Below are 72,089 nucleotides of genomic sequence, written 5' to 3'. Positions count from 1 at the left end.
TCAAAAAAAGAAATTCAACTAGACAAAATAAGGAACAACTTTCATGTTATCATTTTCCCAAATTCCCACTGCAACAACAACTAATGGAACAGTAAAGATTGGGTATGAAAACTGAAAATTCTGCTCCATTAATTTTAAGCTTAGAAATGGTATTGTTAACCAATACCAACAAATTTTGAATGCAAAATGTGGTATGTTGGGAGTGTTAAAACCAATGTACCTATTTTCTATGCAAAAGTCAACATTTTTGTTGACTAATGAAGGGAATAGTAACACCAAAACTTGAAATTCAAAAATTGTAAAATTCAAAAGTATCAAATGCCCTAGTATACCTAACAAGATTGGTTTGGATAGTTTGGCATGCCAATAGGGTTCAGTTAGCAGTACTGCACATGGCATTATGCCATTCTGTGATTTCATGGCTTTTAGCCATTCTGACATTGTGTTGATACTTGGCCTTGTGCCTAATGTTATTACAGCTTATTAGTCGTTACATGCTGCACGGAGACACATATATGACCGATGGTGTGGACGGCGAGGTACTTGATACCCAATGCGGTTACCCGTTTATCCATCCGATCGTCAGATAGGTTACTTGGGCAACCAAAAATGAAAGTGGATAAATGCAATGAAATAATGAATATAACCAGTACAAAATAAGTACGACTACAAATACTCAAATAAAATTTATTTACAATGAGACATTAATACATTCACTACATATTTATTTTCTGTTATTTCTTTTTATTATATTATTGATACCACTAAGCATTATTGCTTAGCGCGTTGCTTTTGCCACGCGTAGGTTCTGGAGATCCTGACCGAGAGCCCGGTAGACCACGGTGGGTGAGACCTCCTGTGACTCAGATAGTGTCCGTGTCACCACACCATCTTCAGTGCATTGGTAGGACACTATGTTTCATTTTGGTATTTTGTAACTAACTTTTATTTTCTTTTGTGTAAATGAAACTTATGTAATGTATTTTGATGTTCATGTAAATAATGAAAATTGTGATTATGAATGGAAAATTTGAGTATTTACTTATTGCTTATATATGAGTACCATGAGAAATGAATGATTGAGAAATGGAGATGTTGTTGACAATAAAAATTATATTGAGATTTTGATATTGGAGTTTGAGAATGATTGAATATGATTATTGGAAGTGTTTTTCACAGGTTCCGAAGAACTGTTTTCTCCATTTTTAACCTGCATCACGATTTTCTATAAAATTTTCGAAATCTCAAATAAATTATAATTTCAATAAATGACTTAAATGAATTATATTTCACAAGTTATATTCAAAACTATCTTAAAAATTAATTAAGGAAGAATAAAAATAATTAAGATAAAATGGAGTGTTCCAGTACACCGTGTGACATAGCTTACTCAGATATACTGTAGACGGGTAAGGGGTGTCACAGGTAAGGTTCCCTTTGGCACCCATACCTTCTTCACCTTAAGAAGACCCTTCCTAAGTGCATAATAACTAATCATATGACCTCTTTTATTGCAATAATAACATGTGATATTAGGAAAAGAGGATGTAAATGCTTTAATGAAATGATCCTTGTATTCACCATAGTTCATGAAACCATCAAAACCAATTCCATATTTTTCATTTGAAATTCTTTTGTTTTCAAGAAGTAAATCTAGAGTTTCTTTTTCTTTTGTAAATTTTGCCAAATCATTTGTCAAAGATTCTATTTTAGCTTCAAGAACTTTATTTTTCTCAAAGAGCTGTTCACAAGTTTCTTTTGAGATTTTCAACTCTAAATCTAGCTCTTTAAACAAGGCAATTTGTCCTTTGTAAAATTCATTTTCTTTATACACATTGGACATGGCAATATTTTGTGATCTCAATGATTCAATTTCTAAATTCATTTTAGTGAACTTTCTCTTGTAGTTTTTATATTCATCATATACTTTAGCAAATGTAAGTTCAAGTTCCTCTACATTATGAGATTCAGAAGAGTTTACCTCATTATCACTTTCTTCTTCCTTTTGTGAACTTTCGACTTTCTCTTCGAATGCCATCATACAGAGGTGAGCAGTCTCCTTGTCACTTGATTCATCATTTGAAGATTCTTCACTGTTGCTCCATACTACTTTCATAGCTTTCTTACTCCTGTCTTCTTTTCCTTTCTTCTTTTTGAGCAATGGACATTTGGGCTTGATATGTCCTGGTTTGTGACACTCATAACATACAACTTCTTCTTTTGAATTCTTGAAATGTTTATCCTTCGGAGTATACTTTTTCAAGAATTTCTTGTATTTACTTCCTCCCTTCTTGAAAGCTCTTTTGAATTTTCTTGCAAGCATAGCCATTTCATCATCATCATCATCACTTGAAGCACTTGAGTTGTCACTTGAGTCAACTTTAAATACAACTCCTTTCTTCTTATCTTCATCCTTATTTGACTTGAGAGCAATGCTTTTCTTCTTCTTTTGCTCATTTTCAACTTCATCTTTCTTGTATACCATCTCATGTGCAATGAGAGATCCAATGAGTTCATCATAGGTGAAAGTTTTAAAATCCTTGGTATCTTGGATAACTGTAGTCTTTGATTTCCAAGATTTTGGAAGTGATCTAAGAATTTTCTTCACAAGTTCAGCTTCCTCAAATCTTTTACCAAGTTCTTTGAGAAGATTGACAAGATCGGTAAACCTTGTACTCATATCCGCAATTGATTCTCCTGGATTTATTTCAAATAGCTCATAATCTCGGATAAGGAAGTTTGCTTTGGACTCCTTGATGACATTCGTTCCTTCATAAGTCACATCAAGCTTTTCCCAAATTTCCTTAGCAGATTGACATCTTGAAACACGATTGTATTCATTAAGGTAAAGTGAGCAATGCAAAATATTAACAGCTTTAGCATTTACATAAATTTTCTTCCAATTATTGTCATTATATTCATCTTCATTTTTAGGAACTTTAGTATTTCCTTGATCATTCTTTTGAGGAATATGTGGACCATTTTTAATAATTCTCCATGCATCAATATCTACAGATTGTATGAAATTTCTCATTCTCACTTTCTAAAATGAGTAATTAGTGCCATTGAAGAGTGGTGGTCTAGTAATTGAGTAGCCTTCAGCTAGTGGTGCGAGTATACCTGCAGTGTTGCTAGATGAACCAGCCATTAGGGATCACTCCAAGGTTGTGACACCTTAAGCAAGAGAGGCAGGCTCTGATACCAATTTGTTATCCCAAAATAGTCCAAGAGGGGGGGTGAATTGGACTTTAAAATTTTTTGGCCCTTGCTTGTAGCCTAATTAAAAATTGTGGCTTTGTTCAACTAAGTACTCTTTTATATATATTGTGAAAGAGATATGTGTTTTAATAATGTGTCCCTAAATTTTAATTCAAGCTTTAATCAATATTTATAGCTATTTTTGACATAACATGCATCACAAGATATTCAATCAATTTCTCAACCTACTCAATATATCTTCAAGTATGTCAACTCAATATATTCAATCAATCATTCAATATCATACATAGAAATTAAATTATATAAAAGTAATAAGATTAAGGTTAGAGAGATCAAACACAATGATTTTTATAATGGTTCGGCTTAACTAGCCTACATCCACTCTCTCAAAGAACCCTCTTTGAGTCTTCTCTCCACTATTTGCTCTTTTAAAGGTAAGAGACCGAAAGCCCTTTACAACTTTTTTTTTTTTTTAACACTAAGCTTTTGCCAAGGTAGCTTGAACCCTTAACAAGTGCTATCTCAAGCACTCACACTCTCAAGCTTTAATAGGTGCTTGTACAACCTCTCTTGAATGCAATTTAATGTTTTAACACTCACTCTCACTCAATACAAATCGAAATATAAAGAAGAGATGAGTTGATTTGCCAATGATAGCTCAAAGACTTTAAAGCTCTTGAATGCAAGCAATAAATGAAAATTCAATATTGGAGTGCAAATGTAAGCTTTCATCAAGTGTAAAATGAAGTAAAGAATGTGTATTTATAGTCCAAATTATTTTAAACCGTTTGAAATCTTCTTGGAATGTTATACACTCTGTTCTAGGCAAAATAGCCGCTATTTTATCTTTTTGTGCGAAGTTAAGCAACTCTAATCATTTAGCAAACTAATGAAATTTTGGAGACAGTAGTAAACTAGTTAGCAAACTAATGTTTTAGCAAACACATTAGCAAACTAATATTTTAGCAAACAAGTTAGCAAACTAATTTACCAGATGCCTGCTTCAAATTGTAATCTTTTTAAAAAAATCTAATTTAGACCTTAAGAAAAATATATATTTCAATAGCAATATCCGAGGTCATGATGAGAGAAAATTTTATAAAATAATTGAAAGAAAAATAAATTTTAAGCTCCATTTGACTAAACTTCATCTATTCTTTTTGCACAAGTCCTAAGACCTAATTCCTAACTCTATGACTTTCATACATTTACTTTGAGTCTTGGCTTTCATAATCTTGTTCTTTTTCAACTTAAATTCATCTTGAGATGCCTTTGAGTGTTCTTCTTCCTTAGATGCAACTTCAAAGATTCTTCATGAATAAGAAAAAGAATATACACATCACTTAAAATTGAGTTAGATAGATTCTATTTGAGTTTTGTTATCATCAAAATCAATACTCATTTTGAGCTACATGGGGTCAACACTATGGAAATCTCAACACAAAAGAATTTTTAGATTGGATCCCAGAAGTGGAACAATTCTTTGACCATGTTGACGTAACACTTGGAAAAAGAGTCAAATTGGTGGCCTGTCAGTTGAAAGGAGGTGCTTTTACCTGATGGGAGTGATTGCAATCCAAGAGAGGAAGCCAAGGAAAGGGATCAGCCCATACATTAGATTATGAGTAGATTTTATTCCAGGTTTTGCCAATAGGAGATCCACCAAAGCCTTTCTTGATTGTGAAACAAGAAAGTAAAGAACAAAGGAAACTTTGAGATTCAATAGTGCTACTTGAAGTGGAGGAGCCTAAGTTTGAGAAATCTGAACTAGAAGTTCCAATCATATTTCCTTTTGCTATAATTGGAGACGAAAAGTTTGAAGAATGTGTCAAAGGGAAAGACAAACACCAACCCATGGAGGTTCCATTGGAAGTTGAAGAAAATTCATCAATGCAGACAATATTGGACATTGGAGAAAAACTAGTCATGGAGAAGATAAAGACTGAAAATTTATCTAACTCCTTAATTCCTATTAATTTTATTTATTCAAGTATTTTTGTAGAGATAAAGGCGAGGTAAAGTTGATCAATTCAATCTTGTTTTCCTCTCTTTGTTTACCTTATCAAAGAATGCAATGTGGTGTGCTACCCCAATGAAAATTGTCATTCTCTTTCAATTCAATATGAGGAAGAGTTTATTCCAAGTGGGGAAGAATGATATAGGACTTATCTTGTTCATTGCTACGTAAGGACAAGTTTTTTTCCATGTCGGAGAGTATGGCGCGAAGCTTAGAGTTCCATACGACAAAGAACACCTTGGTGTGTTCCAGTATTCCAGAACACACCCAGCTTGCGTTCCACAAGGCACAACAGAGGTAGTAGAAATTCGTGTTTCCTTCGTGGCAGCTTGTGGAGATGTGTTTTTCAATTCAAACACATTTTCAAGTGTATTTTCAGCAGTCCTAGGAATCCTATCATGATCCCACTTGTTTTGGGAAAGTTTCTATTTGTTTTAGAAGAGTTTTAATTGCCAACATTAGCTTATTTTATTTTTCTATTTAGTATTAGTTAATTAAGTTTTTTACTTCTACTAGGATTAGTTATTTCTTATTTTATTTTAGTTTATATAACATTTTTAAATAGTAGATTAATTTTCCTATTAGGTTATTATAAGTCTATGAATACACTGCACTTCCAAATTTTGCAATTTGATTAATAAAAATTCCGCAAAGCTTTTCTCTCCATACTTGTGGATTGTGTGTGAGTGTGTACTTTTGTGAGCCTCAAGCCCAAACTTGAGAGTACATTTCACTTTTTTTTTTTTTTTTCCAATTTATCCCTTCCTGCTTTTTTAATTTCATCTTTTATTTTATTATTTTAATTTGTGAAGTTAGAGATGGAAAGGACAGAAAAAAGGAGAAAATTTCAACAAAAATAACAACTTAGCAGCTCTATTTTCTCGAAGACCCTTATTCTCCTGAAATTTTAAAAATAAAAGAAATTTATTTTAAACAATATTACAAATGCTCCAAACTTCATAAAATTCACATATAAATACTGGAGAAATATGTGTTCGAGTATATGAAGTCAAAACTAGTTATAATGTATCGATTTTAACACTTAAAAAAAAAAAGTTTCTCAATCAGACATTAAACCATGTTCTTACAGGTAATTTATCATTTGAACAATAATAGCAAACAATATATATATATATATATATATATATATATATATATATATATGACTTTTCAGCATCTCAACCAACACACTCCATAGCAGACTCGCAAAATTCTACGATAAGGGTCTTAAAGTTTGCTGAGATCCCCGTTATTGAAGTACAAGTAAGTCTTTTTACCAGAAGCTGTGACTGTAGGAAATGCAGAAAACCCAACATAGTTCCCTTCTGACTTTGTTTTGCATATTTCTGCTACGTACTGGAAGAGCTGGTGTTCTTTGTTATATGGTTGATTCACATAGTCCTCAATTGGCATCCACTAAGCAAAACAAAGATAAGAAATAAACAAATTATATTATGATCTTTCTTTTGGGAATCACGTCCCACACCAGAAGTAGACAAAAATGAAAGGGTGAATATGAGTGGTTTGGTTGCAATATTGAATGGCTAGTCAATTTGATGTGTAAAACAATTTAATAACTTATATAGACCCATATTAAATAAATTAATATGTAATATGTCAACACTCTCTCCAAATTTATCAAACTACTCCAACATTACAATCATACAACATGAAGAGTCCTAATTTTTATTTGATTGTGATGAAGGATTCAATCTAAACTAAAAGAAATATTATTAAAAAATTACAGCAAAAAAAGTAGGGAATTGTAGTAGTAAATGAAATAATAATTTTTTTCATCTGTCAAGGACTAATGCAGTATTATGATCAGCAAGAGATTTATTCAGAAATGCTACCTGGGCTGCCTCAACCTCTGAATCTTGCTTCTGGATGTCAAAGGAGAGCGGTCGTAACATGCAAACGAAAAATAAATCTGATTTGCGAAAGAATGAATTGTGGCTTTGTCTGTTGATAAACAATAAAAATGAGATTGTGAATAAATCAGCATTCAAGGGAACACCATATGAGAACCTAGAGCTTTTATCTATACTGGCTCAATGGATTCTCCAATTGAAAGATCTCTTTAGCACAAAGTACCATATGTTCTATACACAGCACAAAAATCTAGAGATCCATGATGTAGAAGTTCAAATAACAGATATCTTACCTAAATGCTAAAACTTCTACAAATTCTGCCTCAATCTGATACAAAATAAAGATTAAAGACCTCAGATTTATAATGACATCTAAGAATTTAAAGATAAATTCCAAGTCATGTTCCCTTTTTAAGTCCACAAATTGTAAATTTATTACTTACTCCAGTTTCTTCTTTAACCTCCCGAATTGCAGCTTCACAAATATCCTCACCCTGTGGAAAGAGAACTTCAATTTATTATGAAAAACATCTTAAAACCACCAAAAGTACAGCCCTAATACACTCACCTCATTGACTACTCCAGTAGGTAACTTCCATAACCCTGTACCTTTAAATCCACCACTCCTTTCTTGAACTACAAGGACCTACCAAATAAAACAATTTAATTGCCAAAATAAGTACCGAGCCACTATGTTGCACACTGATATGACATGGCTGAATCAACAAGGCTACAAGACTAGTAATGGGCCTAGACAACTCAGAGTTTATACAAGGAGAAAAATAAGAAGAAATGGAGCAGAGGTTTTAGAGAATTCTGGAAGTGCTGACTTGGGTGACAGAATAGTAACTGTTGTTTATGAAGAGGATTCTCGAAGCACTGACATGGATAACAAATTGGTGCTCTTTACATGTGCTGCAGAAAGATATAAGAAACCATCCATGAAAGAAAGAAGGCATCCTTATCTCATGTGATCTTGCACTCGGCTTAGTGCTGGGCCTGAGTAGTTTCTTTTGGGAATTCTCTGGTTTAATTTGTCTATGTAATAGCCATTACTGGCTAAACTAAGTTGTATTGTTGTTTTTACTTCTTCAAAATAATACCAGATTCTTCCCCATTCCTTGGTGTTTTGCTCTGTTCATTTACTTTTATTCGTTCCTAACTCTATCACAAACATTACAAACAATGATAGGAATTGAAAAAAAGAACCCAGATGAGCTTAATACTTCTTGGTTAGAAAAAGAGGCTATTTTTCCTCCATTAAAAACCTTGATTAAAGAAACATTAGAAAGGAGAAGTTAAATTTATATGACAATAAAATTTGAATACCTCTCTATTATTATTCACTATAAATGCTCCAATACCCACTCGATGTGAAGCATTTACCGGAAGAGTATCACAAGTATTAGGTAGCCAACGCACTAACATCAAGTAATCTGGTTCAGCATGATGGTACCTAAACTCTTCCTGCAAAATTAGCAGGACATGATCACAAGATATAAAGGTTGATAAGAAAATATAAAATTTTCTAATTAATTAGTCCCACTACAACACCCCCTCCCTCCCTCCCTTTTCTAGCTCAGAAATTAAATCTAATATTTGTGTAGCAGAATCCAGACGCATTACAATACGTGTTACTCTAATTTATTTACCTGAACTACAGGATTGACGAGATTAGAAAATTCAATTGGCAATTTGATCCAAACAGCCCTCTTACCCTAAAAAAAAAAATACGGAATAAAATTAGAAAAAAAAAATAATGATTTAAATTGCAGCACAATCAAGTGGGTATAGGACAAATAAATTTAGATGATTAGGAGGCACCTGTTGCTTCCATTGTGAAATGGAAGCTCTAAGTAACGGAATAAAACTATTGGAGTCCATATACTCCTTTATTTCCACAACTACTCCATCGTATAGATCCTCAACTCCATTGAGCAACTGAACCTGCTCAACTCCATTATCAGGAACTGTATGCTCCTTCATAGACTCCAAACTTGCCGTGGATGACATGCTTCTAATCAAGAACGTAAATTTACAGCTATATCCTGAATGAATTAAGCATCAACTGTCCAATAAGCCATACAAACAAATAAGACATACAAACACCAAAACCAAGACCAATTCACAAGACCAAGTCAAGAAGAAATTTTAGAGATGAAAATTAAAACAAAAGATGAGTATTCCTCATCTTTTTAAGAATTTATAAATCAAAGCATCTTATTTCAAGGAAATTTCCAAGCACAACCACCAACATACAGGTCTTATTCATTGCCAATTTCAACATAACATTGAGAATTTCTCCACCCACTAATATTGCTAAATATCGACATTATTGAGAATTTTGGTGGGTAGGTGACCTAAATTATGAGTTAGGCTTAACTCTTAGGTATAGGGTAAGAATCAAATTAGTAAACTCCCCATACCATTTCATTACCATTCAGCCTGTTGTGATACAATATGTGGAACGGTACGTTTTGTCAAATAAGTAAAACAAATGTCCAGCTGTTGTGCCAGTTCAATATAGCTGTTGAAGAGTTGTTATGGTTGTCGGTATTCTGTTAGTTCAGTAGCAAAATGCAAGGTAGTTTGTTACAGGAGCAGGAATGTGAAGAAGTTGTTGTGAATTGTTAGATATGTTAGCTTTAAAGTTCAACCATGTACAAATTCATTCTTGATTCTTAACGAAGATTTGATTGATTGTTGATTCCATTCTCTGTATATTCTGTTCTTCCTAATTTCTACCACAACACAAGCATAGACTAAGCACCAAATAAATCTGCTACCCGATCAATAGATTATCAGAACCAATAACCTGTTTGAACAATAACCCTTAAACGGACAGAGCTCAATCTATCAAAAGCACCCAAGATCACAAGCGCGCACACACACACACATATATATATACCTTTCGGAGGAAGAAAAAAAGGAAATGATGCGCCCCCAAGAAGACTGCTTTTTGAAAGTGATGGCCCAGCAAAAGAAGATGATGGTGGAAATATTCTGTGTGGGAGAGAACATATGAAAAGTTTAGTAGACCTGAATCCGTGATTCCGCATGAAGCAGCAACTACTAGAGACGGATCTCTGCATATATTCCTCGTGATAAATTACACAAAGAATCTGCGCAGCTGGACAAGCTGTGGTTTTGCATGAGTGTCAAGTGCTCGACAAAATTTTTAAGAGGAAGAGCAGAAAAAGAGCCCCGTTGACTCTGAATTGACTCGTTCTTTGGAGATGAGGCGATTGATTGCAGGCTGAGAAGCTTTCTCAAACCCCAGATCCATGACTCGAGGCGATACTGATGTTGGTTATTTTTATTTTATTTTATATATATGTATATATAAAATTCCGATTTAATTTACATAATAATGGTTTTTGTATAATAATTAATTTATAAACTCATTCTATTAGAGAATATTTAATATTATTGAAAAAAAAATTAAGAGAAAATTTTAATAGAATTTAAATTTAAATATAGATTAATATTTTATGACTTAAATAATAATAAAATTTTAAATGTTGACTTTTTGAGATAAAAAATAAAAATAAAAATAAAAATAAAAAATATATGATGAATTAGCTTCAAAGGCATGTGAAAGTTTTTCCTTTCCTATTTAAAAATAAAATTTAGAGATAATATTGGATAGAAAATTAATTAAATCTCAATTTTTTTTTAGAAAAAGTCAAAAGAATAAGTTTGAAATTTTTTCATGCAAGCAAAAATTTGTATTTTTATTATTAAATATGCTTTGAAAAAGTTTTTACAATTTTTCAATAATAGAAAGTAAAAATGTTAACATAAACTCAAATAAATTGTATTTTAATTTTCTAACGAGTCTAAAGTTTTAAGAGTATATTTGTCTTAATTTATAAACCGATCAAGTTCTAAATATATACTAACCTTTTATTCATAATAATTTTTAGATTTATAAATTGAGTTTATAAAATAAAAAAGAAATAATTTAGAGATCAATTTATTATTTTAGTGTTCATAAGTTATATACTTATAGATTAGTTTAATAAAAAATTTTATTATATTATTTTTATTTAATTTTTAAATTTTCATTATAAATCTCATTTAATATCATTTTTAATCATATTAATAATAAATATACTTATAAATTATTTTTTATCAAACACATTAATTAATTATCAGTTATTCATAATTATTTAAAATTTTAAATATTTATAAGTTAAAATTAATTTATAAACACTAAGCTGATCTTTATAAATTAAGCTAAATATTTTATAAACTTTTAGATTATAACTCTACTTGAAGTTAACGTTGAAAGATAAAAATGGTATTTAAAAAAAAAATAATTACTTTTAGTATTGTTGAAAAAGTAATTTAAAAATATTTTATTTTTTTAAATTTTTTATTATTAAAATATGTTAACTTTAATTTTTAATATAGTTAATATTTTAAATAATATTTTTTTAACAGCTATTTTAATAGTCTATCAAACAAATCCTATAAATCAAAGGGAAAAAAAAAAAAGTATAAGCCTAATTTTTGCTTTGCTAATCATTCTCTCAAGGACAATGCGTACTTGAGTAAATCATTCGATGACATTCACGGGACAAAAGGCCTAACCAACTACAGAAAGTTGACTCTCCGTCCTTTTTTTTTTTTAATATGAATTTTAAACATTTTATCCATGTAATTTTATTATAATCTGAAATTTACCTTTGTTGACTTCGACCAGCCTGAGATTAGATCAGCCGCCAAATTTGATTAGGAACACGTCCCATGCATATATTAAAAGTTTGATTTTGAAGTGGGAGTTAATTTTTATAAAGTTAAATTAAATATTTTTTTTATACTAAAAAGATATCTAAAATATATATAGAGAGGGTTTGATTTAGCTTATGTAAATTAATTTATAAGTATTTAATTATTATTTATATATTAATTTAAATTTATGAATCTTTAAAATTTTAAATATTTATTTATTTAATTAAAGTAATTGATGAGTAACCAACATAATTAGTAAAATAAACTGAAATATTTAATAAAAATAACTCATAACTATTTTTATTATTAAAATTATTAAAAATAATATTAAATAATATTTGTGATGAAATTTTAAAAATTAAAAGAGAACAATATAGTAATATGCTTGATTGAACTAGTTTTACGCACTACAATGGAAAAATCAGTCCTTTTCAATTTATTTTTTTTAATTTATAAACTCAAAAAATTTAAAATAAATATGTAAATTTATTTTTGAAGCTTGTAAGCTAGTTTATAAAGTGGCATTTAAAAAAAAAATATTTGAATATATATGTTTAATTATTTGGATATGAAAATTTTATTTGGATAGGAAAATTTTCTAGTTCACCAAAGTTAATAGAATAAACAAGTGAATTTGAGCAAGTTAATAGAAAAAATTAAACATTTTTGTTAATTGATAATTATACTTAAGCGTTCTAATTTTAAATCACATATCTAAACTTTAAGATTAAGACTAATTATTAAGATTGAGACTAATTATAGCTACATCTTAAAATAAATTTGGAAAATTTTGAATTTTGTTAAACAAAAGAAGCCAAAAATATATTATAATCAATGCATTTATTATAGATAACAAAATGAACCAAAATAACAGTTTAACATTTTAAAACATGTATTTGGTTGATACAGATTTTGAAATTCGAATTATTCTCAAATAAAAGGTTTAAAATTAAAACATTTAGATATAATTGTTAATTAATGAAAAGGTTTAGCCTTTAATTTCTGCATAATTGGCCTACTTAAATTGTTATATATGTTTATTGTAGGCTTCAAACTAACAATGAAAAAGTTTTAATAGCTTTGAATGGCTATCTAAACATGTGAGCATGAATATATAACATGCAAAGAAGAAGTTTTGCTAATGAATTTCAATGGAAACCAAAAAGGCAAAAGAAATGGTAAAACAGAGTTTAAATTTGCAAACCTGATGGCTTTTGGCGGGGAAGAAAGAAGGCTTCCTTATCAGAACTGAAAATATTATATGCACGAGAACGTAGATGCTGCAGGATTATGCAAATATATACACAATCATATCATTGATTAACAGTTGATATTAACATCATCATCAGACGTTTCCAGGCATGTGCTTGCGTAGCTTCGTTGAATGGTGCTATGTATAAATACTACTTGAGGGTCGTTTAGTTTTCGTTTTCCCAGAGCTTTAAAATATGATTCATACGATAGCCTGCCAGAAATATAATCTGAAAAGGTGGCGGTCACAACTGCGACTGCGTGTAAAATATTTCCTTCAGTAGAGTTTCTTCCGGGCAAGTATATACCATTTTCCTCTGCACGTTCCTTGAATGTTCCACTTGGGACGTCAAATTTCTTTTTCTTAATTCATTTAAAACCTGAAGAGGTTGTTTTCAAGTTTGATCAATTCAATCAATTACACCGAAAAAAAAAATTTGAATGATTAGGCTTTTTTTTTCAACTTTAAAATAAAATTTCTAAGGATACAATTCAAGATTTCAAAATTAAATGAAATTCATTTTCTTTAAAAAAAATGTATATTCAAATTTTAATTTTTTTAATTTAAAGAATGTTTTGTTTTTTTTAGAACAAGAACATGCAGACTAAGACTTAAATTGTAATAATAATAATAATAAATAAATATATATATATTAAAATAATAATAAATAGAATTTTATAAACTTATAAGGAATATTTGTAAATAGTTAAATATTTAATAATTAATTTGTAAAATATATGGATAATTTTATAATTAATCAAAATTTTTAAGAAACTTAAAGTAATTAATCTATATTTTTAATAATTTTAAGTTTATTTTTTTAATTTGAAGAAACCCACATTTTAAAAATTTCAAGGAATAAGTTGTTAATAAAATAAAAATTGAGAAACTAAATTGTTAATAAAATTAAACATCAATTACTAAATTGTTTTCAATTTAAGAATATTTTGATATTTTTATTATAATCAATTATAACTTAATTGAAATTATAATGATAAGAATTAATTTTAGGTTTATTAAAATGTAAGTGACAAAATTACTTAATTTTAAAAATAAAAAATATAAGATGAAGTTGTAGGTATTGTTTTGAAAATCAAACCAACCGGTCGAACGAGTTTAAGCGAAAATCAGAGCCTAAGGATTGCCTTTTGATAACAAAGACCATCTCTTTTATACCAATAAAGTACATTGTTTACCATATATTTGAATATATCCATATAAAATAATCAACTTAATTACTATATAATTATTTTTTCATTAATTTAAATTATATTTTATTAATTTATTATAATTAAATTAATAACTACTATAAGCTTAATTGAAATCTAAATTATTTATAAAAAAACATTTACATATTAAAAATTAGCTAAATTTATTTTAATAAATATTTATAAAATATATAAAACTATTAACTACAATAAAATATTATTATTAATAATTTATTTAATAGTACAGCAGTTAAACATCGGTTTAATCCCCGATTGATTCTTAAATTTTTAACTCATTGTCTTCATTAATTCAATAACCTGATCGAGTTTAAAAAAATTAACAACAGGTTTAAACAAATCTCAGAAATTAAATTATAATTTATTTTTTTTATTTTTTTAAATCTCTGTCCCAAATAAACGACTCAGTGTTATAAGTATATGAGATATTTTTATCAAAATTTAATTTATTATAAATTTAATATATAAATATGTGAAATTTATATATTTAATAAACGAATTTATCATATAATTTTTTATATTAAATTTATAATAGATCAAATCTAAAAACAAAAAAAAAACGAAAGGCCTTTCTGTTAGTCCAACTGAATAAGGAAAGTTGGCTCTCCCTTTTTTTTTAAAAAAAATATAAATTTTAAATATTTTATCTGTATAATTTTATTGCAATTTCAAATTTTCCTAACTAACGTTTGACACGGACCACCCTGAGATGGGCTCAGGTCTTTAAATACAAGGGCGGTCGTAATTCAACCGCCAAATTTGATTCAGTTTTAAGTTCTCTGCGTATGAAAAGGCACATTTTGAGGCATAATATAAGTTGATGAATTCAAAATGTAATGTGAATCTGCCCAGAGAAACGCATCTAAATTAAAAGTTATTCTGAGTGCGTAACGACAAGGTTTTAGTTGAAATTTTAAGGCAGAATATATATTAAACATCTGAATTAAAATTGTACTATGTTCAACGACTGAATTTATAAAAATCATAATAATTAAATATAAATTAATTATATTTTTTTAAATTATCTAAAAAAAAAATTATCCTACTTCTTATACTTGAAATTTTGCTGATCATGGTCTAAATTTTTTTAAAAATACAAATTTGTCCTCTAAATAAAATTTTTCATATTAAAAAAGCTTTTTAAGTTACAATGTGACATTTATAAATACAATTTTAGTATTTTTAATAAATGCTATATTCTTCGCATTTTCAGGAAGTAAATCATTATGATGATATTAATATTTTTATGATAGATTTAGATGATAATTTAAACGGCCGATATTTTTCAAGTGTGAGATAAATCAAATTAAAAATATAATTTTATTATTTTTTAACTTGAAAACTTGCTATAGCAAGTTAGAAAGAGTTTTATGAAATAAAATTAAAATTAAGTATTTTTTTAATAATAAATTAAAATTAAGAGACGAAAGTAAAATATGAAAAAAGTTTAAGGGTGAACTGCAAAAATTACCCTAAAATAAATGGATCCAAATATAATTTCTTTTGTAACAGAATTTTTTTTTTTTATTAGATTTTATATGATTTCCCGGTCAGACTTAATTTATTAGCTGAGTAAATATCACTCACGCACTTGACAAGTGTTAAGTTCGAGTCTCTTCTCCCTCAATTCTCCTATCAAAATTATGATAATATTGAATTAATATATTTATAATCGTATTTTTCTCAATAATAATATTAAATATATTCTTCATAAAATTGTTCAAAATATGAATTTATGATATCTGGTTTTAAATGGGTTTGACATTTGAAATGAACTGAATATGGATTTAAATATTTTATCATTTAAAATTGGCATTTATCCAAATAAAGCTTAATGGCATTTATCCAAATAAAGCTTAATAATGTGTTCTCCATATCCTTTGTGAGAAAAAGAGAGAAACAAAACTACATATCCCTTCCTGGATTAAAGCTGAATCTTCAAAATTGATTTACAAGAGTATTTCATTTAATCTAATAAAATTGTTTAAAACATTATCGTATGACATAATTTCTTTATTATTTTTATTTTTACATTTTTATATAAAAAAATAACTTATTATATTAAACATCAATTTTTTATTTAGGCTTTTTTAAATTTTAACTATTAAAATCTTATCTCATAAAAAAAATTATCTAAAATTCTTTTTTACAACATCTTTTTTAAATTTTGAATTCTTCGATATATAATTTCAAGCATTTAAATATATATATATATATTTATTAAAAATTATTTATAAAAATAAAAATTTAAAATCTGATGATATATACTTTTATCTCTTTTATTAAATATAAAAATATATTAAATACTATTAAAAATTTTATTATTAAAACTTAAAATAAAATTATAATTAATTAAGAATTTTTTCATATACAAAATGATTTTTAAAATATAAAATATAAATATTAAATTATATTATTAAAATAAAATCATAAAAAATATGTGCAAAAAGCTACTAAATACATATTTAAGGGAAAAATCTCATACTAAGGTCAAAACGTATTACTAATTTTATTGAGTGATTACACTGAATTTTTTGCATCGCTAACTAAGAAAGATAGATTGATATTACAACTTGACTATTATTATAATTTGATCTCTGTTTTTTAAAAATTTTAATAATTTAGTCCCTATATTTTTTAATTGTTGAAATTATTAGATTTTTTTTCTTATTAACTTTGTTCCTATTAAAATTTTTTCTTGAATTCTTTTTATAGAATAAAAAAAATTAATTTATTTGATGACAATTAATTTTAATTGAAGGGAAATATGAGTGACTAAATCATTTAATTTCTAAAATATATAGACTAAATTGTAAAATCTGTCAAATCTCAGTAACCAAATATTGAATTTTCCTTAATTGAATAAAGGGTGTATTTATATTTTTCACTTAAATTAATAGCATTATTAGACAGAAATATTTTTGATTTTGACAAAAGCACAATAAAGAGACTAAATCATTCAATTTTCAGAATATAGAGATAAAATTATAAAACTAGTCAAATTTCAGGAGCCAAATAATAAATTTTTCTTAATTGAATAAAGGGTATATTTATCTTTTTACTTAAATTAATGACATTATTAGATGGAAGGACTTACAAAAGCACAAAAAAGTGATGAAATCGTTCAATTTTTAAAATATAAGAATCAAATTATAATATCAACAAAACCCAAAAATCAAATAATAAATTTACCATATATATTAAACATTGGCAACATATTAGCTATTTATTTCTTTAATTAAAAGCTATTATGCAACATATTATTGCATATTTATATAGTGTTTTACTAAAGTTTAAAATTTAACGGTCAATACCATCACATGTATTTAATTTAAGTATATGATGTGATAATTTCTAATTTGACCAGTAAATTTGAGATGATTGATAATCTATTCAAAATTTTAATTCAATTCAAAATAAAATAATCTAAAATGACTCATAAAATTAAAGAAAATTCAATGACTCACGACTCAAATTAAAAATGATGCATTTGAGTTGAAAAAATTTTTCACTTTAAGCTGTCAATATAGGAAAAATTGAGAAAAATGAATGGAGAGAGAAAAGTATACGATAAAATTAAAATTTATGAATATTCTATTTTATTTTTCAAAATACATATGCTCAAACATTATTTATAGCATAATATAAAGATAAAAAAGTAATTAATTTTTTTATTATTATTGTTTACTTTGTAATTTTATTAATTTGTCATTAGTGCACCACATTATTAGTATTCCTTTTTTTTTTTTTTAAGTTGGGGAATTAGGGAAGTGGAGACTTGAACTTACTTTATTAGGTGAGTAATATGTCTTTAGCTATGGGATCAAATATTATATACTTTTACTTTTTAATAAGAAAAAAATGTTATGAATGGGGCAAAACCAGCAAATTGAACCAGTAGAGTAAAAAATGAGTACTTTACACATACAACGAATTGTTCAAACTTCCAGCTATTGATTATATATATCATTTAAAAAGAACTTAATTGAATTTTCATAATATTATATTTAATTTTTATTTTTTTGTAATAAAAATTCTTTTAATTTAAATATAAAATTAATAAAAAAAAACTAATTAAATTAAATTTTTATAAAATTCTTCGTTCAAAAAGAAAATAGTGAAATTTGTATAGAATTGAATAGATTAACGACTGAATTTGTACGTAAATTACCAAAATCCTTGACCAGCTCAATTGGGACGGGGTAGAATTAGCATCGGCAAACAGTGGGAAGCTTGAAAACAAGTCAGGGCATGCATTGGTGTTGTATCCAGGGAACATGCATGGCATTGGTAGGTGTTGAATCAGCCAAGCCAACCATGGAAATGGTAAACGCCAATGGATAAATATAACCTGATGAATTCAAATTTATCCGATAATTTAATAATATCAAGCAGACCAAGAAAGGAAAGACTGAAGCGTTTTTTTTTTTTTTTTTTTAAGTCAGGAATTTTATTATTAATATTAAAGTATCCTGAAGAATTTACCATGAGACAAAGAGCTAAACCCGTCATCAGATTTCCTTTGCACCCAAACCTAAAAGCTTCCTGTCAAGTAAAAAAACATAGCTGAAAAAAAAAAAAGCAAAAACAGATGCACCCAGCAAACTAAGCATCTAGTAGACTCTGAGAAAAGCAAAAAAATCATTGTCTCTACTTGTTCCAGACTTTGCAAGAAAATCAGCTAGCTAGAATGCTTCCTTCCCTTTTGTAGCGAGTGAAGCTGACTGACGAGAAAGAAGACATCAAGTTCAGAGGACCATTGATGAGACCACTGAATGTCCATGGTTCAGTGAAACAATCTTGAATCCAAGAAATAGCACACTTTGAATTAGTTTCCATGATGATGTCTGAGGAACTTAAATTGGGAAGTCCTGGATCCTTAGAGATTTTCAGCTCCATGTGGATAGTTTGGGCCTCAGCCTCGCTGGAATCAATCAACCCCACAAGACATGAAAAGAGGCATCTAATAGCACTGTCACGACCCAACCTATGGGCCGGACCGGCACTAGAACCTGGGCCAGCCTAAAGCCTCCGAGGCCTGTAGTAAGCCTAACTATTTATCAGCCCAACTCTAAGGCCCATTTGGGCCCAATTTCAAGAAATCAACCGGACAGAGTCCGGCCATAAAATGGACCTACCAACGGGGAGTTTTTAACTCACTCTACCTGTAAACACAATAAATACTCAATTTGGGAGTTCAGCTCACCCTCCACATACTCATCAGCATAAAAATAAATGGGAGCTCAGCTCCCTCATCCAATCCATCAAACGTGCATAGAATATTAAGTTTACAGGTCCAAAATAATAATTTAGTTTACAGACCTAAATCAAATAAATATTTCTAACACATGTGGAAATTCTAAGATTTAACAAGTTTATACAAACATTAATAATCGACCTGCGAGGAAGAAAGTAGGTTAACCTCAAAAATATCATCCTGTGGCCTAGAAAAATATTGAACAGGAGTGAGCGTTCGACTCAAAGAGTAAAATATCAATTTTAACCATAATCTCTATAACTATCTAAAACTAATGCCCCCTGTAGAGTGAAATGCAACAACAGCAATAATTGCACATCATAACAGCAAAAAGGTAATTTGGAGCACTCACGCATCCAGCAATATCAATCATATATATATGGGAGCTGATCCCCTATACAACTCTCTTAATTCCAACTGTGCCAGCAAAGAACTCAGCTCGGACTTCCACTTAATAACTAAATCGGGGTCCCAGCGAAGAACTCAAGCCATGTCTACCCCGAAGGACTGGGTCCCAGCGAAGATCTCAAGCCGTGCCTACCCGTCCTATCCATAGTCCACACCACATCACACGCAAGCCAACGCACGCACACTGCTCTAAATTACCACAACAACATACATGGCACTTTCACAGTTATGAATGCAACATAAATCGTGCCTAAAATTTAACTACATAGATACATACATATAGGTGATGCATGGGCATGCCTGAACATATAACAATATCGAAATTACAATTAAAATTAATATTTTACTCACAGACTGGACAACGGTCACTGTGGCGGCTGGGCGGAGGAAGAAAGCTGTTCCGGCTCACCTGATAATTACATTACAATTATTTAATACAAATGACTCCATACAAATCAAGAAAAGACCAAGTACGTCCTAAGTCGTGCCGAAAATCCGGCAGAGTCTCCTCTATACCTAGGACCTACCCAACCTGCAAAAGGGCTCAAAACACACTTCTATATTCACAATCCATATATCCACAACTCAATCACATCACACAGCCCCTCCTAGGCCCATCAAATCAATCATTCATCACAATATGTAAAATTTCAATTTAGTCCTTATAATTGATCATTTTTGCAAAAACTGCCCAAACAAGCTCTAAAAATTCTAAAACTTTGCCCCGCGGTCCTTAGCAATATTACTAGGCTATTGCAAAAAGAATTATAATTTTCTGAGCTACCACGAATAATTTATGAATTTTATTCTAAATCGATATTAGCCGAAAATGAGCGACTTGGAGTTCGGGTTTACCTGTGCCAATTCTAACACCTGAAACGCGTCCAGAACGTCTAAAAATGCTAGGATTGACTGTAATATTGACCATGTTTCGAGACGGGCTGCCGGGCAGCCGGATCTGGCTGAAAATGCGGTCCTGGCGCCTATGAGCCATCCTCGATCCGATCGCACCTAAATAAAGTCCAAATTTTATTAATAATTATCCTAAAATTATTTTTAAATTTTGGGAATCGAAAAAGTTCGAAAATCTCACCAACCGATCTAGACCGTCCGATTATCGCTTTTTTTCAAACGGTGTCCGATCGGAGCGGGACCAGTCTTGTCTCGAAGATCTCGTCGTCCTAAGTCCATCGGTGGCCTCGGATTTCCGATCCGACGGTCGGATCGCGGGAAAAGTGATCGGAAACCGAGAAACCCATATGATTTTCTTCCAACTTTCCCTCGCCGGTTCTCTTTCCTCCGGCCATCAAACGGGGTGCCACTGGTCTCATCTGAAAGTTCATCATCTTGGGAGTCCGTGACACTTGGAATCACCGGAAATGGCCGCCGGAGTCGGCCGGGGCGACGCCACGAAGTCGAGCCCCTGCTACGCGCTCTCCCTCTCTCTTCTCTTTCCTCTCTCCTTCTCTCTCTTTCTGCTGCTTCCTGCTCAATGCTGCCGCCGTCTGGTGGTTGCTCCGACACGGGGGGAGGCCGACGGTACCTCGCCGGCACTGATGCTGGCCGGCCGGACGAAAAAAAGGGAGGGAGAAAGTGAGGGGGAGAGTGGAGTCGGGGAGAGAGAAATGGGGTGGGGGAGTGCTGCATTTTTTTGTTTTTAAGTTTCTGCAGTTTTTTTTTTTTTTTTATATGGGTTGTTACATTCTTCCCCCCTTAAGAAAATTCGTCCTCGAATTTTCAAAGAAACAAGAGATATGGAAAAGAAGATTATCAGAACAAGTGAAATCATTACTCCTCCAACTATGCAGAGATTGGTAAAACATTTATTCTTCAAACTCTTGTCTATTATATATGACATTCTACCGCTCTCTGATTCTACTATAGTGTCCTATTTGTCATCATCTCTTTCTAGAGGGCTTTTATCTTGTAACTATTCATTGACCATTTTTCTGGCATTTCAAGTATTCGCTATACCTCACTGTTCTTGACTTGATGTCTCATAACTTCAATCAACTTTGGTGCTTACCTCACTTTTATTACGCCCCAACATGTCTCTTGGTGACTTCAGTCATCATTCCTTTGTTTTAATAATCTCTGTTTCCCCAATGACATAACTTATGTTCCTTATTCCATGGTATCCTATGAGTAGCTTTCCTGTAGCACCTAATCTAGGCATCTTGTTCGAGATCTTTACTCTTCCTATGACTTCAGTGGTCAACACCTATAAATCTTCTCACTCCCATGCTACTTCAAATTCTTAATCTCTTTTGTGTCATTACTAAGGTACTTAGACCAATCCTCTATCTATCTTATGTAACTAGTCAGGTAGAGTCTCCTCCAAGGGCCAAGTGTATCATTTATCAACATTGGAAAGTAAACTGGGTCTCTCTTTCTAGGTAACAAAAGTGTTTATATTCCCTGACAACTCAATCCATGCGACTTTATCAATTCTCACTCCTTCTCTGGAATGGAAATATCCAGACTTCTTCCTTTAGCTTCTTAGTATGTGGCCTACTTCTGACACATTGGCACTCAGATCGAGGCTCCACTACTCCTTTAATCTATCATCTCATAATAACTTATTTTAAACATCCCTTAGTGTGTTCCTAGCATACCTATTCCTCCTTATCCTCATCATTATAACTGGCTCTATCGAGCTTTCTTCCTGTCCTTTGCATCTTATCCACTTCCCTTTTCCTGTTTCTACTATTGTTGATATCTTTCCAACCTACTGTACTTATTCTTTAACCTTTGTTTTCTCTCATTCTTATACTTTTTCCTTCAATGATGTCCATTCCGTCATCAACTTTAACTTTCATTTTATTTCTTAGTCTTATCTTGATTACTAATTCTATTACTTCGGGAATTCTAACCTTACGATTTACTCCAACCAGCACATTCTTCACCTTATGTAACACTTATAATTACCTATGGAAATTTCTTTTTGTATCTCCTTTTCCAACTTAACTATCAGAACATTATCATTCCCTACCAGCCTTAGTAGGAAATTACTTATCCTGGATGGATATGAGCCCCAGAAACTATAAGTTCCATCTGAACTAACACGGCTATGGAAAATGTGTGCCATGCCTTATTTCTAAACAAGATACTTCACATGTTCATTCTCCTTAATATAATCACATATACTGCCCATAGCTTTCCAAACTTCAGCCTCATCTTTTCCTATTAGCAACAATCTCATTCGCTGTAACTCATTCACAATTAGTATTCTTTCCAGCTCATAATTTAAAATAGTCACAAGCCTTAGTAGCTAACTCAATTTGACTCCTGTTATTACTCTGACCGTCCTTTCATACTTAACACTAGGTATGCACTTACAGTTATTCTCATATCATGAAATTGTATATGAATTGGTGCCTACCAAACTCTTAAATAACTAGGTCTCCTTGACTCAATCTCTGTTCCTTATATAACCTTCTAGAACCAAAAGCACAAGCTAAACTTGAAAAGAAAGAAAAATATCCTCTTATATTCAACTACGCCCGATTGTCCATATAATAACGTTTAACTTATGTTTCTTAGTCTTTCTCTTCAAATTTCATCATCTCCTAGCACAATTGTGCTCTACCCATAATGCATCATCTGCATGAACCCTTTATCGTACCATTGTCCTTCCTGATATAATATTTTATAATTTATTAACTTTACTTTACTCGACTTATGATTCATATCTATCATCGTTTATATTGTGCCCTTAACTTTTGTTGATTCCTGAAAGATTTCTCTTACTAATAGATTCTTCCAACACTAATTCCACCCTTAGCTATGGTCATTAATTTGATCCTTGAACTTTCTAGTGATTTATAACCACCTATACTTGTCACTTCTCATTCTACCCCTACTGTTGTCCTGTCGTTATTGCTTCACTGCAAAGTGATTCTGTTGGTCACATTAAAAATGTTTGCCTATCATTCATAATGAACCCCTAACTACCTTTTCACTATTTCAAAGGTCTAACCTAAAGCCTATATGTCATTGTCTATCATTCTTTTCCTCTCATAATACCTATTTGATCCCTTAAATTGACTTTTATTCAGCTTACTACTTACTAACTCTTTTGTCTCTGCCTAATTAGATAATCCGCAATACCACTGCACACCTTCTAGCTTTTGCTCATTATTATTGTATTCCTCGCCTAATCTTCTTGATACTGTTAACAAATTAAAAGAATCTTGCTCCATTGCTATCCACTTCACTTTAGAAAATAGAGAATAGATAAAGTATGATCCAATCATGAAACTCTAAGCTCTAAAATTTAGCTCCTGACACTACCTCAACTACATCATGCTATGAGTATCACATTACTAGATTCCACACCTCTATCACTATTCTCACTAATATGGTCCCATTTTGAGTTCTCCATCCTTGTCATTCACCTTGCCAATAATAACAATTAGCTTACCCTATATCTTAACTTTGTTCCTTCTATTATGCACCCTTTAGATTGTCCTTTCATTTATTTCTTTTGTCTTACCCAAAATAGAACTTAACTATTCTATCCCTGGTTCCATTCTTCTTCCTAACATGACAGATGTACCTGCTAACTATATCTTTCAGAGTCTCTACCACGTTATCACATATCTGTGCTATTCAGATTTGGTCCTTTGACCACTCTAGCTAGTACTTCTACTGGCATTTAGATTATATTGGATCTGGCACCAATTGTCCAAGCCTTTATTCTGCACTTTCTCTATCCATTGGCCTTCTACAATTTATCTTCGCTAATTTATTACTGTTAACACTATTATAATTAGATTCTACTATTGTTTTGAACAATATGAAGTTAGAATGGAACTCAGGAAATTGCAGTCATACCTTTATCGTATGATTTCTATTCTCATCCTTTAGCTTACATAATACCCTTACCACCTCAAGAACTGATTCTGCAGTAATTTTATTTATTTGTTATTATTATTATTTTCCATGTCTACTCAATTAGCCAAAACTTAAGATTCCGGGCACCCAAACCTATCATCCAATTCAAAGGATTTACATCCATCGTGATCTGATTATATATGATTCCTATAATAGGACTTGCAACCTCTGTAGGATACCCGAGCCAATTACTCTCTACCACACTCTACAGTCCCATCTGGGACACTATTCTATAAGTCATCATTATCAGTAATAACCTTCGATCCCTTCTGAAAAGATAGGTCTATACCCTAACTTGCTGTAATAAAGGTACTACATTTACCACCTTGCCCAAAACCATGTCAAATTAATGTCTCTCTTATCATATCATAGCTTTATAAATCATTAATTCATAGTTTCGACCTTCTCTAGGTAGTAGAGTTGTACTTTACACCTTACTGACACACACCAGGTATATTATTCTCACTAAACTCTAAGCAAAACATCTGTCGTACTACAAAAATGATCCCAAATTCGTACTGAAGACTAGATGATCTCACTTTATAAGTGTTACGTTTACTTTGCAACTAATCCGAAACCTCTGGTCTGATGGCAACTCTTGATGCAACTTTAGCTCATGCTAGGGTAACTGAGTCACTGACTCTAGTTATCACCCAACTGTGACCTTTCAATATTCTAACTCTAGACCCCTAACTAGGAGTTCCCAACTCCTCTACAGATATAGAACTCTGTTCTGGCATAACTGTACCAAAACAGAAGCCATCCGTAAACACCCTCATTATGGAGCACCATGGGGATGCACGCAGCTTTACACAATAATCTCATGTCGGTACTGTAATCTGCAGCTTACAGAGCAGACATCGAGAATATATTATAGTTACTACGATACATCTTGATAGACTAGGTCTCCTAATCTCTTATCTCTCTTGAATCTACTATTATCATAAAATTACTCTGACTGGGTCATCCACTAATGACTACCAGCAGTGGTATCCTCATCCTTATCTAGGGCAACTGTACTTTCAAGACTCACCTTTATGTACCCGTGCATAGCACTAGATAGGCACAACACTTAGACCCATACTGATAGAAATATAGTGTTTCTTGGAGTACGTATCCTCATGATAGACCTCAACATGTCTGCTAACTCTATTTCAACTTTATATGTACTCCACGAAAATCAAGACACTAATTGAGGCACTTTTATATTTTCTGAGGTATAACGCAGAATCTAGAAACAAAGGATTACAGAAAAAAACGAAACAGAATCCTATACTCCGCATGTTACATCCTAATAAGACTCCTTTTACACTCCCAAGTATTTTATTTCCCATGAATTTAGAGCCTAAGCTCTGATACCAACTTTGTCACGAACCAACCTATGGGCCGGACCGGCACTAGGACCTGGGCCAGCTTAAAGCCCTCGAGGCCCGTAGTAAGCCTAACTATTCATCAGCCCAACTCTAAGGCCCATTTGGGCCCAATTTCAAGAAATCAACCGGACAGAGTCCGGCCATAAAATGGACCTACCAACGGGGAGTTTTTGACTCACCCTACCTGTAAACACAATAAATACTCAATTGGGGAGTTCAGCTCACCCTCCACATACTCATCAGCATAAAAATAAATGGGAGCTCAGCTCCCTCATCCAATCCATCAAACATGCATAGAATATTAAGTTTACAGGTCCAAAATAATAATTTAGTTTACAGACCCAAATCAAATAAATATTTCTAACACATGCGGAAATTCTAAGATTTAACAAGTTTATACAAACATTAATAATCGACCTGCGAGGAAGAAAGCAGGTTAACCTCAAAAATATCCTCCTGTGGCCTGGAAAAATATTGAACAGGAGTGAGCGTTCGACTCAGAGAGTAAAATATCAATTTTAACCATAATCTCTATAACTATCTAAAACTAATGCACCCTGTAGAGTGAAATGCAACAACAGCAATAATTGCACATCATAACAGCAAAAAGGTAATTTGGAGCACTCACGCACCCAGCAATATCAATCATATATATATGGGAGCTGATCCCCTATACAGCTCTCTTAATTCCAACTGTGCCAGCGAAGAACTCAGCTCGGACTTCCACTTAATAACCAAATCGGGGTCCCAGCGAAGAACTCAAGCCGTGTCTACCCCGAAGGACCGGGTCCCAGCGAAGATCTCAAGCCGTGCCTACCCGTCCTATCCATAGTCCACACCACATCACACGCACGCCAACGCACGCACACTGCTCCAAATTACCACAACAACATACATGGCACTTTCACAGTTATGAATGCAACATAAATCATGCCTAAAGTTTAACTACATAGATACATACATATAGGTGATGCATGGGCATGCCTGAACATATAATAATATCGAAATTACAATTAAAATTAATATTTTACTCACAGACTGGACAACGGTCACTGTGGCGGCTGGGCGGAGGAAGAAGGCTGTCCCGGCTCACCTGACAATTACATTACAATTATTTAATACAAATGACTCCATACAAATCAAGAAAAGACCAAGTACGTCCTAAGTCGTGCTGAAAATCCGGCAGAGTCTCCCCTATACCTAGGACCTACCCAACCTGCAAAAGGGCTCAAAACACACTTCTATATTCACAATCCATATATCCACAACTCAATCACATCACACAGCCCCTCCTGGGCCCATCAAATCAATCATTCATCACAATATGTAAAATTTCAATTTAGTCCTTATAATTGATCATTTTTGCAAAAACTGCCCAAACAAGCTCTAAAAATTCTAAAACTTTGCCCGCGGTCCTTAGCAATATTACTAGGCTATTGCAAAAAGAATTATAATTTTCTGAGCTACCACAAATATTTTATGAATTTTATTCTAAATCGATATTAGCCGAAAATGAGCGACTTGGAGTTCGGGTTTACCTGTGCCAATTCTAACACCTGGAATGCGTCCAGAACGTCTGAAAATGCTAGGATTGACTGTAATATTGACCATGTTCTGAGACGGGCTGCCGGGCAGCCGGATCTGGCTGAAAATGCGGTCCTGGCGCCGGTGAGCCATCCCCGATCCGATCGCACCTAAATAAAGTCCAAATTTTGTTAATAATTATCCTAAAATTATTTTTAAATTTTGGGAATCGAAAAAGTTTGAAAATCTCACCAACCGATCTAGACCGTCCGATTATCGCTTTTTTTCAAACGGTGTCCGATCGGAGCGGGACCAGTCCTATCTCGAAGATCTCATCGTCCTGAGTCCATCGGTGGCCTCGGATTTCCGATCCGACGGTCGGATCGCCGGAAAAGTGATCGAAAATCGAGAAACCCATATGATTTTCTTCCAACTTTCCCTCGCCGGTTCTCTTTCCTTCAGCCACCAAACGGGGTGCCACTGGTCTCATCTGAAAGTTCATCATCTTGGGAGTCCGTGACACTTGGAATCACCGGAAATGGCCGCTAGAGTCGGCCGGGGCGACGCCACGAAGTCGAGCCCCTGCTGCGCGCTCTCCCTCTCTCCTCTCTTTCCTCTCTCCTTCTCTCTCTTTCTGCTGCTTTGCCGCTGCCATTGTCTGGTGGTTGCTCCGACACGGGGGGAGGCCGACGGTACCTCGCCGGCACTGATGCTGGCCGGCCGGACGAAAAAAGGGAGGGAGAAAGTGAGGGGGAGAGTGGAGTCGGGGAGAGAGAAATGGGGTGGGGGAGTGCTGCATTTTTTTTTTTTTTAAGTTTCTGCAGCTTTTTTTTTTTATATATATATATGGGTTGTTACAAGCACCATTTTAGTCGCTTTGCATCCCTCCAATGCCGCTGGGACTAGGATTACCCGTAGAGGAACCATCCATGTTCCAAGAAAGACTGAAGAGTTGCATAGTGGTGTTGATAAGATAATTTATTTTAGCTAGCTAATTCTCAAATTTAGTTAGCTAAGAGTCTGGTTGGTAATACTTAATGATTTAAAACAAAAGTATTCTCTAAAAATATATATTAGATTAGTTGTTAAATATAAACAGGGGCGGAATTAAAGCTACATTAATGGAGTCAATTGACTCTATAAGGTTATAATAAATGATATAATTGAATATTATACATTTCATCTCAAGATAAAATTTAATAAATTAAGATGGTAACATAATTATATTTTATTAAAGAATATATTTATTTATTACTGATGAGTCAATATTTTATAAATAGAAGAAAACACTTCTTAAAATATTTTATAAATATAAGAGGATAAAAAATTTTGCCCCCATTGACCAAAATCTTTGGCTTTATCATTGAATGTAAAATGACAAAAAGAGTCGTGATCTATTCTCTCTCAACTTCAAACTATTAGGAGATGTAACGATTTATCTAATCTTTTAAACCCGAATGCTATCATAAATGCTTATGCCATCAAATATTATAACAATATAAATATTAAATACTGCCTTAAAAATTATTATTAAACAAATTTAATTTATAGTAACTATTTTCAATTTTTAGGTAACTACTTTTGGTTGAAAGTTGTTACGAAAATCACTAATTAATGGCTTTCGATTGTTACAAAAGTAGTTTTTCCTCTCTCACAGAAAAATCAACTCTTATTATAATATAAAAAGTGAGTCTCATATAATTTTGAGGATTGATGTGTGCACCTAATAATCTCTCTTAGCTTATATTCTTTTATCAATTGTGCATTAGATAAGGCAGTAATTATAGTTTATTAATTGAATAAGAAATCACATTTTTTTTCCAATTCACGTTTTGTATTAAATAAATATTTTATGTATTATTTTTTAAATAAAATTAATATTTTGAAATAAAATAATTTATAAATTAATTTAATATCATAAATAATTTTAACGAACTCATAATTCAAAATTTAATTTAAATCTACCTAATTCAACTCATACTAAATCTAAATTGAATGCGAGGAAGAATTTTCTTATGATAAGAAAGAGAAAAAGATTTAATTGAATGAAATTAGACGTTGTATTTTTATGTGAAGTAATTTATAATTCATTTAATTTTATGTGTAATTTAAAATTATTTATAAAATTAAAGATTTAATTGACTTTTTTGTTTTAAATATTAATAATTTATTTATATATATTTATACATGCCAATTTTTTTTTCTTTTTATGTTTATAAATTAATTTTTTTAGTCAAAAGATGTGAATTATAAAAACTAAAAATAGATGTATTATATATTTTTTAGTATATGTAATTTTTAATTATAAATATTAAACATTTTAATTTTAATAAATTCAAACTTTAACCAAATTTAAAAATAAAAAACAAAAATAAGATGAATAGAAATAATATAATAAATTCATATGTGATTATTTAATTTATTATTAAATTTTAATGTCATCACTTGATTTTAATATATTATGACTAAAAAATATCTAATTTTATTTTATTTCATGAAATTAATGTCATCAAATTTTAATAAATGATTTTTTTAGTTTAAAAATAAATTTTAAAAAATATTTAGCTAGCATGTTAAAATTAAATCGAATTATTATTATTATTATTATTAAAAGATGGAATGCTTTCACTGTTTTTAAATCATAAAAGAGCCTTTATAACCATATTTGTAAATGCCAATCCATCTTCTAATTATAACAAATCTCGTGGATGATTCTCTCTCTCTCTCTCTCTCTCTCTCTCTCTCTCTCTCTCTCTATATATATATATATATATATATATATATATATATATATATATATATATATATATATTTATAATTTTTTAAATGTAATAGAATTTTAGTTATTATTTTACCATAAATAAAAATAAAATTTATCTAATAGCACAAAAATAACTATATTATCGTTGTTATAATAAATATGACTAACTATACAAATAAATCATATATGAGCTTATCGAAAAAATTAAAAGATTTTTAAAAGATTTTATATTTTAAAAATAGTAATTGAAATTTTAAAAAAAATTGTCACGATCCAAATTTTAAGCCGGACCGGTACTAGAACTTGGATCAACATAAATTTCTCAAAGTCCGAAGTAAGTCTAACTATTCCTAACCCAACCATAAAGCTCATCATTGTTTCAAGAGAATAAACGGATAGAGTTCGGCCATATATTGGAATATCCAACAGAGAACAATAACTTCCCGACTTGTAATCACAATACATATATCAATTTAGGGAGCTCAGTTTGCCCTCACAATCCTTAAGCAATTTAAATTATCAAATGGGAGCTCAGCTCCCTCATTCAAATTTAATCACACATTAAGTTTTACAATATCCAACATATTAAGTTATTACAGTCTCAGAAAAGTTTAACACACTATTGGTACATGCGGATTTTCTAGAAAATAAACAAGGAAATAAGAACACAATAAATCTGCTTCTGGTAAACTTGCGAGGAAGAAAGCATGTAAAACTCAAAGAGCTCTCTTGTTACCTAATGAAAATAGTTGAACAGGATTAAGCATTCGACTCATAGGGTAAGATATTTATTTTAAATATAATTTCTATAACTATTTAAGACTAATGCATCTCTAAGTATGAAATGTAACATATACAAACAAATTCAACCAAATTCAAATAATATTCGCACAAAAAATAATGTGAAGCACTCACACATCCGTGTGTCACATCATTGTATATAAATATAGGAGTTGATCCCCTATATAACTCTCTTAATCTAATACCTGCCAATGAGATCAACTTGAGCCAGATTTTCTCTTAATAATCCAAATGTAGGAGTTAGTGAGATCAACTCAAAGCCGTACTCACCCCTACTTATTCACTAAAATGATTGGATTCCAGCGAGTCAAGCTCTAGCAGCTTTACCCGTCCTATCCATATCTAATATTGCACCACACGTACGCCGATATATGCACACAGCTCTAAATTACCTTAGGTAACACCCACAACAATTTCATCAAATAAAAAAAATGCAATACAAACTGTGCCTAATAGTTATCTATATACATATATTTATAAGTGAATGCATGGACATGTCTTGAATATAAAATAATATTGAAATTATAAATAAAATTAATATCTACTCACAATGTAACCAATGATTATTGGTTCTGCTGAAAAGAAGAAAATTGTTGATTTGAATAACCTAAGCAAACATATCAAATAACTATCAATAACAGACCAACAATAATTAATTAAAGAAACAAAAGACTTACTATGTTTGTATCGAAAATTCGACAAAGTTTCTCCTATACCTAGGATCTAACCTCTTTGCAAAAAAAATCTCATTTATATCCTAACAATCCAAAGGCCTTAGGCCCACAACACAATACAATGCCCATTTGGGGCCTTCAAGCATCTTAAATTATGTCCAAAACTCTAATCTTCAGCTCAGTTCTTGAACTCCTCTACAATCTAATTAAAATCACAATCTCATAAATTCTTAATAAAATTCTTACTAAAACTTCAATTACATATTAAATTTCTCATGAATATTCGACAGTATTCCTTCTTAAAATTGAATTAAATTTCTTGTCACAAAACTCAAATCCACTATTCAATAATTATATCAATTTACACAAATTTTCAATTTATTTCTTCATACAATTATTAATTCTAACACTTCATATTAATTCTAACACTTCATAGTCAAATCTAAAATAGAATATTTCATAGTATATCCATATAAGCAAAAATCTAACTAAACATCTATATTTATTTCCCAAAAATATTCCACAATGACTTAAAAATTCATTAAGCACAATATACTATCTCAAAATAATTTTAGTTTCATCAAAATAACATATTCAACTTAACTCAATCCTTAATACTAAAATTGATAATTTGTGCATTCAAATTTATATAAAATATTACAACCGTCAAATAAATTCTAAATTTTAATCATATGTTCAAGACATCTAAATATATCATCAATAAAAATTTTAGCATCAAATCATCTCTGCATCATGAGATATCAAAATATCTATTAAACCCTTCAAATTTTGAATTTTTTCCAGAATAACTCTTACTCAGACAACTCATATAAAATAATTTATATCTCACAAACTAAAAGTTCAAAATTCACCAAATTTTAACACTGCAGCCCTAACATACTAAAGATCATCTCTACTAAATTTTATAGTCTTCTAAACATCCTAACTATTTATTTTTCTCAAATTTCAGCAGCCTAAAAGCCCAGAATTCCAATCCAGGCAGCTTAGGTTCAACAAATTAATTCTCCAAATCTTATCATTGAACAATTATCAAATTTTAACCATAACTTCTACACATAAAGACCTTAAACATATCCAAAAATCACCAATGAAAGATGAACTAAACTCACCTAGATGGAAGACAAATCTACTATCCCTACTCAATCCCTGTTTTTGTTACTGTTCACCTTCTTTCTCCTTTCTCTCATTTTAATTTATTGTATCCTAAACCAAAATCTTTCTTTTCCCCTTGCTGGTTTTCTGAAGAAATCTAAAAAATTTAGCCATTATTCCTTCTTCTTCTTCTTCTTTCTTCCTTCCCTTCCCCGATACTCCTTTCTTCCTTTTGCTGTTTCTTTTTTTTTTTTTTTTAAGTGGCCAGCTGTGCTACTTTCAGAAGAAAAGTTCAATTTGGTCCTTGATCTTTCCAAAATTTCATATTACACCAAAAAATTTAAATCTTCACTTATAAATCAAAATTTCAAATTGTGAATGTTATTTCTATTTCCAATAACAACCATATTTAACATTTTAACAAAAATTGGAGTGTTACAAAAATTATAATAAAATAAGTGTTTAATTATTTTGTTATATAAAATATTTTTTTCTAACTATATTTATATCATTAAAAGAGATTATATTTATTATTTTTGATTAATTTTATATTTAGTAACAAATAAGGAAGAAAGAAATTTCTAAAAATAGAATTAAATATTAACTCAACATTGATCAACGTGAGTTGTAAAATGTAATTAAATTCAAAATTCAGTAAAAATATTAGTCACTCTCATTTAATCAAATTTTTATTCTCTTTTTCTTTTATATATTAATTTAAGAGGACTTTTTTTATTTTCTTCCTATTATTATTTTTAATTACAAATATAGTAATACATTTTTTTATTTATATATAAAAAATATAATGTGTCTAAATTGTTAATACCTAATTTACTAATTTTGTTACTGGATGTTTTATTATAGCATGAATATATATATATATATAATTAAATAATATTTTTTTATAATTCTTAATTATAAGTATATTATCTACTATATAAATATTTAATTCATAACTATATTCGTTTATCATAGTTAAATATTACACATGTGATTTTTAAATAGTTAAAAATATATTATATGATATTTTTGTATGACTGTATAAAATATGTTCAATCATAAATTATATATGTATAATTAAAAATTGCATAATTTATAAATAATTAAAAAATATATTATATATTATATATTAATAATTAACTTTAAAACTTTAGTGTTAATTCAATCTAAGTATGATTTTTTATGAAAATAATTGCATAATGAAATTGTTTCAAAAATCAAGAATAGAATAGGAATCACATTGAACCAAATTGAAATAAAAAAATTAAAAATCAAAATCATATCAAATCAGAACTGAATCAAATTTTTTGTTCAATTTCCATTTCTAAGCCAGCCCAAAATCAGAATTGCACACCCTTATTTAAAATATTTGAAATTTGACCTTCATTTTATATAAAAAAAATGTTAATTCAATAACAATTGTATGAGTTAGTTGTTATTATTATTATTATGGCATTGCTATGAAAGAAAAAACCAGAGCTTCATAATAGTTATTATTATTATTATTATTTAATTTATAATTTATAATACTTAGCTATACATATTTAATTTATAATTTACGTGGTTTTTATCCGTTAATATTACTTTATATATCTATAAACAAGTAGATAAACAAACTTTAAAGTATTAATAAAATATCAACTCTATATTATTTTCAATTATTATTAATTCAATAGTTAGTAACATACATGTGAAAAAATATTATAAACTTATCTTATTACAAAACCAAATTAAAAATTTTCTAAAATTTTTATTTTCTTAGACTTTGTTTATTTTATAGAAAATAATTTATATGTGAAAAATATTTTCTATTATTTGACATATGCCTAGAATTTTATGTCATTGTTCACAAGTTTTACCAACTAAGTTTTATGAAAGTTAAAAAAGTGAGGTTAGAAAAATGACTTTTTATTTTAAAATAAGAATTTTTTTTCCCTTATTTTGAGGTTATTTTCATTTGACTAAATTTTTTAAACACATCCAAATATTTTCAATAATTCCAGGAAAATATTTTCTTCAAGGGAGTTTAAATTTTTCAAGAAATTTTTATTTTTAAATAATTTCAAAGGAGTATTAAGTTTTTTTTTTTTTACCTTATTCTCTTTTTTTTTTAATTTTTAAGTGGATTTTTCCCTATTTCACAAATTTTCTAATTTCTTTAGGAATATAAATTTTTTATTATTGATAATCATGCAAAATAGCGAAATTAATTAATAAATTCTTTAGCTCATATTTTATTTTACAATATTAAACTTCACATCATCTTTAATATTTAGCAGGGACACTTTGATGAACCAATATAAGAGTATGTGCTCTTAATGCAATTGGCTGACTTGAACTCAGCTCCATTAACAGTAAGCAAGTGATCTGTTTTACCCTCTCAATTTTTCTAGCATGGTGCCATTATCAAATTTTCAAGAATTTTATTCTTCTAAACATATTAATTGAGAAGTTCAAGTATTTTCTTATAAATAACTATTTCAAGGATTTATTAATTCTTAGCAACAACATCATATGTAGTTCAATATTTAATTAAATTTTGGATCAATAATTTAAAATAAATATAAAAAAATAAATAATAATTAATGATTACATAATTTTTAATTAATATACTATTTATTATTAATAATAACTTAATCTTAAAAATAAAAATACTCAATTATTTATTAGTAACATAAAATAATTAATTATTAATAAGTAATAAAGAATAATTCATTATTAATGAGGGATGTAAAATAGAAAAATAATTCATTTAAAGTCTTCCCTAAGTCATCGTTGGCTCAGTCAAACTATTAAATGAAACCTAACTGCTCACCTTTTGTTTCCGGCTTGATTGTACACAAATAATTGGAACCATTTAATGTGTGGACCTATTCGTTCAACTGTCTATGCCCTAATTTGGTGTGTTGAATTAGCGCCAATTTTCGTGCTGAATAGCATCACTGTGTAAAACGATATACATATGAGAAGGTTACCTTTTATTGGCTTTTCTTGTAAAGTCTTATGTTTTTTAAGTACAGATGGAATTTTTAACTTTTTCTTTTAATTAACATAACATAATATATCCACCAAAAAAATATATAAAATATTGACTACACAAAAACTCTAATTATATATTTTATTATTTTTATAAATCATTTTAAACTTTTATTTAATTCAATAAAATTATAAATATCTTTAAAAAAATTATAAATTTGTTTATCTTATTTTCTATCCCACTTTTCTATTTATTATTATACGAGCTAGAGAGTATATAACTTTTTTGCATGATACCTTTATATATATATATATATATATATATATATATATAAAGATAAACTTATTCAATATTTATATGAAAAAGATAATATTATTTAATTTGCATTGAACACCAAAGAGATTTCCTGCAGTTTTCTTACAACAACTACAAAGCTTGATCAGCATATACTGTAGCATCTGATGCAATTATAATAAACTAATATATTCAAGGCAAATAATTTCTATTAAATTGAAATGGAACTTTAAGAATAAGTGGTTATATAAGATATCCAACAACTGACAATTAAATTTTAAGGTTGAACTTTTTTTCTAGTAGTAGAGGGATTAGGGGTTGAGACTCGAGCCCATCTACTAAATAAATGATATATTTTTAATTATTAGACCAAGTCAAGTCGTCATATGAGTTGACCTGAACTAGCCACCAATGCTAAAATATAGGAACTTTCCTTGAAACCCAATTTTAATGGGAAGAAAAGCTTGACCGTTTACCAACCAGCCGAATTGGAAGACTTGTGAGGGGACCACAGCAAGAAACTGCCAAGAAGGCATTCCCATACACAGGACTTTTGGATGAAAAGCATCAAAGAGGACTTCCCATACACAGGACTTTATCTTTCGCATGGAGTTGAACTTATAAAACTTTGGGTTAATTTGGTTAATTAATTCCTTCCCTCGAATCAGCTTAACACTCGCCTCGTGAAGGCAATAGCCTGGCTGATGGATTAGCCAGGTTAGGTACAACCTGTGAGGATGATTTTGTGGCTCTTCTTGTTTGATCATCTTGGTACTGTAGGTTTTGTCAGATTTTACAAATGTATCGTGTTTTGTTACTCTTCATCCCCTGAGTTGTGTCGATTTTCCTTGCTTTTCTGTATCTTCTTGTTAGGTTCTTTCACTTAGCATTTATTGTAAAATAAATCTTAATAAATCATAACAATCATAAATATAATGTGAATTATAAACGTAAAATTCAACCATCACCTTAATAATGGATCTTGAATAAATAAATTCTCACAGATTTAGAAAGCGTATCTGTTGTGGAGTTTAACTGAGCCATGGTAATAATTGAGAGGGACCATTTGATTCAATAAACCGATTTCTCCCTCTTGACCCTTCTTGATTCACACACAAGAATTTAGCGATGGAAGACTTTCTTGAAATAACCCTATTATCTCTGACTTTATGAAAGAGAATGTGTGTGACCTTACAGGTAGAGAGAAGACCAGCTCATATATATATATATATATCCAAGACTTAATCTTATACATCAATCAAGTAACCTTATACAATTAGAATTATGATTTATTTTAATTAGAGTAATCCTTATACAATTAGAATTTGTATTAATTAAAATAAATATCAATTACTATTGGGCAACATTAAAAGAATTGATTTTGGCCCATATGTAATATTAATTACTGGACAAAATCTTACATTCTCCCACTTGGCACAATAATTAAGTGATATAAACTTTAATAATGTAAACATTAGGCACGCATAAAATAAATAAATTATTTTCATAATGTACTTCATAATTACCTTCCTATAACAAATTACTAAGTATGGGTTATGGCGGTTGTACATTGTTTATCACATACTTCCTTCCATATACCACAATACTAGCAACTTACTATAGTAGGTACATAATGGATATATGTTTATCACATCATAATCCACAATAGTGTCTCAAAATACTTTTCCTATTATCATTCACTCAAAATATTATGTGTACACAATTATGAGAAATAGAAAATACTTTAATGTATATCAGAAACACATCAATGAGCTCAGATTGTCAAAGCCAATATATCATTAATTAATACAAACAAGACCTATTCTAAGCACATGTTCTTTAAATGTCTTAGGTTGTAAGCCTTTAGTCAATGGATCTGCAATCATGAGATCAATATTAATGTGCTCAATAAACACTCTTCTTTTCTGAACTTCCTTCTTAACGGCAAAATACTTTAATTTTATATGTTTGGCACCCTTCAAATATTTGTCGTTCTTGGAGAAAATACTGCTGCGGAATTATCACAATAAATTCTCAGCGGCTTACTAATGGTGTCGACTACCCCAAGTCCTGAGATAAAGTTCCGCATCCATAATGCATGAATTATAACTTGAAAACATGCCATAAATTTTGCTTTCATAATGGATGAAATAATGACAAACTATTTTTCGGCATTTTTTCATAATATTGTTCCTTCAACTGATAAGAACAAGTAGCTGAAATAAACTTTTATTGTCAACACATCCAGCTAAATCTGAATCTAAATATCCAATTACTTCTAAATAATTAGATATCCTGTAAGTGAGCATGAAATCTTTAGTTTATTGCAGGTACTATAAAACTTTCTTTGCAGCTTTCTAGTTATCAATTCCAGTATAAAGAATTGTACAGGTTTAAACATACATCAAATTGTCCACAATTGAAGCATAAGGAATTGATTCCATTTCTTTACGTTCCACATCATTCTTTGGACATTGATTGAGACTGAATTTGTCCCCTTTTTGTATGGGAATAATTCCTGCTGAATATTTATGCATTTTAAATCTCTCTAGAATTCTATCGATATAGGCTTTCTGAGACAATCCCAACAGTCCTTATGATCTATTACGGAATATTTCTATTCTAATAACAAAGGATGCCTCTCTCATATCTTTCATTTCAAAATTCATTGAGAGAAAATCTTTAGTCTCACGTAATATGCACAAATCATTTGCAGCAAACAAGATATCATAAACATACAGAATTAAGAATCATCAACTATCATTCTTAAAGTTTCTAATTTTGCTGCAATATCACTTGTTCCAATAATGTGTTCTTGCATACTTTTTGACCTATCATACTTCATGGTCGTGAGTTATGCCATTAGAGTACCAGTGAGTAACTTAACTTCAGAATAGAACATATCTTTCATGAGTTTAAGGTATTCTTTTATATTTTCACCCGATAGAATTGTAGTCCTAATGTTGTTAGCAATAGTTATTCACAAAAAAAACATAAGGCTTAATTTGCTTAATGATTCTCATTGCTTATGGTATAACTTCTCTTCCTCACTACTTATATCCATAATAGCATCGAATTAGCCAAGTTAAGGTCCAAGACACTAATTGGAACTTGACTTGCTCACACCATTCAAAGAAGTTCAATTAATTAAAACAATAAGAGATTAAGCTTGCGAATGAAGAGAAAAAGCTACAATATGATATTTATATGCTCAAAATAGATTCAGGTAACTTTAACAATTAGAATATACTATAGTTCTCCTTTGAGTAGATACTATAATATACTATCCTAAATTAAATGCCTTTAAACTTTATTAGATAATAATTAACTTATATCAAATATAAGTGTTGTCTTTTGACATCCAATATATATTTGATAAAATATTATTGTCCTCATAATTCTCACTATCATATAATAATTTATTTATCTTTGGGTAAAATCTTAAGTTCTGATGACTAGTAAGTATCAATTAATCCACTTTTCATCATAGGCATCTATTAGTATGGATAATTGATAATTTTTATATGCATGTAAACATCATTCATAGTTCGGCCACTTTAGTGACTGACAAACTATTAATTTTATTTTATTTTAGTTTGGCCACTTTGGTGACTAACAAACTAAAACAAATATCATAAGGCACACATATAAATTATGTATCTTAATAAACTTAATATTTGTTCATTTATTAGGTTTAATTACAAACCTTAATTAGATTGGGTAGAAAATATTTTTTTTTTCTTTTAATTTCTTTCTTTTGAGAAAATATGATCTCAAACTTAAATCTCTTTATAACACGATTTATCATCGTGTTAATAATCCTCGTGCCCAAAACTTAATTGGGTCAAATTTTAATAATATTATCATTATAATTATTTTAATCATTAACATTAATCATAAAACTTTCACGATCTATACTTTAATTTTACTCATATCTAATAACAAGTAAGAACTTTAACATTATGTTCATTATCATAAATTTGATGGAGAAATTTAATTGTTCAAAACCTAGAGTTTTGATACCATATGTAAAATAAATATTAATAAATCATAACAATTATAAACATAATGTGAATCATAAACGTAAGATTCAACCATTACCCTAATAATGGATCTTGAACAAATAAATTCTCACAGATCTAAAAAGCGTACCTGTTGCAGAGTTTAACTGAGCCATGGTAATAATTGAGAGGGACCATTTGATTCAATAAACTGATTTCTCCCTCTTGACCCTTCTTGATTCACACACAAGAATTTAGTGATGTAAGACTTTCTTGAGATGATCCTATTATCTCTAATTTTATGAAAGAGAATGTGCGTGACCTTATGGGTAGAGAGAGGACCAGCTCATATATATATATATATATATATATATATATATATATATATATATATATATATATATATATATATATCCAAGACTTAATTTGATACGTCTGTCAAGTATCCTTGTACAATTAGAATTATGATTTATTTTAATTAAAGCAATCCTTATACAATTAAGATTTGTATTAATTAAAATAAATATCAATTACTATTGGGCCACGTTAAAAGAATTGATTTTGGCCCATATGTAATATTAATTACTGGACAAAATCTTACATTTATCTCCTAGGTTGAGTGTCATTGGAGAAGCCTATTAGCTGGATTAGTTTAGTGGTGTTTACTAAGTTTTTCTTAGCTTTTTTATTAATAATAAAAAAATTTTTGCTTATAAAAATTAAAAAAAAAAAAAAAAAAAGAAAGAGAGACTGCCAAGAAGCACAAAGCAACTGAACAGGTCATAAATACACAACTTAATCCTGAAAATTTCCAATGTGAACCAAGAAATCAATAATAATTACCTGCGTAACTGAACAGGTCATATATACACAACTTAATCCTGAAAATTTCCAATTTACCTGCGTAACTGAACAGGTCATATATACACAACTTACTCCTGAAAATTTCCAATGTGAACCAAGAAATCAATAATAATTACCTGCGTAACTGAACAGGTCATATATACACAACTTAATCCTGAAAATTTCCAATTTACCTGCGTAACTGAACAGGTCATATATACACAATTTAATCCTGAAAATTTCCAATGTGAACCAAGAAATCAATAATAATTACCTGCGTGATGAACCTTAATGCAAGTTATATTGCATGTATATGAGGAATTGTGATTCAACCAAACTTAAAGACATTCCTGAGAAGCTTTAGCTGTCAAAGGCAATGTTCAATTTGACAAGAAAATATAGATAATTACTCTCAATGCGTGATGAACCTTAATGCAAGTTATACTGCATGTATATGAGGAATTGTAATTCAACCAAACTTAAAGACATTCCTGAGAAGCTTTAGCTGTCAAAGGCAATGTTCAATTTGACAAGAAAATATAGATAATTACTCTCAATGCACACATCTGGCTATTTCATAGACTACATTATATGAGTAATTATTATATGGGTGGATTGGCTCTAATAATTTTTCAACTTAAACGATTCATCACCAGCAAAATTTACATTGGAGGGTATTCACTACATGACTAAAATTTAATGCGTTCTCTCTTATATTTGTGTAGGATTTCTCAATGATTATGAAGATTGGCCAAATTATGCTTTTAATTTATGTTTTTGATTGGCCGGCCAGCCAATAAAATGATCAGCAATGGTACAATTTCGTGTTAATTTTCAACCCATTTAAAGTCTTCCTCTAAGTCATCGTTGGCTCAGTCAAACTATTAGATGAAACCTACCTGCTCACCTTTTGTTTGCGGCTTCCTCTCTCCTTTCAAACAAAGAAAGAAAATGAAATTGCAGAACAAAAGAGTAACAGGTTAAGGAAGAATTTTCAAAGTAAAAATGGCAGATGGCGCTGTGAACTTCTTGCTTGATAAACTAACTAATGTTCTAATGCAAAAGGCATCATTACTTGGAGATGCTCGTGATGAAGTTGAAAAAATAAAGCTTGAGTTAGAGAGCATGAGATCATTCTTAAGAGATGCAGAACGAAGGAAGGAAAGGAGTGAGTCGGTGGAAACATGGGTGAGGCAAGTAAGAGAAGTTGCATATGAGGCTGAGGATATAATAGATGAGTTCATGCATTACAAAAGCAGAGAGCAGTTTAAAAATGGATTCAAGGTTGTAGTCCAAGATGTGGTCAACTTCCCCAAGAACGTGACCAAAAGGCATCAGATTTCCTCAAAGCTACAAAAGATCAAAGCTAAGGTTCATGAGGTTTATGAGAGAAGCAAGCGATACGGTTTTGATCAGCTTGAAGAGGGGAGGACGAGAAATGTGGCTAGTGATAGGTGGCAACACTACGGAGAATCATCATCTTTTGTAGATGAAGATGAGATAGTGGGGATGGAAGAGAATACTGAAAAGTTACTTGGATGGTTAACAGAGGAGGAACCACGCCGAACTGTTATTTCAATTGTGGGAATGGGTGGCCTGGGTAAGACCACTTTAGTCACAAGGGTCTTCAACAATCAAATAATCAAGAGACACTTCGATTGTGGAGCATGGATATCTGTGTCACAAATATATGGAATTGATGAGCTATTAAGAAGCATGATCAAAGAAATTTTTCATACAAAACAAGTGCCAATACCAAGCAACTTGGGTTCAATGAATTACAGGAATCTTGTCAGAGTGCTTGTTGATTATTTGCATCAGAAGAGGTATGTTATTGTCTTAGATGATGTGTGGAGCATAGACCTTTGGAGCAAAATAAGAGGTGCATTTCCCAATAACAGATATGGAAGCAGAATTGTCCTCACAACAAGAAATGGGAATGTGGCTGCCTCCATTGGAATTGGAAGCCATATCCATCACCTTCAGCGTCTTCAACAGAAAGATGCTTGGTCTCTCTTCTGCAAAAAAGCATTCTGGCATGACCCAGAGCATATGTGTCCCCGACATCTTCAGCCTTTAGCTGAGGCTATTGTGCAGAAATGTGAAGGCTTGCCTCTAGCAATAGTGGCTGTTGGAGGTCTCATGTGTTCAAGAAGCAAGAGGATTGATGAATGGAAGACTGTTTTTGAAAGCCTCAATTGGCAACTCAATAACAATCCCATGCTTGAACGAGTGAAAGGCATCTTGCTGTTGAGTTTCAATGATTTACCATTCTACTTGCAGCATTGTTTCTTATATTGCTGCGTTTTCCATGATGGTTACCCAATTAAGAGAAAGAAGCTAATTCGGCTATGGGTAGCAGAAGGATTCATTAGAGAAAGAAAGGGAATGACAATGGAGGAGATAGCAGAAGAGTACCTCACAGAACTCATTCTTCGAAACATGATTCAGGTCACGGAGACAAATGATGCTGGGAGGGTGAAGATATGCCGAGTCCACGATGTCATGCACGAACTTGCATTGACAACATCTGAAAAAGAGAATTTTTGTACAGCATATGATGGAAGTCAATCAAGGTTAGAAGGAAGAATCCACCGTCTATCAATCTATAAGACGGGTGAAACCATCCAATTGAGCAGTACAATATCGCGCCATCTTCGCTCTTTTTTCGTGTTTCCAACAGATAAGTGCTCATCATTTTCGCTGAATGCTTTTTCATCAAAGTTCAAATTACTCAGGGTGCTGAATCTAGAGGGAGTTCTGGTTGAAACCATACCATCCACATTAGTTGAGTTGTTCAATTTAAGGTACTTGAACTTGAGGGACACCAAGATTAAGGAGCTTCCCAAGTCAATGGAAAGGTAAACAATCTGCAGACACTGGATGTCTGGAAAACCAATATGAAAAGAATGCCAAGGGGAATATCAAAGTTATCAAATTTACGACATCTATTTATGTGCAGCAAACAAGATCAGAATTCTGAGGCAATAAATGTTCTCAATGGGATGCAGGCTCCAGATGGAATATGGAGTATTCGGAGCTTACAAACATTAGCATGCATTGAAGCAGAGAAAGAGCTGCTCCAACAACTTGGGAACTTCACTAATCTCAAAAGGTTGGAAATCACAAAGTTGAGAGCGGATGATGGACCAAAGTTATGCTCCTCAATTCAAACGATGACAGGCTTAATCCGATTAGGTGTGATGGCAACAGAGATAGAAGAACAACTTCAGTTAGAAGCATTAACTCTGCCTCCATTTTTTCTTCAGAAACTGAAATTGGTTGGAAGATTGAATAGGTTGCCTCCTTGGCTTGGGTCCCTAGTTAGTCTAACTCATTTACATTTGGGTTTTTCATGTTTAGAAGAAGATATTCTTTCTTCTCTCCATGTACTTTCAAGTCTAGTGTTCCTTGAACTCAAGAATGCTTATGATGGGAAATTCTTGCACTTCAAGGCAGGATGGTTTCCCAGACTCAATAAACTTATATTTCAACAACTTGCACGATTGAATAGCATGAAACTAGAGGAGGGTTCACTACCAAGCATCCGGGAGATGTATCTAGTTCGTTGTCAGGAGCTGAAGGTGTTGCCTCACGGCATTGAGCATCTCACTAGTCTCCTGAAGTTGCATTTGGAGGAAATGGCAGAAGAATTTATAGAGATGTTAGAAAGTGGTGGCAGTGAATATCAAGAAAAGGTAAGGCATATACCCCTAATCAAACTTGTATATCTAACAGGAGAAACCCGAATGGTTGAAACCCTTTGAGGGTGGGTCTCCAATTACTTGATTCTTGTATCATTATGCTGTTTTAATCATTCAAAACAATATCAATTAATGGTAGTTGAGTTTGAATAATCCCATACAAGCCAAGTAAATAACCAGTTAAAAAGCCAAATCAACTAATACCTGAGAGAGCCAGAAGATCAGGAAATGCTAATTCGGTGAGCATTTTTGTTGGTGCTCTATATTGCCATAATAGTTTCTGCTTCGCATTCTCTCCCTACAAGAATAAAAGTGAATGGCAAGTATCAAGTCTTTTGGGCATTTCCACAAACACCTAAAAAGGCCCACGAGTGTTTTATTATTATATTATATATATTCAACTCAACTCAACTAAACTCATATAAATTCTCTTTCTCCAATGATTTTGGATTAAATCCTCAAAAATTATTATATTATATATATTTAACAAAATTTTACATTTGATGATGATTAGTTATGAAAATGCAAAATATATGATAGCTAGTTGTTTAGCCGTGCAAAATATATGAAAATGCAAAATATAGTTTTTTTTTATCACAAAATACCTCATTTTGATGGGAATAAGGACTCTGCTTAGATAATAAATAGCTTACTCCTGTCTTTTGTTATTGTTTGAAGCTAGAAAAGCACCCAATTGAATCATTTGCAGCTGCAGTATATAACTTCAAAGGCATTCCCTCGGTAGGCAGCTGCAGTATATAACTTCAATGAGATAATGTTTGACTCTTTTAAAGTAAGTAGATGCCTCTCTTTTCATTTGAGCTCTTCTTCGTTTCATAGCTTAAATGGGTCTCTAAACTCTCTCATTTCTCTCTCTCTTTTTCTTTTTTTTTTAATTGTTTTCAATAATCTCCATACCTATATTCTTTTAAAACAAACATGTATTTATAGATCTTAGTAAGGATTTGTTATTTCCTCCATTGTAAGGATTTACGGTAAAGATTTAGTATCATTGTATTTCTATTAAATAATAAAATATTATGCCTAAGAAACTCCATAATATAAAACAAATCCTTCCAAATGAAGGAAATATCAAATTCTCACAATAAAAAAGAGATAATAAATCTTTTACAAGAGATAACAATTCAAGATCTATTTAAAATAATAGAACTCAAAATAAATATAAACATGTTTTAAAAAGATGCAGATTTTATAATTAGTACATCCATAAAATTTGATAAAATAATATTTTTGTTTAATCTAAATTTTTTTGCTAAGATCTTGTTTGGCTCAATTCATTTCACTTTTTTTTTTTTGTCAGTAGTAGATAGACATATGCCTACACAAGACTTACTATACTAACACTCGCTCCCAGGTAATTGCTGACTGAGAAGAGTTTTGACAATGCTTATGAACCCACACACATATCTTTTACCGATAATATCATAATAGAATTCATTTATAAATAAATTTTTTTGTCTAGTATATTTTATGTTAAATGTAGAATTATTTCATTTGAAATAAATTTTATGTTTGAAATAAATAAAATAAAATTTAATTTTATTATAATAAATTTTATGGAATTGATTATTCGTAAATCCAAATAAATTTTCACTTAAACTAAACATTCAAATATATTTATAAATGAATTTTATAAAATTTATTTATATCAAATGCTATTTTAGACTCAATTTATCATAAAATAAAATTAAGACTTACATATTAAATATATAAATTTTATATATTTATATTTTAAATTTATAGTAGATCAAATTTAGATTAAAATTTTCCTTCAACCTAATATCAATTATTAAAAATTTTTTTAAGAAAAAATGAGATCTCACTCTTTAAGATTAAACACAAAATTTACCTTCAAAACGAGAAGCAGAATTTGCTGAACAAAAGCTCATTCAATAAACATTTACGATCATTCGCAAATTGTGCAAAAGGATGAACTATCAGACTGCCTACCCGACAAAGCCTGGACAAGTGCCAGAGAATCAGTCTCGAAAATAACCATAGAATAAGCTTTCTGCTCTGCCCAAGTTAAAGCCTCCCGCAAGCTTTAAGCTTTTGCAACCTTAGGGCGAAGACTCAAGAGGACCAGACAGACAGCCCTGCTTGACAAGCATCACTTACCAAAATTAATACTGATCATTCTTGAAATTAGTATTTTTGAATTTTAATTTATATTTTACTCCTGTAGTCCTCTAAACAATTAAGAGAGACGCCCTATGCAATTTATTATTATTATTATTATTGTTATTATTAATAATAAAAATATGGACATGTCTAGCTGGCTGCTTGGCTCCTTGTGACAGGACATGGTCGAAGTTTAAAAGTGAAACCGAAATTAGAACCTGATTGATTTTAAATGGAATCAAAGTTACATCAGAACTTATTAAAATCAAATTGATTAAAATTGAGATTGAATTGATCAAAATTAGCTGATTTAATTGCATGTTAAACTAAATTTTTTTTTTATTTTTTATTTTTCACATAATAAAAAATTTTGAAATTTAACCAAACCAAAATTAGAACTAAAGCAAATCAAATATAAAATCAAACTATAACAAAAAAATCTTAAAAAGTCGTTTCCAACTCCTTTGGAACTTAAAACCAAGGATTCAGGTCTGGAACTGGCAGACAATTGAGAGTGGATCCCATGAAGTAGGAAAATCCCACACGTTACACTAACGTAAGTACATAACAGTGAGCAACCTTTGGAAGTTGAAATTGGAAACCAGGACACGCCAGGCTGCTAGTCCACGTTTTTGTTGCTTCATTTCTGGTGTCCTCGCTACTTAAGTTCAACAGAAGAGATGGTGACCAGACCAACTAATTCTTTATTCAAAAAATCCCATGTGACCAGCTAAGTCCCACACCCATAAATGAGTATCAGAATAGTGAGTACCTCTGGATTCTACAACTGCCTTCGATTCTTTTATCAGCCTGGTGTGTATTGTTCTGTTTATTTATTCTGTTTCCCATCTGTCTTCTGTTCGGTTTGAAAGAAAGTTGAGGAAAAAGAAAGATTTAATTTTTATTTTCTTGACCAAGGTAGTAGTTCTATTCATGCTTTGTTTATTTCTGGGAATTGAGTTTGACCCAGATTCTTATACTGGGTGGGTGACTGTTGAATATTGTTTTTTTTTTCAGAAAGGGTATTTTGATTCACATAATGTGGAAGATCAATATATCTTGTTAGTTAGCTTCTGGGTTTTGGTTAATGTTTTATTATTATTATTATTATTTTTCATGTGTTCTGTTGCCTACCCTTTCTCTTTTGCTTGTTGAGATACTCATGTTTGTGTCTGACTTATGATAGGTAGAGATGTTTTTAAATATCTATGCTGATCGTAATGTGTTTCTTGCAAAAGGGTTGTGATTTGCTTGGCTTTAAAGCTACATTTTGATCAATTCTATCTCAGGTTCAAAATTTGGCCTGTCATTAATCTAATTCTTATCTAAATTGCAAACCTAGAGGTGTCTCTTCGCTTGAATGGCGGCAATACTTGCTTCACACAGTTGTAATTGCCGTAATGTTGATTTGCTGAATCAACTAAGGACATTGGACAATATCAGTTTCTCCAGTTCAATTCCAAACCCATTAGCAAAGTTTGATAATCAAATATGCAATCCACATTCAAGGAATTCAAGGTTTCAGGTGGAAATGCGACAAACTGAATCTCCAGCCTCAAGATTAGGTGCCAAAGGCAATGGACGAGTGATTAAAATGGTACCTGTGAGTGAGGTAGTGAAGAGGAAAACGCTTAATGGTAAAGAAGTAAAGATAGTGAATGGTACAAACCAGGTTAATGGTACTGGAGCGAGCATAATTAAGAGAGAACCTGGTGCAGCACTTGTTAAGACATCAAGATATAGACAGACGGACAAACTTCCACCATTGGAGGATTCAAAGGCTTTGCCCACAGATGAAGGTTTTAGTTGGGCCAATGAGAATTATAACAATTGGCAGAGGAATATTCATATTTGGTCCTGCATTCTTTCTTTTCGTGTTCGAGTACTGTTTGACAATGAAAAATGGGCATATTTGGGAGACTTCACAGAAGAGAAGCAGGTGAGTTTTCACATTCTCATAAGACAAGTATATGTTATTATTGTTATGCATGTGTACAGTACGTCAGCTATAATTTGGTTCCATTATATGTGATTTTGTTTGTTTGAGATGAATATCTTTGTTTTAGCTTCTGTTTCTATTTTCTTTTTTACAGAAAATTCGAAGGCGAAAAACTGCTTCATGGCTACGGGAGCAAATATTGCAGCTAGGTCCAACTTTTATCAAACTTGGACAGTTATCTTCAACAAGATCAGATATATTTCCACGGGAGTTTGTGGATGAGCTTGCCAAGTTACAGGTATCTCATAATCGAGTCTCTATTCATTTGAATTGGCTTTGGCATCTCATGTCATAATTATGCTTCTTAGTGAAAATAGCACAGCAGTTCCATAGTTTTCATCTTTGTTACTTTGATTTTTTTTCAAATAAATTTTTTATGTTTCTTATATTATATAATCCAGGACAGGGTCCCTGCCTTCTCACCAGAGAAGGCAAAAAGCTTCATTGAGAGCGAACTGGGAGCTCCTGTAAATATGCTGTTCAGGGAGTTTGAGGACCAACCAATTGCTGCAGCTAGTCTTGGTCAGGTGTTTGATTTATGCTTAGTTGGTGTACTTTCTTAGTATAAAATTAAAGTCATTGTGAAAATATTTCTTAATTTTAATTGTACACAATACATTCATTTGCTTGAGAAATAGGATGATATCATGATACTCATCATGTAATATTAAAAGAATCACTATGAAGAATATAAAAACATCCCTGGTGCATGACTCCCTGCTTTTCTTATAGAAAATTTGGGAAGTGTGAATCAGAAGGAAAGTGCTTGCTTTCATAGCTAATCAAAGAAAACGCAGAATGTTAATGGTTGCTTAGCTTATGCTGGATTAAACTTTAATTTTTTTTCTCCTGCATTTATGGTCTTATAAGGGATTAATTGGGAAGTGGTTGAGACTTGAGACTATTAAAGTTTTCTTTTTCCCTTTATGAATGAGTTTCTTTGTTGAAAATAAGTCACTTTTGTTAGTTGGAATCTGTTTTTATTTTTTAGGTGCACCGTGCTATCTTGCATAATGGAGAGAAAGTAGTCGTGAAAGTGCAAAGGCCTGGTCTCAAGAAGCTTTTCGACATTGATTTGCGTGAGTGTTATATTTTTTTTTCCCATTTTAACCTACTGACCTGGTATAATTTGTTACAAATTATCAAATGCAATGCTTCTTTTCTTTTTCATCATGTGGTCTCGTCACAGTTTTTGTGCTATAATTAGATGTTCACTTAGGAAAATCTACAAGTTTGCTTGATGGTTGTAGTTACTTCATGGATTCTGTTGGTTCTACGATTTTACTTTTTGACAGATCCAAAAGATAAATTATTGCCAATTCAAATCCTGGAAAGTCCTTGATGAAAGCAGTGAGAACTGAAAAGGTTCAATTAAGATGCATCTACTTACATGCTTCACCAATTAAGATGCATCTAATTTTGACATTTTATGATGTACATTCTCAATCATCCACATATATTTGATTGATTTTAGTTATTCCAGCATTATAGATCTGTCTAGGTTAAATATTTTTCATATTCTCCATGAAGTGTACACTTACATTACATGACAAAATCAGTGATTTTGGTTGTCTAATTTTCTGCTTTTTCCATCCAGGTAATATGAAGCTAGTTGCAGAATACTTTCAGAGAAGTGAAACTTTTGGCGGTCCATCTAGAGATTGGATTGGTATATATGAAGAATGTGCCAAGTAAGTGGCAAGCATGTATCAGTTGTAACATTAAATTCTAAAGATCATGATTACAGAGCATTGATGTCAACAATAGCACACAATTAAAGACACAAGCAATATGTATCCTATGTCCTTGTGCAGATGTGCCTGGCACTTCATTTTCATGTTTAAATTTTAATGTTCATGCTGGTCCACTATTGTATTTGTCTGACATTCCACAAAGTTTAAAGATTCATCAAATGGATTCTGAAGCACATCATTTTTTTCTTTTTATCTTTGTATGATAAAAATAGAGTCCTCTCTATTCATTCCACCACCTTGTGTTGGTTTCAGGATTTTGTACCAAGAGATTGATTATATTAATGAAGGCAAAAATGCTGACAGATTCCGCAGAGATTTTCGGAATGTAAAGTGGGTCCGAGTACCAGTATGTTTCTTGCTATAGCCTTTTCAATTAATTTTCTTCTCTTGCACCTCAATGCATTCAGTCATAAATATGTAATTAGTTAGTGAATGTGGCCTGTACTTTGAAGGTTCTACCATACAACCAATGCTTAATCAAAAATCAATTTTGTCCCTTTGTAGCTGGTATTTTGGGATTATACTGCCACAAAGGTGCTGACATTGGAGTATGTACCAGGTTTCTATCTAAACCAATATCTTTCTTTAACTTCTAGATGATATCCATCATACATTATAGAACTTCAGCAACACTTTTGACATGGTGATATTACTGACTTTTGTATATAGGTGTTAAGATAAATCAACTAGATATGTTGGATTCACGAGGATATAATCGTTCTCGAATTTCTGCACGATCAGTTGAGGCATACTTGATTCAGGTATACAGCATTAATGAAAGCTGATGACTGTAAAATACCTAATGTCAGTTATCTTCCCTGTACCTCTTTCTCTGGATTACCATTTTTTGGTAGTATTAGTTACACCTGAAGACTTCATAACTATTGCTGAACTTACAAAATAATTCAGATTTTAAAAACTGGTTTCTTTCACGCGGATCCTCATCCTGGAAATCTTGCCATCGATGTGGATGAAGCAATCATCTATTATGACTTTGGTATGATGGGAGAGATCAAGTCTTTTACTCGAGAGAGGTTGCTTGGACTTTTCTATGCGGTTTATGAGAACGATACGAAAAAGGTTCATATTCCATCTCTTGATATGGGTACTTAGGTTTTTTTTTTTTCTTTTTTTTTTTCTGACTCTAGCATTGGTTTATAGAATGGAACAACTGAAGTTTCACACATACTGGTTACAACCTTTTCTTTCTTTCATGGTATTACTATTTGATAGGATATAAATACATATATATCATGTATTTATAATTTTATATGCTATGACTCTCTTATTTTCAACCTCTACCGTGTCACTCATATAGCCTTTTAACTGTTAGCAGTATCCTTAAGCTAGTGGAAGGAATTTCTTGGATACATTACGGAAGTTTTAATGAGTTATAGCATGTCAATGAATTGATATTAGATAGTTACGAGAAAAATTAGTAGTGTTTTTATTCACAACTTCTTGTGAATAATCAGCATGCAAAAACCAGAGGTTGATAGTAATGTTGCATGTTTAGTTTCATGTCAAAAGTCTCAGAAATCACTTCAGGCAAAAATAATCAAAATCAATGTAAAAAGATGAAAACTGCTGTTGTCAATAGTGAAAAGTCTCTGTTGCAGAAATCACTGACCAGCAGAATATGACATTGTGAGATATGTTTTAAAAATCATTGCTTTGTTCCCTCTTTTTGAACAAGTAATTTCATTCATTCCAAAAACTACTATAGTATAAGCAAACCTGCTACAAACAACATGACAGCAAGCTTTAAGGAACTAGTCTCCAGAGGAGGACATTCATACCCTAAGTCAAAATTTGCATCTCCAAACTGGACTGGTGCTTGTTATATGCTAAAGCTGCCTTGTTAAAACACACTTCATATAACTACAGAAAGATGCAATATCTATCAGAACTTAACCAGCAACTTCCAATTTCTGCAAACTTCTGTCAGGAATGGTTTCCTTCTTCACTTCCCGTGCAGGTTATCCATTCCATCAAAAACCTGTCTTTGACATTAGAAGAAATCCTATGCACTAAGCTATCACTTGCCTAGATATTTTTATTGTGAATTAAATCATTCTTATCTGTCCAAATGCCATATATTAACATCGAGCCAATCTCTAATTTATGGAAGCCGGAATGCTCCATTCTAATCCCAAGTAATCTGTCATTTCTTTGTTAATGACAAGCACATTCATGCAGTTGAAGTCATTAGAAAGGTTTTAATGCATAACTTTCTTGTCATTGCTTTATTGGTTGAACTTACAAGCATCTGCCCTGCAGGTTATGCAAAGCCTCGTAGATCTTGAAGTACTTCAGCCAACTGGAGATTTATCATCTGTAGGTGCCATACACACTAACCACTTTTTGAGGCAATGATTACTTATTGATATGTAAATGAATTTTTGGAACACTTGACAGTAACAATGTTGTATGTGCTTTTATTTTGGCATTTTGCTAGGTCAGGAGAACTGTACAGTTCTTCTTGGACAATTTATTGAGCCAGAAACTTGATCAGCAGCAGACCTTGGCTGCAATTGGGGAGGTATGCAGCATCAAAGCCTGAAAAATCATTTAGCACGAATATAAGAATGTTAATGATAACCCAGGTGTGTATATGATCTTTTGTGCTATGTTTGGTCGGAGAATGGGAAACAGGAAGGAAGGAGGTATTTTACATTTTTGGTGGGAAGAATAGAATTGGAAAAGATTAAAAGTTACCCTGCTAATTGTTTTTGTTGGGACCAGGTGGAAGGAGGATCACTTTACTTTTCTTGAGTGCCTGTCCGTCAAAAGTCAAAACAAGGATAATTTTCCCCTTCTTATCCCATTCCCCTCCCCCAAATCCCAATTTCTTTCTCTCAATCCTTCCCCAAAAACAACATTGTGATTACACTTGTGCCATTTCAGTAACTTCCCAAAATGTACAGTTTGAGGTGGAAAATGAGTGTCTTGACAAGTCATTTTCTATTTGATTGATAGAAGTCATTGATGTCCATTCTATGTAAGTTAGACAATCTTACATCATTGCTAGTTGCATATGGTACTTTGTTATCTAGAGGAAGCATAATATAATTCATTTTATCCTGTTCAACTTTTATACGATCCCTTGTGCTATGTTTGAATGCAATATTTTTCAATAAGAAATTTAGATTCGATTTCAGTTTAAATTGTTTAAATGAAATTTGACTCATATTTTACTTAGTCGAATTCATCAATAAATACGAGGTTTATGAACACGATTCAGAATTCATTTGAAGTGAATTTCAAATGATACCTTTTTAGAGGATATTTCAAATCCAGACTCAGACAATGTTTATTCCACATTTATAACCTTAACTTGTTTTCATGACTTTACTCAATTTAAAAAAAAAAAAATCTTAAATTCAATCTTTTATTTCAAATTCTTCCACCCAAACACAATGTTAACGATTTATGATTGATGAACTTAGGTTTTTATTTTTCTCCTTTTTTTTCATGCAGGATTTATTTGCAATAGCTCAAGATCAACCATTGCGGATTCCATCAACCTTTGCATTTGTTACAAGAGCATTTTCAACACTTGAAGGTTTTCTTTCTGCTCCCTATCAGGACCAAAAAAGCCGCTAAACCAAACCTTCTCTCTATAGAAAAGGGAAAAGAAACATTCATTTCCAAACTATATTTACAGAGTATTTGCCAATTTGGACTTTGGAGCGACTGCACTCATTTATGTCAATAAATACATTACAGAAATCTCCCTGATAAAAGTTGTAGATTTTTGAATTTTTTTGAGCCTTATAAGCAATAGCAACAACTACATCCTTGTCTTGCTCTTTCTCTTATTGTTTCTTCTAGCCCTTTTTTTTTAATATTTCTTTCTGACAGGTATTGGCTACATTCTTGATCCAAATTTTTCGTTTGTGAAGATTGCTGCCCCTTATGCTCAGGTTCATGTCTGCCTGGCTCCTTCGAACATGACAAGCTTTTCCCCGTGCTTTCATGGTGCCCTTGTTTACTTCACTAACGTTTTGCGCCACTTGCAGGAACTTTTAGATCTAAGAGCCAAGCAGCATTCAGGAACACAACTAGTGGAAGAAATAAGGAAACAAGCGAGTGATGTATTGCCATTTACTCATTCATTTTATAGCTTCATTTCCCTCCTGACTTTTATTGCATCAGAAACCTCTCTTCCCTCTATATATATACAATAGAATGTAGATGATCCATATATTGGAGCACTTCTATGCTGTTTCAGGCCAGAAGTTCTACCATGTCGATGCCATACAGAGTTCAGCAGATAGAAGAGTTTGTGAAACAACTTGAATCGGGAGATTTAAAACTTCGAGTTCGGGTGCTTGAGGTGATAATCCCCTAATATCTGCAGAATATAAGTTTACTTCATTTGTTTCAGCTTAAAATACAAAAAATCAATAAGGATTGCACTTTCAGCAATTGAAAATTTCATTTTCCTTGTTTTGACATACTATTATAACTGCCTTTACCAGTCAGAAAGAGCAGCTAGGAAAGCAACTATACTACAAATGGCAACTATGTACACAGTCTTGGGAGGTACCCTACTAAATCTTGGGGTAACCTTTACCAGTCAAGGCAGTCAAGTTATCGCATATGGCTCCTTCATCGGTGCAGGTGAGCCCTTTTCTTTTTAGCATCAGAATCTCCGGATAATGATACTATTAGACCTGAACTCAAGACCTTACAGCCCTGGAGATAACTCCAGTACCAATGAGTTAATGTTCATTGGTTAAGCCTTATATTTTTCATCAACAGTTTATGGTTTATGGCACTGACTCAAAGCTTGTGAAAACACAGGAGTTTTCTTGACACTGCTTCTAAGGTCAATGCAAAGGGTGAAGAAGCTTGATAAAATTGAGAAGATGATATGATTTCTGACCCAACAAATTGAAATAAATCTCACATGCATTACAGATCATGTTCTTCCATTTATATTTTATAGTCATTCAATTATATAATTTTCAAGCAAAACAATTCTTTTGCAAATCACATGTCATTTTCATTGATTAGTTCAAACATGGCTCTGAAAATATCAGCAATGACAGAGTCAAAGGGACATTGTTTCTTAAGGCAGTGGATTATTGTCAAATGCAACAAAATGATTCCTCAAATATACTTGTTTTTATTTGAGAATGTGACTTTTTACAATCTCACACTCTACTCTGACCTTGTTTCAATTATTGAGCAGGCAAATTATTTTTCCAATTACTTGCAAGATTGTGAAAAAAAAATAATAATAAAACAGCATTGATGCTCTTATAAGGAATAATAGAGTATTAGAATGAAACATTCATTATCAAATAAACATTTGCTTTTAACCCTTAATTAAATTGTAGTGAATGCATGTTCAATCGAAGTCATCTAGCCATTGGCTTGAGTTCTCCTTGTCAAACCACACAAGCAGGCAAATTTCCTTTGGTTAAAAGAAGCAATGGTTGTGAATCCTACCAGCTCATCACAAGTCCTATCATTAAAAAAAATATGAAGGATGTGTTTATTTTAAGAAAAATATTTTATGTTTTCTTATGTTGGGCACCTAAAAAAGTCAAATAAATTAATTTTTTAATTAATTAAAGAAAAATAATACATTTTAAAGGAATATTAATCTTATTATTAAAGAAGAAATAAAATTATTTTCACAAATATAATATTTTACAACAAAAAAAATTGAAGAATTTTTATCTAAAATTTAAAATTAATTTAGGGATTTTATAAAGTCTTCAATTTTCATATAATAATAATGACGAGTAATTAATTAAAAATTTAATAAGAAATTATAAAAATATTTACTTATTAATCTATGACCACCACTAATCATCTTTAATTGTTTCTAACGGCCAACGCCAGTTGTCCGCAATAATAATCAACAGAGGTCAGCCATGATAACCAACACCAGTAGAATTCTATTAAATCAATTAAATTGATTAAATTAATCGATTCAATTGAAAATTTTGATACGACTTTTTAATAATTTGGTTTGATTTAATTTTCAATTTTAGGAAAGTTAATTTATTTAATTTGTTTTTTTTTAAATTAAATCAGTAAAATCAAATTCAACTAAATTGAATAATTTATTTTTTTAATTAATTATTTTCAAAATATAATTAAAAATAAAAAAAATATAATTAAAATTTGATTTGAAATGAATTCAAAATAAGTATAAAAAAAATGTGCAAGATGATGTCCAAATCAATAAATTGAAATGAATCGAACCACATTGGTTTGATTTAGTTTTCTCTCTCAATTTGATTTTTCATAAATATTATAATTGAACAAAAAAAATATTTTTCACAAATAAATTATTTTTTAAGAGAGAAAAAAATAAATTATTTTACCAAAAGTGTTTATCATAGATAAATTATTTTTTTAGTGATGGAAGGAAAGTGAATTATTTCAAGAAAAATGTTTTTAATAAATAAATTATTTGGAAAGAGAAATGAAAGAAAAATAAAAATGGTACAAAGAGGACACTTCAACATAATAAGGCATGAAGAGTTTAATCACAAGACAAGATTTTATGAGACTGAGAATTCTAGGTGGTTGGCATAGTTGATAAATTTTATATTAATTAAAATTTTAAATTATATATAAATGCATGATAAATTATAAAATACATTTAAATTATATTTTACTTAAACTCACATAAATGTAAAATTTTCACAATTTAAAAAAAATAATTTTTAACTTGGAAGATCTAAGTTAATAATTATCTTCATTAAATATTAAAATTTATAAAAATAATATTTAACTCTTAATTTTGTAGTTTTCTACAAAAAAAATACTCTTAAGTATCCAATAATTTTCTAAATACAGACCATAAAAAATAAAATTTAAATTTTTAACCTATTATTCCTTCCATCTCATTTCAATATCTTTTTAAAATTTATGCACAAAAATTAAAAAAAATAATTCAATAGCATCATTTTAATAAAAAAAAATACTAATAATCAATATCATTGAAATATAAAAAGGTGTTAAAAAAGATAAATGCATTTAAAATAATAATAGATAAAGGTAAAATTAAAAAAAATATATTAATACTTTCTTAATTTTTTAAAATAATAAATAAAGTGAGATAAAAAAAATTTCTAAATCATTTATTACAGGGAGAAGGAAGGAGTATAAAACATGACATTTACAATTTTGGTATTTTCTGGATAAATTTCAAGGGTTATTTCTAAACTTTATGAGTTAGAACAGAGTATTTTTGAATTTAAAAATATAATATAAAATCCCTTAAATTTTAAAATTTTACACAATAAAATCTTTTTAACTCCTTAATAGATAGTTTATGCAATGTAGAATAGTGGTAACTAGGGGTGTGCAAACGGTCGGTTCGGTTCTGAATCGAACCAAACTGATAAAATCGAAAACCAAAAATAAAAAATTTAAAAACCGAACCAAACCGATTAATAAGAGAAAACTGAACCGAACCAAACCGATAATATTGGTTCAGTTCGGTTTTAAACCGATCAAACCGAAATTTATAAATTGAGCATTTGATTTTCAATTAGGTTTGGTTTGGTTTTAAATCGATCGAACATAAATCTTAGGGTTCGGTTTGATTTTCTTTGATTTCCTTGATATATATATATTAATAATTTCGGTTCGGTTTGATTTTTTTATTTTTTATAAAAATAATAGAACCGAACCGATTAACCGAAATTATCAAAATTATAAACCGAACTAAACTGATTGAATTTTAAAACCGAACTGATTGAACCGAATTGACTCAGTTCGATTCGATTTTTCAGTTAAAACTGAAAATTGCTCTCCCCTAGTGGTAACGTGAATAATTCTCTCTCTTTTATGTAACAATGGCAAAATCGACAATGATTTTTTCACATATTAACCATAAAAAAAATCTCAACTGTATGAGAAAATGAAATACTAAATGTATAGCAGCTGATTAGAAAAATTTCTACCTTCAAAAAATAATAGCAGTTGTTCATATTATCACTGTTTATAATTATCCATATCAGCGTGTTACTTATAAACCGATTATTAGATGTTAAAAGACTTTTTATTATTCAAAATTTCAAAGTTTAAGAATTTTATACTATAATTTTAAATTTAAGAATCATTTTATTATAATCTCTAAAATTTAAGGATGATTATTAAAATTTATCTCCTTGTGTTTAGTTTTTTTCCCCTCATAAAATTTAAAAAAAAAAAATTGCTTGGGGTTGCTGTCAACGTTATTAAGTCAACTAGTTAATTTATTGAGAATAATTAATAACAAAAACAGAACAATGCCATCAATTTTATTCACTGATTTGGTAGGTAAGAAGAAAGAGTTGGTCAGTGGAGCATTAAGTGTTATTGTAATTAATATATTCATGTATATCACTCTATTTGTACTTGAGTTTCGTATAGTATTGAAAAAATATTAAATAATATTATTTTTATAAGAATATATTAATAATTGATTAAATTATTTTTTATTTTATTTAATTATTTGTTATATAAATATTTATTATATTTAATAGAAATAAAATTTAAAATTGTAAAAAATAAAAAGTTTTGTTTGAGTTTATACTCTTTAGTTTTTCAAATATGATAAATAATTAAAAAAAATTTTAAATATGATAAAAATAGATGAAAAGAATACATATTAATCTATAGATTTTCATAATAAATTTTTAAAATTATTTTATTAATATTTATCATTTATATTTAAAATTTTTTATAAAATTATTTAAATTATAATAAAATATTTCTTAATTTAATTAAATTACTATTTAACTCGCACAATTATCATGTATAGTACCATGAATATACAGTAAAATTTGCTCCAAACTAACAGCGTTTCCAATATTTTTTTTTTTTTTTAACTGATGTTTCCAATTAATTGTGTTTGACAAGGACATTGCAATTGGACATTTTTAAATTATTTGAGCAAACAACCACAAAGTTTGTTGACTTCCCACTAAATTAACTGTTTGACAAATTCAATGAGACCAACCCATTCAATTTATTTCCATAATTTTATATTCATATTTATTACTATTTTCACATACTTTATTTTATTTTTTTCATTGATATAAATAAATTTGTTATTATGAATTTTTTAATTTCATGTAGTATATATTTGATCAATTTCAATAAATTGCATTAAATTTCTTAATTTGATAAACACTGCAACTGATTATTATTTTTTTTAAGTATTAAATTTTCTGAAAAAAGAGATCTCTTGAATAATGAACTTTTATATAATAAGATTTTTTTTTTTTTAATTTACCCATGATGGATTACATCTTTTCAAGGAGAGAGTAGGAATATGAATAAGTCAGTTTTGATAAGAATTCATTTGATTTTATTCTAATAGAATGAGTTTAAATAGTATATATTGAGTTTATGATATATTTAAATTTTAAAAATAATATTCGTGATGGGTTTGAATCGGATTTTAAATTTTACATATTATATATATCTATTATTTAAATCTGTTTATATAAATATTTAATTAAATATAAAATATATATTTTTATAATAATATTTATAAATTATATATTTTTATTTTAAATAAAATATAATTTAAATATTTTATTAAATTATTGTCACGACCCAACCTATGGGCCGGACCGGCACTAGGACCTGGGCCAGCCTAAAGCCCCCGAGGCCCGTAGTAAGCCTAACTGTTCATTAACCCAACTCTAAGGCCCATTTGAGCCCAAATTCAAGAAACCAAACGGACAGAGTCCGGCCATAAAATGGACTTTCCAACGGGGAGTTTTCGACTCACCCGACCTGTAAACACAATAAACAATCCATTGGGGAGCTCAGCTCACCCTCCACATACTCATCAACATAATAATAAATGGGAGCTCAGCTCCCTCATCCAATCCATCAAACAGACTTAAAATATTAAGTTTACAGGTCCAACATGAATATAATATTACAGACCAATTTCAAATAATTACTGCTAACACATGCGGAAATTCTAGGAGTAATTAAAATTACACAATATTGATAAACAACTGCGAGGTAAAAGGCGAGTTAACCTGAACAAAATATCCTCCTGTGGCTGTAAAAATTTTTGAACAGAGTGAGCGTTCGACTCAGAGTAAAATATCAATCTTAACTATAATCTCTATAACTATCTCAAACTAATGCAACTGTAGAGTGAAATGCAACATACACAACATTTTCACATCATAACATCAAAAGGTAATTTGGAGCACTCACACACCTGTAGTATCAATCATAACATATGGGAGCCGATCCCCTATACTCTCTTAAATCCAACGTGCCAATTACTCAAGCTCGGACTTCCACTTAATAACCAAATCGAGGGTCCCAAAATTACTCAAGCGTGACTACCCCTCGAAGGATCGGGTCCCAAAATTACTCAAGTGATCGCCTGGCCCTATCCATAGTCCACACCACATCACACGCACGCAACGCACGCTCCAAATTACCACAACAACATTCATGGTACATTATGATTATGAATGCAACATAATTCGTGCCTAGAGTTTAACTAAATAAATATATGCATATAAGTGATGCATGGGCATCTTGAACATATAATAATATCGAAATTACAATTAAAATTAATATTTTACTCACGCACTTGATGACAATCACCGTGGGCGGAGGAAGAAGGTCATCCGCTCACTGACAATTTTATTACAATCATTTAATAAATCGACTCAATACAAATAAAGAAAAAGACCAATACGTCCTAAGTCGTGCGAAAATCCAATCTTCCTATACCTAGGACCTACCCAACTGCAAAAGGGCTCAAAACACACTTCTATATCCACAATCCATATATCCACAACTCAATCACATCACACAGCCCTCGTGGGCCCATCAAATCAATCATTCATCACAATATGTAAAATTTCAATTTAGTCCTTATAATTGATCATTTTTGCAAAAACGCTCAAATAAGCTCTAAAAATTATAAAACTACGCCGCGTCCTTAGAAATATTACTAAGCTATTGCAAAAGAATCGTAATTTTCTAAGCTACCACGAATATTTTATGGATTTTTAATCCTATTTAAGCACTAGAAAATTACGAAAAAGCAAGGTTGGGTTTACCTTTGCCGATTCCGACTTGAGAACGCTCGGGATGCTGACAATGGTGGGGTAGCCAAAATCTCGATCCAATTCGGAGACTTTTCCGAAATTCACGCATCCGACAACCGCCGAATTTCGCGAATTGAGGATACCTACACGAAGCCCAATAATAATATATAAAAATCGGTGTTACATTCTTCCCCTTACAGAAAATTCGTCCTCGAATTTTACACAAGGCGAATAAAGTATATGATTACACATTGAGCAGATAAAGGGTACTTGCTACGCATGTCCCGTTCGACTCCAGTGCACTCTTCCACTGACTGGCTCTTCCACAAAACCTTAACCATAGGGATCTGTTTTGATCTTAGCTGTCTCACTTGGTAGTCCACTATGGCTACAGGTTGCTCCTCAAATGTCAAGTTCTCCTTTAGTTCTATTACATCCGACTGTAGTATATGAGAAGAATCTGGAATGTATTTTCTGAGCATGGAGATGTGAAACACGGGATGAACGTGAGAAAGGTTGGGTGGTAGCTCCAACCGGTAAGCAACTGCTCCAACTCTATCAGTAACCTCAAAAGGTCCAATATACCGAGGTGCCAACTTGCCCTTCTTTCCAAATCTCATGACTCCCTTCATTGGAGAAATCTTGAGAATACATAGTCGCCCCGCAAACTCACATCCCTCCGTCTGGGTGCATAACTCTTACGCCATCAAAATCAAGCTACTGATTAAAGGAACTATCTCTGAAGTGTACTGCACTAGGTCTACATCATGCACCTTCGCTTCCCCCATTTCTGTCCAACACAGAGGAGACCTACACTTTCTTCCATATAATGCCTCATAGGATGCCAACCCTATGCTGGAGTGATAACTGTTGTTGTAGGCAAACTCCACCAGAGCTAGCTGCTCATCCCACTGACCTCCAAAATCCAAGACACTCATGCGAAGCATGTCTTCTAGTGTTTGGATCGTCCTTTCGAGGGTGGAAAGCCGTACTAAAGTTCATCAGGTGCCAAGTGCCTCTGCAACTTTCTCCAAAACCGAGAAGTGAATCAGCCCTCTCGCCGATATTATGGAAGCTGGAACTCCATGCAATCGACTATTTCTTGAATGTAGAGTCGGGCGTCTAATATGTAGTCTTCACAGGCAAGAAGTGAGCTGATTTGGTTAGGCGGTCTACAATTACCCATATCGAATCATATCCTCGCGTGGTACGAGGCAACCTAGTCACAAAATCCATAGAAATCATTTCCCACTTTCATTCTGGGATAGGGAGCTCTTGCAACTTCCCTGACGGTCTCTGGTGTTCAAACTTCACCTTCTGACAAGTCAAGCACTTGGACACAAAGTCTGCTATGTCTCTCTTCATGCCATTCCACCAATAGCTATCTTTCACATCATGGTACACCTTGGTGGAACTCAGGTGGACATCATGCTGTATAGTGTGCCTCTCGCATGATTTCATTCCTGAGGTTGTCCACATTGGGCACACATATCCTAGAACCTTGCACTAGGGCGCCATCATTGGCAAATCCAAACTCACCACCTTCACCCTGCTGTACTCTTTCTATGATCTTCATTAATTGTTGGTCTCTGTGTTGGGAAACTCTAACTCTATCTCGCAAGTCTCGCCTCACCAAAAATGAGCCAACAAGACCCCTCATCTGAAAGATCTAGGATTAAACCTTGATCCATCAACTCATGTACTTTCCGAATCAACGGTCTCTTCTCTGTGAAATGTGCGCTAAAGCGCTGTAAGATTTTCTGCTTAAAGCATCTGCTACTACATTGGCCTTCCCAGGGTGGTACTGGATGGTGCAATCATAGTCTTCCAGAAGCTCCATCCATCTCCTCTGTCTCAAGTTTAAATCCCTCTGTTGGAAGATGTACTTCAAACTCTTATAGTCGGTGTATATCCCGCACACTTCACCATACAGGTAGTGTCTCCAGATTTTTAGTGCAAAGACTACACCGCTATTTCCAAATCATGGGTGGGATAGTTCTGCTCATGCCTCTTCAGCTGCCTTGAAGCATAAGCCACTACTTTTCCATTCCGCATCAAAACACACCCTAGGCCAACTCTGAAGGCGTCACAGTACACGGTGTATCCTTCACCGCTCATAGGTAGTGTTAACACAGGGGCAGTGGTTAGACACTCCTTATCCTCATCATTATAACTGACTCTATCGAGCTCTCTTCCTGTCCTTTGGATCTTATCCACTTCCTTTTTCCTATTTCTAGTATTGTCGATATCTTTTCAACCTGCTGTACTTATTCTTGAACCTTTGTTTTCTCTCATTCTTATACTTTATCCTTCAAGGATGTCCATCCCATCATCAACTTCAACTTTCATTTTATTTCTTAGTCTTATCTTGATTACTAGTTCTATTACTTCGAGAATTCTAACCTTACAATTTACTCCTACCGGCACATTCTTCACCCTTTGTAACACTTATAATTAACCATAGAAAATTCTTTTTGTATCCCCTTTTTCCAACTTAACTATCAGAACATTATCATTCTCTACCACCTCGAGGGAAATTGCTCATCTGGATGGATAGGAGCCTTTGAAACTATAAGTTCCATCTGAACTAACACGGCTGTGGGAAATGTGTGTCATGCCTTAATTCTAAACAAAATACTTCATGTGTTCATTCTCCTTAATATAATCACATATACTGCCTATAACTTTCTAAACTTCAACCTCAAATTATCCATCAGCAACAATTTCATCTATTGAAACTCATCCATAAATTGTACTTCATCTAGCTCATGGTTTAAAACAGTCGCAAGCCTTGGTAGCTAACTCAATTTAACTCCTGCCATTACTCTGATCGTCCTTTCATACTTAACATTAGGTATGCACTTACTGTCATTCTCATATCACGAAATTGTATATGAATTGGTGCCTACCAAACTCTCAAATAACTAGGTCTCCTTGACTCAGTCTCTGTTCCTTATATAACCCTCTAGAACCAATAGCACAAACTAAACTTGAAAAGAAAGAAAAATATCCTCTTATATTCAACTACGCCCGATTGTCCATATAATAACGTTTAATCTATGTTTCTTGGTCTTTCTCTTCAAATTTCATCATCTCTTAGCACAATTGTGCTCTACCTATAAGATATCATCTGCATGAACACTTTACCGTACCATTGTCCTTCCTGACATAATATTTTATAATTTATTAACTTTACTTATACTCGACCAATGATTCATATCTATCATCGTTTATATTGTGCCCTTAACTTTTGTTGATTCCTGAAAGATTTCTCTCACTAATAAATTCTTCCAACACTAATTCCACCCTTATCTATGGTCATTAATTTGATCCTTGAACTTTCTAGTGATTTATAACCACCCAGACTTGTCACTTTTCATTCTACCCCTACTATTGTCCTGTCGTTATTGCTTCACTACAAAGTGATTCTGTTGATCACACTAAAAATGTTTGCCTGACATTCATAACGAACCTCTAACTACCTTCTCACTATCTCAAAAGTCTAACCTAAAACCTATGTGTCATTATCTATCATTCTTTTCCTCTCATCATACCTATTTGATCCCTTAGACTGGCTTTTATTCAACTTACTGCTTACTAACTTCTCTTTCTCTACCTATTTAGGTAGTCCGCAATACCATCGCACACCTTCTAACATTTACTCATTATTATTGTATTCCATACCCCCATCACTTTTCTCACTAATGTGGTCCCATTTTGGGTTTTCCATCCTTGTCATTCTCCTTGCCAAGAATAACACTTAGCCTATCCTATATCTTAACTTTGTTCCTTTTATTATACGCTCTTTAGGTTGTCCTTTCATTTATTTCCTTTGTCTTACCCAAAATAGAACTTGACTATTCTATCCCTGGTTCCATTCTTCTTCCTAACATAATAGCTGTACTTGCTAACTATATCTTCAGAGTTTCTATCGCGTTATCATATGTCCTGCTACTCGATTTGGTCCTTTGACCACTCTAGCTAGTACTTCCACTAGAATTTAGATTATATTGCATCCGCAATCAATTGTCCAAACTTTCATTCGCACTTTCTTTATCCATTGGCCTTCAGATTTATCTTCACTAATTTATTACTCTTAACACTATTATAATTAGATTATACTATTGTTTTGAATAATTTGAAATTAGAAAGGAACTCAAAGAAATTACAGTCATACTTTTATTGTATGATCTCTATTCTTATCATTTAGCTTACATAATACCCTTACCACCTCGAGAACTGATTCTGTAGTAATTTTATTTATTTGTCATTATTATTATTATCCATGTTTACTCAATTAGCCAAAACTTAAGGTTCCGGGCACCCAAACCCGTCATCCAATTCAAAGGATTTACATCCATCGTGATCTGATTATATATGATTCCTATAATAGAACTTGCATCCTCTGCAGGATACCCGAGCCAACTATTCTCTATCACACTCTACAGTCCTATCTTGGGCACTATTTTGTTGGTCACCATTATTAGTAATAACTTTCGATCCCTTCTAAAAAGATAGGACTATACCCTAACTTGCTGCAACAAAGATACTACATTTACCACCTTGCCCAAAACCATGTCAAATTAATGACTCTCCTATCATATTATAGCTCTGTGAATCATCAATTCATAGTTTCGACCTTCTCTAAGTAGTAGAGTTGTACTTTATTCCATACTGATACACACAAGGGATACTATTCTCACTCTATAAGTGTCACCTTTACTTTGCAACTAGTCCGAAACCTCTGGTCTGATGGCAACTCTTGATGTAACTCTAGCTCATGCTGGGGTAACTGAGTCACTGACTCTAGTTATCACCCAACTGTGACCTTTCAATATTCTAACTCTAGACTCTTAACCAGTAGTTCCCAACTCGTCTGCAAATATAGAACTGCTCGCATAATCAAAACAGACCGCTGCAAACATCCTCATCATAAGCACTACAAGGAAGTACGCAGCTCTACACAATAATCTCATGTCGGTACTATAATCTGCAGCTTACAGAGCAGACATCGAGAACATTGTATAGTTACTACGATACGTCCTGACAGACTAGGTCTCCTAATTTCTTATCTCTCCTGAATCTTCTATTATCACAAACTTATTATGACTGGGTCATCTACTGATGACTGCCAGTAGTGGTATCCTCATCCTTATCCAGGGCAACTGTACTTTTAAGACTCACTTTTATGTACTCGTGCCTTACACGAAATGGGCACACCATTTAAACCCATACTGACAAAAATATAACATTTCTTGGAGTACGTATCCTCATGATAGACCTCACATGTCTACTAACTCTATTTCACATTTCTGTGTACTCCACGAAAATCAAGACACTAACTGAGGTAATCTTATATTTCCCGAGGTATAACGTAGAATCTAGAAACAAAGAATTACAGGAAAAGACGAAACAAAATCCTATACTCCGCATGTGACTCCTAGTAGACTCTTCCCAACACTTAGATAACTTTTCCCTATGAATCTGGAGCCTAAGCTCTGATACCACATTTGTCACGACCCAACCTATGGGCCGGACCAAGACTAGGACACAGGCCACCTAAAGCCCCGAGGCCCGTAGTAAGCCTAACTGTTCATTAACCCAACTCTAAGGCCCATTTGAGCCCAAATTCAAGAAACCAAACGGACAGAGTCCGGCCATAAAATGGACTTTCCAACGGGGAGTTTTCGACTCACCCGACCTGTAAACACAATAAACAATCCATTGGGGAGCTCAGCTCACCCTCCATATACTCATCAACATAATAATAAATGGGAGCTCACTCTCATCCAATCCATCAAACAGACTTAAAATATTAAGTTTACAGTCCAACATGAATATAATATTACGCACCAATTTCAAATAATTACGCTAACACATGCGGAAATTCTAGGAGTAATTAAAATTACACAATATTGATAAACAACTGCGAGGTAAAAGGCAGTTAACCTAACAAAATATCCTCCCGTGGCTGTAAAAATTTTTGAACAGAGTGAGCGTTCGACTCAGAGTAAAATATCAATCTTAACTATAATCTCTATAACTATCTCAAACTAATGCAACTGTAGAGTGAAATGCAACATACACAACATTTTCACATCATAACATCAAAAGGTAATTTGGAGCACTCACACACTCGTAGTATCAATCATAACATATGGGAGCCGATCCCTATACACTCTCTTAAATCCAACTGTGCCAATTACTCAAGCTCGGACTTCCACTTAATAACCAAATCGAGGTCCAGAATTACTCAAGCCGTGACTACCCTCGAAGGATCGGGTCCCATTACTCAAGCCGTGGATCGCCTGGCCCTATCCATAGTCCACACCACATCACACGCACGCCAACGCACGCACACGCTCCAAATTACCAGAACAACATTCATGGCACATTAACAGTTATGAATGCAACATAATTCGTGCCTAGAGTTTAACTAAATAAATATATGCATATAAGTGATGCATGGGCATGCTGAACATATAATAATATCGAAATTACAATTAAAATTAATATTTTACTCACAGACTTGATGACAATCATCGTGGCGGTGGGCGGAGGAAGAAGGCGACAATTTTATTACAATCATTTAATAAATCGACTCAATACAAACAAAGAAAAGACCAATACGTCCTAAGTCGTGCAGAAATCCTAGAATCTTCCCTATACCTAGGACCTACCCAACCTGCAAAAGGGCTCAAAACACACTTCTATATCCACAATCCATATATCCACAACTCAATCACATCACACAGCCCCTCATGAGCCCATCAAATCAATCATTCATCACAATATGTAAAATTTCAATTTAGTCCTTATAATTGATCATTTTTGCAAAAACTGCTCAAATAAGCTCTAAAAATTATAAAACTCTGCCCCGCGGTCCTTAGAAATATTACTAAGCTATTGCAAAAAGAATCGTAATTTTCTAAGCTACCACGAATATTTTATGGATTTTTAATCCTATTTAAGCACTAGAAAATTACGAAAAAGCAAGGTTCGGGTTTACCTTTGCCGATTCCGACTTCGGGAACGCGCTCGGGATGCCTGACAATGGTGGGGTAGCCAAAATCTCGATCCAATTCGGAGACTTTTCCAAATTCACAGATTCGGACAACTGTCGAATTTCCGCGAATTGAGGATACCTACACGAAGCCCAATAATAATATATAAAAAATCAGGGGTGTTACAATTATTAATATTTAAATAATTATGTATTTTATATTTGAATAATTACATATTTTATTAAATATTAATTAAATGATAATATGCTTTTATAAATAATTAATTAAATGAAAATTTAATTTAAAATGTAAATTTAAAAGACATATATTTATGAGTATGATTATGTGTTTTCAAAATAAATTATATTAGACCATATAAAATAAAATTTTTTATATAATTTTTCTTGAAAATTATGCTAAACGAATTTTATAATTATTTATTTATTACAAATATTATATTTAAATAATTATAAATAAAAATATTTAATGTTTTGTAAAATATGGAATTATTTAAATATAAAATAAAAAATTATATAAATATAAAATTTAGATGTGAAAATTATTTTACTAATAAAATAAAACTTTAAAAGCTAAATTGTTTAAAAAAATCAAATTATTACTAATAAAACGAATTAAGGGTTAGTTTATGGATTTTGATATGATTAAAGAATTTAATTGTAATTTTTGATGAGTATCTAAGTTTATGAAAGATTATAGAATATTTTCAGTACACGTAAAAGTAATATCCATTTTTCATAAAAAAGTGAGCTCTTTTCATAATATAAAAATATATTCTATATAATAATAAAAATTAATATATGTGCATCAAATATACTTAATAATCTATCGTAACATTATATTATATTTATCAATAAAATATTCACTTTTAAAAAGAAAAAGTAAACAACTTTTTAAATTTTATTATTGTTATTATTTTCTTTTTCATATTTAAAAATGTAGCACTATTTGATTTGAATAGAATAAATTGAACTAAATCGCTATAATTCGATAATTTAATTTAATTTTTAAAGTAATTTGATTTGGTTCGATTTTAAATTTTAAGAATTTTAATTATTTTGATTCGATTAAATTTTAGAGAAAAAAATTGATTGAATTACAGAGAATATATATATATATATAAATTATTTAATTTAATTACTTAATAATTATTATGTTCAAATAAAGTTAAAAATTAAATCAAATAAAATAACTTAAAAATTAAGTGTAAGTAAAAAACTAATTAAGTCAAAAAATTGATTAGTTCAAACTTAACTAAATTAGAGTGATTTATTTTGGTTTAATTTTTATTACAATTTAATTTAATTTTTAAAATATAATAATTTAATTAATTTAATTTTAATAATTCAATTTAAATTAAATACTCGATCCTAACAAGTAAAATAAGATGCAACTTAGGCGAATCTCATGAAGTTGAGGTTGGAACGATTTTTGAAAAAATATTTTAAATTATAAATATACAATTTTTAAATAAAATCTTACAATATAAATTTTAATAAATCAATATATTATAATTATTTTTGTTAATAAAAAATTTTAATTTTTTTTTGAAATAAAAGACTTAAAATCTTAATTCTATTAATTACTGCTAATATAAATCTATTTTTAATTTATTGTCTCAACCACCACATAACGGTATTAAAATATTTAAATTTTAATTTAATAATATTGAATAGTTTATGAAATCATAAAATTTTAAATTTAAATTTTAATTAAAATTAATTAAAAAAAGGAAATTATTTAAATTTTTACTCAGGTTAAAAATGATCCAATCACAACATACTTTTTTACTGTTCACTATAGTTATATATACGCGCCACCATCTCTCCCTTCCCCGCCTTCATCATTATCATCTGCTCTTCTTCCCAGGTATATGCTGTCGCCGATTTTCCTCCTGCACCTCGATTTCTTCGACATTCCCCTCATTTCCTGTCGCCTCTGTATGTTATTACTCTGTTTTTGATCTCAGATTCCTCATCTATCCTCGTTTCTCGATCTACCATCTCTTCTCTCTCACAGCTTACTACCTTCCACTGACGCTGAGATTTTCAATTTTCTTTTTTATCTGTTTGGTTGCTAAGAAAACCCGGGAAAACCGAAAATAAGATCTCAATTTTGAATCTCTTTGTCTGTGTTTTCTCTTTCACTCTCCCGCTCTTTTTTTCTCTCCTCATCTCAGCAACCTAAAGGATCTTAAAATGCAAGGCTAGGGAAGTGATAGTTCCTTTTTTTTTTTTATAGCGTTTAAACTTCAATTTGTTTTGATATTTATTCAAGAGCGTGAAAGAAAGGCTTAATCTATGGAGAGTTAGTGCAATGATTAGTAGACGATAATCCATTTCTTTGCAACAGAGAACTCATAGAGCTTGTGTTGTGTTCACTTACTAGGGAGCCCTTCTATGCTGTCTTATTATAATTCTTATTTAAATTGGCTTATATTAAGCAAAGGCTAAGTGGTTTTGTAATTGTTTTATATTGTATTTGCAGTAATACATGGCCCCAGCAGCAGCAACAGCAGTAGCAGCAGAAATAAAGCCTAGAGGTGCTGCTCTTTGTTTTTTTTTTTTTTTTAGTAGTTTGATAAATATAAAAATTTATGTTAAGCAGGTGAACATGGATCATAGATGGCCCAGTTTATAAACTATAATTAATTCAATTGCAAAACTGAGTTTTTTCTGGTTTGATATGGTGGGAACTGGGCAGATCGGTGGGTGAATTATGGAGTAATTAAGAGATCTATCAACAAATCAATTTATGGGCCTAGCCGAAAATTTCGTTTTTTTTTTTTATGCTAACTAGATTGTTCAATTGCATGATTTATATTTTGTACAGATGTTTGCATTGTTGGTGTTGCCCGCACACCGATGGGTGGATTTCTTGGTTCGCTATCTACTTTATCTGCCACCAAACTGGGATCTATAGCCATTGAAGGTTAAAACACAAACTATGGTGTCTTTTGATGTTTGGGTGAATTCTGTTTCAATAAGATTTTATTTTTATTTTTACTAAATGTTCTTTTTGGTCAACTTGTAGCTGCTCTTAAAAGGGCTAATGTTGATCCATCACTTGTACAAGAAGTTTTCTTTGGAAATGTTCTAAGTGCTAATTTAGGGCAGGCTCCTGCTAGACAGGCTGCATTAGGTGCGGGAATTCCTAATTCAGTGGTCTGTACC

The 72,089-nt window shown here is 31.2% G+C and overlaps 3 protein-coding genes, 2 long non-coding RNA genes and 1 pseudogene across 16 annotated transcripts in view; 3 read left to right on the top strand and 3 right to left on the bottom strand.

The window, feature by feature from the left end:
* Window positions 1-6,400: 6,400 nt before the first annotated feature.
* On the bottom strand, window positions 6,401-13,269 carry LOC110664642 (nudix hydrolase 7). 5 transcript variants are annotated; one of them, XM_058129172.1, is made up of 10 exons: window positions 13,049-13,269; window positions 10,016-10,110; window positions 8,932-9,175; window positions 8,760-8,825; window positions 8,437-8,574; window positions 7,676-7,753; window positions 7,551-7,601; window positions 7,401-7,435; window positions 7,090-7,198; window positions 6,401-6,652 (listed from the first exon to the last, which is right to left on the bottom strand). In XM_058129172.1, the coding sequence occupies exons 3-10, from the start codon at window positions 9,118-9,120 to the stop codon at window positions 6,464-6,466; spliced, it is 855 nt and encodes a 284-aa protein (XP_057985155.1). In that variant the 5' UTR covers window positions 9,121-9,175; window positions 10,016-10,110; window positions 13,049-13,269; the 3' UTR covers window positions 6,401-6,463. The 5 variants fall into 5 exon arrangements, with proteins under 5 accessions (XP_057985155.1, XP_057985154.1, XP_057985156.1 ...); XM_058129171.1 differs by having other exon boundaries at window positions 8,932-9,155; XM_058129173.1 differs by lacking the exon at window positions 10,016-10,110.
* A 13,187-nt stretch (window positions 13,270-26,456) lies between these two features.
* On the bottom strand, window positions 26,457-27,614 carry LOC131169491 (uncharacterized). The gene is made up of 2 exons (XR_009140430.1): window positions 27,292-27,614; window positions 26,457-26,719 (listed from the first exon to the last, which is right to left on the bottom strand). It is a non-coding gene; the product is annotated as an uncharacterized LOC131169491 (long non-coding RNA).
* A 13,572-nt stretch (window positions 27,615-41,186) lies between these two features.
* LOC110641500 (uncharacterized) lies at window positions 41,187-46,258 on the bottom strand. 2 transcript variants are annotated; one of them, XR_002492305.2, is made up of 3 exons: window positions 45,554-46,258; window positions 45,153-45,246; window positions 41,187-41,749 (listed from the first exon to the last, which is right to left on the bottom strand). It is a non-coding gene; the product is annotated as an uncharacterized LOC110641500 (long non-coding RNA). The 2 variants fall into 2 exon arrangements; XR_009140718.1 differs by having other exon boundaries at window positions 41,187-41,608.
* LOC110641499 (disease resistance protein RPM1-like) lies at window positions 42,174-45,028 on the top strand (annotated as a pseudogene).
* A 1,310-nt stretch (window positions 46,259-47,568) lies between the features above and the next one.
* On the top strand, window positions 47,569-55,966 carry LOC110641520 (protein ACTIVITY OF BC1 COMPLEX KINASE 7, chloroplastic). 6 transcript variants are annotated; one of them, XM_021793267.2, is made up of 18 exons: window positions 47,569-47,854; window positions 48,433-49,029; window positions 49,184-49,327; window positions 49,491-49,616; window positions 50,081-50,168; window positions 50,687-50,780; window positions 51,096-51,189; window positions 51,348-51,402; window positions 51,513-51,604; window positions 51,753-51,923; window positions 53,124-53,180; window positions 53,302-53,385; window positions 54,324-54,408; window positions 54,708-54,769; window positions 54,866-54,940; window positions 55,078-55,182; window positions 55,328-55,469; window positions 55,653-55,966. In XM_021793267.2, exons 2-18 carry the CDS (start codon window positions 48,451-48,453, stop codon window positions 55,724-55,726), a joined length of 2,127 nt encoding a protein of 708 aa, XP_021648959.2. In that variant the 5' UTR covers window positions 47,569-47,854; window positions 48,433-48,450; the 3' UTR covers window positions 55,727-55,966. The 6 variants fall into 6 exon arrangements, with proteins under 6 accessions (XP_021648959.2, XP_021648957.2, XP_021648956.2 ...); XM_021793265.2 differs by having other exon boundaries at window positions 47,569-47,903; XM_021793264.2 differs by having other exon boundaries at window positions 47,570-47,854; window positions 48,380-49,029.
* A 14,720-nt stretch (window positions 55,967-70,686) lies between these two features.
* Window positions 70,687-72,089, top strand: part of LOC110641512 (acetyl-CoA acetyltransferase 2) — a 6,764-nt gene continuing 5,361 nt past the window's right edge. Inside the window, exons 1-4 of one of the 2 annotated variants that reach the window (XM_021793249.2) lie at window positions 70,687-70,785; window positions 71,404-71,458; window positions 71,749-71,847; window positions 71,950-72,089. The exon at window positions 71,950-72,089 is cut by the window's right edge and continues 34 nt beyond it. In XM_021793249.2, the coding sequence (XP_021648941.2) occupies window positions 71,410-71,458; window positions 71,749-71,847; window positions 71,950-72,089 (288 nt within the window). In that variant the 5' untranslated portion in view covers window positions 70,687-70,785; window positions 71,404-71,409. Of the gene's footprint in view, window positions 70,857-71,403; window positions 71,459-71,748; window positions 71,848-71,949 lie in introns of both variants that reach the window. The other variant, XM_058129168.1, reaches the window with a different exon arrangement.

Source organism: Hevea brasiliensis, chromosome 10 (genome assembly GCF_030052815.1).
Source record: "Hevea brasiliensis isolate MT/VB/25A 57/8 chromosome 10, ASM3005281v1, whole genome shotgun sequence".
Classification (NCBI taxonomy): domain Eukaryota; kingdom Viridiplantae; phylum Streptophyta; class Magnoliopsida; order Malpighiales; family Euphorbiaceae; genus Hevea; species Hevea brasiliensis.
The sequence above is the reverse complement of the archived record's forward strand: the minus strand, read 5'-3'. Positions and strand labels throughout refer to the sequence as shown.

What these genes read in the sequence shown, in the direction of transcription:
- LOC110641520 (XM_021793267.2), top strand. Translation starts at nt 48,451, where the DNA reads ATGGCGGCAATACTTGCTTCACACAGTTGTAATTGCCGTAATGTTGAT. An exon ending in TTGCTGCCCCTTATGCTCAG is followed by an intron (nt 54,770 to 54,865) that starts GTTCATGTCTGC and finishes CGCCACTTGCAG; the next exon opens with GAACTTTTAGATCTAAGAGC. An exon ending in TTCGAGTTCGGGTGCTTGAG is followed by an intron (nt 55,183 to 55,327) that starts GTGATAATCCCC and finishes TGCCTTTACCAG; the next exon opens with TCAGAAAGAGCAGCTAGGAA.
- LOC110664642 (XM_058129169.1), bottom strand. Translation starts at nt 10,199, where the DNA reads ATGCAGAGATCCGTCTCTAGTAGTTGCTGCTTCATGCGGAATCACGGA. An exon ending in TTTTTTTCTTCCTCCGAAAG is followed by an intron (nt 9,156 to 10,015) that starts GTATATATATAT and finishes TAATTCATTCAG; the next exon opens with GATATAGCTGTAAATTTACG. An exon ending in AGGTTAAAGAAGAAACTGGA is followed by an intron (nt 7,436 to 7,550) that starts GTAAGTAATAAA and finishes ATTTTGTATCAG; the next exon opens with ATTGAGGCAGAATTTGTAGA.